Below are 67,264 nucleotides of genomic sequence, written 5' to 3' on the forward strand. Positions count from 1 at the left end.
CTGCCAGCGGTGTGGATGCTTCGGCCGTTGATACGACGCGCCTTACGTGAGGTGTGGATTGATTCGGTCAGGTGATGCTGACGGTCGAGAGTTGTTTAGAAGATTGTGTGTTACTCCGTCCAATTGCTGCTCCTCTAAAAGAAAGTCAGAAGCAAAAGCTGATCTTACAAATGAGTGATGACAAGTGGAGAGAGATTATTTTAGTATGCATGGTGGAACAGAGGAGGAATCGATCTCCCGTTTCAGGAAAAAAGAGACAACGACCTTCCAGAAGGAATCCAAGTGACCGGGCGTGGCGTTATCTTTGGGACGCGCGCATGTTTTCAGCAGCGTCTCTAAACACACACGTCACCTCTAAAGAGAAATTTCGGACGAAACGAATCTTAAATTGAAAAAGATCTTTCGCAATGCTAGTGTTGATGCCGCGACCACGACCGATGATCTCTTGCAAGATAACGTCGCGCTAGAACAGGTGTGCTGCCTTCACCTAGGGGCCCATTCCCGACATTCCAGTGGTGGGATCATATGAAGTCTTCTTCTCATCTTGCTTCAACAGAGGTTTGATTTTGCTCGGCCCTCTTAGCTTTCCGGATGAGAAAGTTTGTCGAGACATTGGTGACGAACTTGTCGACCGACGATTGGATCATGTCGGATGACGTTGCTTCAATTGCGGCGAGTTTGGCTGCCTTGTTGCCGACAGGGCGGCCCGCCGAGGTTGACAACGGCGCTTCTAGATCAATGATGTCTTCTTTGTTCTTCGCAAATTGAATGCATGTCAACCTCCACTTCTCAACTTATTTTAGCTTGCTATAGCAACGCAACAAACTTAATTGTTGGCCCTTGTGTTTCGATTCGACCAGTACATGACAAGAGCACGGTCCAACTAATTAAGAAAGTGCAAAGACATCAATCCATAGCCGATTAGAAAAACATGTCACAAAAGAAACGGAGACCCAGTTACATGGTTGACCACATTTGTACTGCCCTCCGGTCTTTGTTCAATAGCCATGGAATATGTTCAGCGTGGCTTGTAAACTTGGTCTAATTAGCTTCTCATATTATAAAGTCGAAAGCAAACAAAAGTTTCTCTTTCAAAATGATGATTACGAGTGATGACAAGTGGAGAGATGGCTTATTTTAGTATGCATGGAACAGCTGATGGGTGGAACAAAGAGGCGGAAAAGATCTCCGTTTCAGGAAAATGCCAACCCAAATAACCGGGCAGTCCAACCAAACAGCTAGAGTCAAGCAACGCAAAGAGACAAGCAGCTTCCAGAAGTCGACCTTCCAGAAGCAATCCAAGCGACCGGGCGTTGGAGGGCAAGCCTCGTACCTTAAAAGGACATAATCGATTTATAGTTTGAGTTTACAGAATCTGTTCACAATAATTGTTGAATAATATGAATATGTAAATATGTAATAGTAGAAGGGTTAAAAAGGAAAAGTAGCTAGTCTATTAGGGGGTGAGAAACGGGAGCAAGTAGGAGGTGTGAGAAGCTCCCAGAAAGAAAGGTCTTGTACTCTGGTTCCCTTGCCATGAATAAAATCCTGAAAAATCCCCAATAATTTCTGGGTAGTTTGATTACTAGCAACAACATGGTATCAGAGCTCTCTGATTCGGAGTGAATTTCTCACGATATTGGTCCACATCGTGTTGTTCTGCGCCGATTTGGTACTGCGCCGCCGCCGCTGTATTGCGCCGTCCCTGTACTGCTCCGTTGTCGCCGTACTCCGTCGTCGTTCTGTATTGTGCTCCGTCGCTGGGGGCCGAAGAAAGGGGGAGGAAGATTCTCCATCAAAGGTACACTAGTCTGCTTGTTTCCGACCTCGGTTGCACTGCCAGATTCAGTTTTCTTGGCCAGCGGGAATTTGTTGGAGAAGAGCTAGCTCTTTGATTGGTGAATCCTTTGTGATCTGTGGTGTTTGTTACTTGCTCGGCCTGTGATCTGCAGCGTTGCTGTCTTGTTCCAATCAGAAACCATGGGAGACAAGGATACTAGTGTTGAGAAACTATGTGAAGCCATGCAGCGAATGCTTGCACAGCTAATGGAACAATCAAAGTCAAAGTCTAGTAGTGTTTCTGAAAACTTAAAGATTATGCTAGAACCAAATCCTGTGAGGTTATCTGGTCCAGGGGACTATTTTAGCTGGGCTAGAAATGCATCTCTGATTTTAGGAGCACATGGACTGCAAAAATATTTAAAGGAAGATGAGAAGAAACCAAGTGATGATTTAGAAAGAGAACAGTGGGAGCAAAATCAGCAGCGTGTGATGGTTTGGTTATTGAGCTCCATGGAAAAAATAGTACGAGAGCAAGTAGAGAATCTCCAAACTGCAGCTGAAATATGGAAGGATATTGAGAAGCAGTTTTCAGGGAAGTCCAACAAGATGCAGGTTTGCAGAATTTTATATGAGATGAGACACATTAAACAAGAAAATAAATCAGTAACTGAATATGGTGGTGAGTTGAAAAAATTATATAGGGATCTGGAGTTCTTTAGGCCATTCAAACCTCATGACCCAAGAGACCTCTCACTCCTTAGAGAGTGGTTTGAGCCACTACTTGTTGATATATTCCTGGACGGTTTGAACCCTGAATTTCATCTTCGATCTCAGTTAATATTGGCAACTCCCACATGGCCAACATTGGATGAAGCTATTTCCAGCATCCTAGAAGAAGAGACTCGTTTGGCTAATCAATCTTCAGTACCCCAAGCAAGTGCAGATACAAGAGCTGCACTATCTACACTTACTCAAATTCAATCTACTATTAATCCTAAAGGGGTACAAGCAAGTGCTGCAAGGATGGATTTCAGGAGAAAGTCAAGAGTGGTGTGTGACCATTGCAACAGGCCAGGACATGTGAAGATGGATTGTTTTGAAATAGTTGGATATCCACCTGGCTGGAAGCAGAGGCAACATAATAGATTTTTAATTGGCGGCAATAGAGAGAAGAAACAAGAACGTGTGCACTTTACCTCTGCCACGGAGGATTCGACATCCTCAGACGCACAAGCTCTTGAGGCATTCAAGTCTAAACTATTGGCAGCCACTGATGAGGGGTCCACTAAATTTGCTTCTAACTTCCATGCTGCTCGAGGTGCGGAATATCCAGACAAATCAAGCACTGGTAATTCTAACTTTTGGATAGTTGATTCCGGTGCAACTAATCATATGACGGGTTCATTTAAGAATTTCATATCCTATATACCACGTTCAGGGAGGGATAAGGTCCGTATAGCTGATGGCTCCTCAGCTCCTATAATGGGCAGTGGAACTATTACCTGTACACCTTCCCTAACTCTAAACTCTGTTCTACATGTGCCGAACTTTCCTGTTAATCTATTGTCTGTTAGTTCAATCACAAAATCTTTAAGGTGCGGAGCTTGGTTTGAGCCCGAGTTTTGTGTATTTCAGGACCTCAAGACAGGGAAGATACTTGGGATTGGAACCGAGCATGATGGCTTGTATTATCTTGATAATGTCGAAGCACCACTTGCTCTCACTGCTGCGAGTTCAACATCCACAAATGAGTTGTTGCTGCTTCATCGGAGGCTTGGGCATTTGTCGTTTCGGGTCCTAAGCCGTATGTTTCCTTCGTACTTTGCTTCTTGTTGTAAGGATAAGTTACTATGTGACGTGTGTGAGCTTGCAAAACACACACGAAGTACTTATCCTAGTAGTAATGAAAGAAGTAGAGAACCTTTTGAGGTAGTTCATTCAGATGTTTGGGGTCCTTGTACTGTAACCTCTCTTTTAGGAGAGCGATGGTTTGTAACTTTTGTTGATGGGTTTAGCCGTTGTACCTGGTTGTATGTGCTCAAACAAAAATGTGATGTGTTGCCTGCATTTAAAGACTTCTATGCCTTGGTTGGTAATCAGTATAATGCAAAGGTAAAAATACTTCGGTCTGATAATGGTACCGAGTATGTTAACAAAGAATTTGAATGTTTTCTATCAGCTAATGGTATTATTCATCAAACTACTTGTGTGGATACTGCAGCACAAAATGGAGTTGCTGAGAGAAAAAATAGGCATTTACTAGAAGTGGCTCGATCTATTATGTTTGAAATGAATGTTCCAAAATTTCTTTGGGGAGAGGCTATCAAAACAGCGGCCTACTTGATAAATCGTATGCCATCAAGGGTTTTAAATTTTAAAACTCCAATTGAATGTCTAAGTGGTACTAATTCATTTATTGTGCCACCAAAGGTATTTGGTTGTACATGTTTTGTTCATGATTACAGGAACTCCGTTGGAAAACTGGATCCTCGTGCCATTAAATGTATTTTTGTTGGATATTCTCCTACTCAGAAGGGCTATCGCTGCTGGAGTCCTAATGAAAGGCGCTTCTTTGTCAGTATGGATGTTACCTTCCGAGAGACAGAGCCTTATTATATCTCATCCAACAAAGGTATTAAGGAAATTGGTAATAAGGGGGAGAAAGTTGATGAAGGAGAAAAAATTGTTGATCAAGTCTTAATTCCTTTAATAGACACGACTCAAGCTGAACAAGAAGTAGAAGAAGGAGAAAGTGTGAGCACCGATGATGAGAACAGAAGCTCAAGCACTGATGTTGAGAACAGAAGCTCAAATGTTCAGGAGGAAAGTGAGTCATCATTGCCACAACAAGTTGACATTTTAGGGCATACCCCTGATGCTTCTACAAATATTGAATCTCCATCGCCAGATGATCCAGTTGATAATACAACAGAAGAAGGGACTGAAAATCTGGTAACCACTCCTGATTCTTCATCAATTAATTATCCCATTGCTTTACGGAAACCGGTAAGGCGCACTGATGTGCCAGCACGCCTTAAGGATTGCATTGGCTATAAACATGATCTTGCAAAATTTGTTTCTTATGAAAACTGCAGCTCCTCATTCAAGGGATTCCTCACTTCTCTTGACTCTACATGTTTACCTAAAGATTGGAGGCAAGCTCTTCAAGATCCCAAATGGAAGGCTGCAATGCTGGAAGAAATGAAGGCTTTAGAAAAGAATGGTACATGGAAATTAGTTGAACTCCCTCATGGCAAGAAACCAGTGGGATGTAAGTGGATATTTACAGTCAAGCAAAATCCCGATGGAAAAGTAGAGCGATATAAGGCACGTTTGGTGGCGAAGGGCTATACACAGACATATGGAATCGATTATGAAGAAACTTTTGCACCTGTAGCCAAGATGAACTCAGTAAGAACCTTGATCTCATGTGCTTCTAACCTTGGTTGGGATTTGCATCAACTAGATGTTAAGAATGCATTTTTACATGGGGATCTGCAAGAAGAAATTTATATGCACATACCACCTGGTTTTGACACCAGTGAAACCGAAGGCAAAGTCTTGAGACTGTATCGTTCTTTGTATGGTCTCAAGCAATCACCTCGGGCCTGGTTTGAGAGGTTTAGGAGGGCTATACTTCAGATGGGCTACAAACAGAGTAACGCTGATCATACCCTATTTTATAAACGTCATGAGGGGAAAATAGCCATATTAATAGTATATGTTGATGATATCGTTATTACAGGAGATAATGTGAAGGAAATTAAGCATCTTAAGGATAAACTTGCTCGAGAATTTGAAGTTAAGGACCTTGGGCAGTTACGGTATTTCCTCGGAATTGAAGTCTCCAGAAGCCCTCAAGGTATCTATCTTTCTCAAAGAAAGTATGTCTTAGATATATTAAAAGAAACTGGATTAACCGGATGTCGGCCAGTTTCTACACCAATTGAGCAAAATCACCGCCTTGTGAGCGGAGATGGATCTCCTGTAGATCGAGAACGATATCAAAGACTTGTTGGAAAATTAATTTATCTCTCCCATACTCGACCAGATATTGCCTTTGCAGTTAGTGTCGTCAGTCAATTTATGCATGACCCTAGAACACGTCATATGAATGCTGCAATTCGAATTATAAGATATCTGAAAGGGTGCCCAGGTCGTGGCTTATTGTATTCAAGTAATGGAAATTTACAAGTGGAATGTTACACAGATGCAGATTGGGCCGGTGCATTGGATGATAGGCGATCAACATCTGGTTACTGTGCATTTGTTGGAGGGAATTTGGTAACCTGGCGCAGTAAGAAGCAAAGTGTAGTGGCCCGTTCTACCGCTGAAGCGGAATTCAGGTCGATGGCTCATGGAGTGTGTGAAGTGCTATGGCTGAGGATTCTTCTAATGGAGCTAGGATTGTTTAATTCAAAGCCTTTGATGTTGTATTGTGACAATAAAGCTGCACTTGACATTGCAAATAACCCGGTTCTACACGACCGCACGAAGCATATTGAAATTGATAGGCATTTCATCAAAGAGAAGATGGATCAAGGAATTATCTGCATGCCCTATGTGAGTTCATCAAACCAAATTGCTGATATTTTGACTAAAGGTTTACCTGATAAATTATTCTCTATATTGTGTAGCAAGATGGGGTTGTATGATGCATTGGCCCCATCTTGAGGGGGAGTGTTGAATAATATGAATATGTAAATATGTAATAGTAGAAGGGTTAAAAAGGAAAAGTAGCTAGTCTATTAGGGGGTGAGAAACGGGAGCAAGTAGGAGGTGTGAGAAGCTCCCAGAAAGAAAGGTCTTGTACTCTGGTTCCCTTGCCATGAATAAAATCCTGAAAAATCCCCAATAATTTCTGGGTAGTTTGATTACTAGCAACAACAATAATAGTATTACTTCACTTGACATTTTAGTTATGTATATCAGAAACTAGACGAATGATGAAATCAAATGCCACGACGAACTGAAATACTAGACAAATGATCAAGTCAAATAGCATGGTAAACCGGAATACTAGATAAATTAATACCTCCGTTGATAAAAGGATGCCACAAGTTTGTATAAATATAGATATATGTAGACATTCTTTAATGCATAGATATATTTGAATTTGCACAACTCTTTAACATCATTTTATGGATAGAGAAGGTAGAATACTGCTAGTTGTTGCCACGACTGCTTGCCGGAGCACCTTCAATCTTAACTTAGTTCTTCGTTGCTAGTAATATATCTTATCCCTTGCAAGATCCTAGTCATCTCTCTTGTCTTCTCGTCCATTTCCCTAGGGTCCACAAACATGATCCCTTGCTCTACTAGGTTGACCCTGCCCGACGCTATACACTCCGGTCCCTAACATATACCCTAAAGTTGAGGAGGCGACGGCCTCGCAGGGCCGATTTGCTCTTCCATTTCGTTTGTCGATCTGATTCCTTTGCAATTCTTCTTAGTTTTTGTGATGTTCATGGTCTAGATGATTCGGTTCCCATGTCCAGATTCATGGATTCTTCTTCTATTTCGTCTCCAGTTTCATGTTGCTGTATTTTTCCTGCTCAAGATTGATTTCGTTGATTCTTCAAACAATTAATCTCCTCTTTTGTTCTTTCCTATTTTGCCTCTGTTTTCCTAACATAATCTGGTGATTTGTTCTTCCATTCTTTCCTATTTAGCCTCTATATTTCCTAACATAATCTGGTACAGATCTTGTATGTGTGCCGGAAGAAACAAGTTCAGATCCAATTAACATAATCTGGGTTTTTTTGGTCCAGTTAAATTAACGTTATATTATGGAGAATGGCTAACGAAAGAAACTATAATTATAAGTACTAATTGATTTACCAAATCTATAAGATAGCAGAACAGAGCAAGGATCTGGGAGCAAATAGTGGACAGATTAGATGTGTTTTTGTACCGAACAGAAAATGTAGCAGAGGGGTTCTTTGTAATGTACACAGCTAGTAGCACATATCTTAAAGCAAAAATGGACGTCCAGGATAAGCCCGTGACGCCCACCTATATGTAGAGTGGGATTTCCGGTTGTCCTACAACCAGAACGCCACGGGATGCTCCAGGAATCCAGAGTTTTTAATCCGCGGCTTTGTCAATTTGAACGACTGAACCCGGCGGCGTCTGCTTGCCCCAAGGTCACCGTTCTTGTGGTACTTGAGAGAGAACGTCGTGAGTCGAAGCAAATGGCGCCTGCTTCCGACGCGGCGCGAGAGGCACTCCACGAGACAGAACCGGCTCTTGTACCCCATCCCTAAGTAGACGAGGGTTGCGCCGGTGTGCGTCTCGCCTGGTGGGTAGTCTTGCCGGAACAGCTTCTCCCTGCTGAGCTTCCAGGCCGGGGGCTGCCAGCAGCCGTCGTCGCCGGTGGACGGCACTCTACAGGAGCAGAGGTGTCCAGCGGTGGCCGGGTCGCCGGTGAGCCCGACCCAGGCGTCCAGCTTCCGATCGTAGTGCGCGGGGCCTTTGAACGGCAGCTGCCACCCGCGGTGGCACGCCCATATAGCGTCGTCCACCCCAGTGTCGAAGGTGAAGGTGTTGCCCTTATCGCGCCCTTCGACCTTGACGCTGACAAAGATGGTCCGTCCGTCCGGGTGCACGGCGTGGGAGGTGACGAACTTGTGCCGGAAGGGTGGGACCTGGAGGGGGCGCCATGACCACTCCGGGAGGTCGTCGCACCAGAGCAGTTCGTGCTCGATCCGGTGGTGACGGAGGGCAGAGCATCTCAAATCTGAAGACATCTAGCCTGAAGAGGTTGTCGCCGAGAGGCACGCAGATCGGGGACACAGGGAGCCGCTGCACCGGAGGGCCGAAGCTGAGGCACCGAGTGCGGACGTCCAAGACCGGGATGTACTGCCTGGGCGTCTGGTGCATGGCCAGGATCTTGGTGCCGAAGGCCGCCGCGAAGTGATTTGGCCCGTTGTGCGGAGACTCGAGGCGGAGCACTGCCGGCGGCAGCCGCCGCGGCTCCTGCTGCTGCTCATCTGTGTCGGCGCCGGCACCGCTGCCCGCCGCCAGGTCCACCTTGCGGATGCTGTATCCCTCTGACCAGTCTTCAGTGACAAGGTAGAGGTGCCGCGGACGAGGACGATTGGCCGGACGGCCGCCGTCGTGGCCACGTCCCGCTGGCCGCCTTGGCATGCCTATATGATCCCCTTCGTCCTCACTTCTCCAATCAACACCACCGATTCCTTCGGTGTTCCTCCCTCTTCGTGCCTTCTCTTAGAGATCTCAGAGTCCTGCAATTCGTATGATCGTATCTCAACAGAATTTCAGTGCGCCGTCCTAGGCCGCATCGTCCAATAAACAACGCTTTGCGGCTAAGCATCCATGTGGTTTTCGCCTCTGAGCCCAGCAGACAAAATCTCATTTGACTTTATTTTGTCTCTTTCGGTTTTAATTTTGGGGCCAATTTTGTAATCCCTCTGTTACATATTGACTGTCACAGATTTATCTAGATAAGCATATGCAAATCTAAATCTGCATATAGAATAGAGTACTAGAAATCATCAAATGAAATATAAGTGGGATTTTGACGGTATCCCGCTTGCTTGCATCTCTAGATGTTGGGTTGTTGGTACGTGTCTTGCGTGTGATATTGATTCGGCCACATGATGGTGACGGTCTCGATTTTTTTTATAAGCATTGCTAAGAAAGTTGATGATGATGACTAGTTGAGAGAGATCATTTTACTGTTCATGGAACAGCTGATCAGTGGAACAAAGGGCCAAAGTAGATTTCTGTTTCATGAAAAACAATCAAACAACCGGCAGTCCAACCAAACAGCTGGGACAAAGATGCAAAGAAGCAACACAAAGAGACAAAGGTCACGAAGAGCTTCCAGAAGCAATCCAAACAACAGGACGGCAGCACAATACACTTTGGAACTGCCACAGCACAGCCAAAGTTAAATGTACAATAAAGAAAAACAAATTCGTCAGGCTGCAATTCCTGCCAAGAACTGAAACATCAGTAGCATTCTTCACATATACAAGCAACGAACATATACAAGCAACTATGACGGTTGCCATAAATTGTGATACAGAAACAGAAAAGGATCAAGCCCTCTTGAAATCAATATCTTGTACAATCAGTCGCTGTCTTGTAAAATGAATTCCACAGCTAAAGGGAGAGGATCTAAATCTGCCTAACTTACATAAGGGGCCTGCTGATAGCTCTGGATGCCAGACCGCCCGAGAATAGGAGGTCACACCAAAAAAGTTACAGCCCACCTCATGAGTCATGAATTCCATCTACAGAACGGAATCGATATGGCAACACTTGATAACAGCTGTTCTGCTACAGAGGATGTGTACAGATGAAGGCGAAGACAGACTAGCCTGTCAGTCGTTTCATCGGTGAGGACTACTTGGTACTTGGAGAGGTTCACGAATCGCTTTGGTTGTCGATGAGCAGGAGTTGTCTAGCTTCAGCAACATGAACCTCCATGGCGTCGAGGTCCCCTTTCACCTTGTCGGAAACGTGCAGAGCGGATGCATCCGAACCGCGAGATGTTCTGTCACGCAGAAGCTTGCCGAGGTCCCGCATCGCTTGATTTAGCTTTGGATTCAGCTCATCCAAGGACATTGTCTGGTGCTGCAGTGACTCCTCACATAGCCTGATCTCCTCCTCCTTCAAGCTGACTTGAAAGATGCTATCCTGGTAGTCAACCAGTAAGCTCGGCTTGCTCTTCAGTTCACCCTCCCAAATTTCAGCTAAGGTGTAATCTCGGACAAACTTCTCGGTATCAGCCTCCAGCAGGGAGCGGTAGCAATCCTCTACCTCTGATTCAAGGCATGAAATCTTATCATCAAGATCGTCATACTTTTTCAGGCCTTTTATTTCCTTTTGCACCATGCTGTGCTGTTCGCGGAACCTCTTCATCTCAGCTAAAAGCTTTGTTCTCCCCTCTTCCAAACTCAGGAGTTCAGATGCCTTGCCAAAATTCTTGGGTTTCAGCAATGGGGTAGCAGGGCTCTTCAAATTATCAATAGCAAAGAGAACCTTTTCTGTCTCGTTCCTTTGAGCTTCCAAAGAACGGTACTTTTGTTTAAGACCATCGATTTTGTTTCTCAAATCAGTTTCAGACTCCTGTGCTTTTGTAAACGCAACAGAAACTTCAGTTTTGAGAATTCGCAGGTTACTCAACTCTTCCATCTTATTATTCATTAATTCCATGCTGACATCAAACTTGGACCCAGCAAGGGCTTTGGTTTCCAAATGCAAGTCCCAACATAATGCTGCAGGCGCAGGCGAGAAAAGCTTGCCTTCCGAAGAAATTTCTCTCTCCTGTGATTCTGACAGTTGCGGCTTGAGGGCATTCATGTCTTCCTGCCCTTGCTGAACATCTCGGCAACAGAGCTGAATGCTTGCTGAAAGTTCTTCTGCCTTAGTACTAGCCATTTCGAGTAGTTTAAAGTATTGCACTGCATCCTGGGCAGTCACAAGCTTGTCTTGGACATGCTCCAGCTTAACCCGAACAAGCTGCAGCACCTCTTTAAAAGCTACAATGGGAGAGTCATGCACTTGTTCTCCTTGGATACCCTCAGTATCCATTGCTTCATCCATTCCAGCATCTGTCTCTTTGAACTGAATCTCAGTATCCATTGCTTCATCCATTCCAGCATCTGTCTCTCTGAACTGAATCTCAGTATCCATTGCTTCATCCATTCCAGCATCTGTCTCTCTGAACTGAATGTCCTCAGTAGTTTCAGGATTGCTTTGCTCAGAAACTTTCCTTTTAAATTCATCCCTTTCTTGCATAGCTTGCTCGTACAGACTCATAAGTTTATCGTTTTCTTCATGCATCTCTTCCAGTTGAAGTTGCAGTTCCGAAAATTCAGATCTCGAAAGGTCATCCTTGTGGCTGCATTTTTCGTCCACCATCTCAGGCTCTTCTACAGCATCAGTGGATGAACCATTTGCAGGAAAACCTGTTGCACCCTCTGGTTGGTCATCTAGCAGGCAACCATTCACAGTACTCCCTCCACAGGAAGGATGGCTATTTTGCTGCTCATTCACATCTTCAGTTTGAAGAACAGAGCTATCTTGTTTCACCCCGATGTTGACAATAGCCTGTTCATAGAGCTCAACCAATCTCTTGTTATCATCGATCAAGACCTTAAGCTCTGTTCTCAATTCCTCATTCTCTTTTGCCAACCCAATTGCAGTTTCATGAGCTTCTGCTTCTCTTTGACTTGCAGTAGCTATTGCATCAACTAATGTCTTAAGTTCCGTCTGAGCATCAAGCAGGACTGATTGTTCCTGGAGCTGTGCAACCTCAAATTTTTTGTTCTCATGGTCGCATTTCTTCGCTGCCTCCAACTCTACAGTCAACTCATCAACACGCCTGCACAGTGTCCAATATGAGTAATGGAACACATAGAACTCATCAGAATTGCAAAAGCTGAAGCTGATGCAATAACAGAACATACAAGGTAGGAAATAGTGATATACCTCTCAAGTTTCTCTTTTGCTTGATAACAGACATTCAAATTTTTACGCAGTGACTCGATTTCTCGCTCATTTTGAATAGCCTGTATAGTAACATTACAACTGAGGCTACAGGAAATAATAAATAACAGTAGAGTTTCATCTGTGAAGATACAATCAGACTTCAGATATATCAGATAGAGTTCTACAATACCAACCTGTAAACGAAGAAACTCATTATTCTCATCACCATCTACCTCTCCAAATAGTGAGAGGTCCTGCAGAAGTCATTATGAGATACTGTTTAAGCCAAAAGGTAGGTAAAGAAAATATGCCTTAATACAAAAGTATTTTGTAGCACATTAAGGTTCAGGCGTTCAGCTATAGAACCAGTATCATTTGTTCAGAAATTGACATATTCTTTCAGAGAAAATTTTAAATCTCTGCATGTTTTATAATTAAACATGTGAGTCTAGAAATTATAGAAGCATACCTTCTTAACAGGATCCTTCTCATTCATAAGTTTCCAGTCAAGTGCTTCTAGGAGCTGCAAATTATGCAAGTTATGTAAGTTATACATGTTCAGGACATCAAGGAAATTGTAAAATTTAGTGCAAAAAGTTTTATCACTGAAAATTTCACAGGTCACCATGTCATGAAAGTGGATACCTGATGTTCTAAAACAGTTATCTGTCGCTGCATTCTTTCCTGTTCTTCTTCATCAACAGATGACTGCAACCTACAAAGTTGAACAATGACAAGCCATCAAGCTCCATATTAGCATAGGTAGTAAGCATAGGAGGAAAGCTGAAGAGATTGGATAGCAAAGGTAACCTTCTAAGGTCCTCCTTCAGTTGTAGGTTTTCCATAGCAAATCTTGTAATTTCTGGATTCCGTTCTAGTTGACTACGTAGAGCTTCTATTTCCTTCACAAGATCTTCCTTCTCTTGCAATAGATGTGCTTCAGCGGATAGCTTCCCTGATGCAAGTTGCTCCAGTCTCTTGATTCGATCTTCACGAAAGCGAAGCCTCATCTTGAAACTTCTCACCTCTTCTGATCTTTGAGTCGCCTGTGGTGCAACAGAAAATTGAAATTAATAAAAGAATAATGCGGAGTACTATATTGGCACATATTTTCTCCTTCATGACTAAGTGTTCTAGAGTCTACACAGAATACAGTGTAATTAAGAGAACTGCATACCAGCTGTTCAGCAATCTGCTTTGCAGCAATTGCTGCCTTTAGTTTTGCTTCTTTTTCTTGCTCCCTCCTAAAAGCGGCGACAAGTGCAGTATCATAATCTTTCATCTAGACAACGCAAGAAAGAGAAAATAATCACATGGTCAAAACGATAAGTTCAACAAACAAAAACAGTATAGACAAAACCGTATATGAGTACCTGTGTAGCTCCCTTATCAAACATAAGTGGACTGAATTGGCCATGAGCTTGATCCCATTTGAATGCGCTAGGGGACTGGCAGATAGATCCATTGGAAGTAAATCCAGATTGTCCTTGCAGGCGGCTGAGCTCTTTCTGTGAGAATAGCGCAAGCATTAGATTACGTACAGCAAATATATATCAACCGTGTGCAAAACATATTGTGAACAAGCTAACTATAATTAACGTCAATGATAGCATAAAGACCGTAATTGGAGAAAACATATGAACCTGGCTTATTGCAATCCAGAGCACAGATTACTTTGCATAAGCCAAAACTAAAATGTATCATTTATACCTTGAGATGTTGGATCTCTAAACGCATGCTCAGAACGTCACCAGAGGCATCCTCATTTATAATAGCCTACAAAAGCAACATTTAGGTGCTGTTTTGCATGTTGATTGTTGAAAACAAGTGAATAAGACATGTTCATTACATACATTATTCCGAATGTGCTTAGCCCGTTGCGCGAATTTTAATGTGCTCAACGTCTCAGCGGCGCAGCTAGTAAAACAAACAACCATATGAGTAATATGACATGTACATATAGCAAGACTTTTGAAGAGAGGGGGGGAAAAATCTACCAGCTTGATGGGCTTATATTTGCAATTATAGTGGTCTTGGAATTACCTCCAAGTGAGTCCTGGAAATAGATGAAAATGTATAAACAAAGTTATCTTGCTTTATATAATCTTTGAAATTTACCTACACAAATATTTGGGTAGTACTCAGAACACGAAAAATTTACCACTACAGTTGTGCATATTACCTGCAGGAGAAATGTCAATTTCGAATCTCGGTATGGAACATGCTGTGATTTTTTGTTTGACACAGCAATAAGGCTGGTAATAACATGCCTGTAACAATTCCATTTGAAACAGTGAGATGATTAAACTGGATTCAACTCAAGCTTTGAAGTGTTCTGCATTATCTGAGATAAAAGAAATGAAGCTCAACAGCTAACCCTAAAGTTGAGAGTGACTTGTTGATGTTTGAAGCTTCCTTCAAGCGTTCCCCTTCAGCACCTGAGCTCTTTTGCCTACAGATTACACATCAACCATGTTAGTTGCAAGAATAGGAGCCTTGAAATGCATAACACATATATTTGCGCTAACTCTGAAATATGTGATCATGTGAACCAAAACAGGCAAGTTTACATGTGGAACTTACCTCTCTGAGCCAGCAAGGTCAACAAGGTTAAGGTGAGAAAATCGATGATGCTTGATGCCTTGAGATTCCCACTGTACGGTTGACAGTTCAGTTAGAAGATTTGCATGAATACATATGCATGCATTAAGTTACCCACAAATATATGCTGGTCAGCCAATATCTTTGATAGTAAAGGCACAGTGTTTTGCTTCCTACCACACAGAAATCATACCTTACTCTCTATAAGACATGTGAAAACACTATGAGAGCGGCTACTTGCTCTGTTCATATTGGTGGATGCCACCTTTCTGTTTGCTGCCCCCTGGAAAAAAATGCAGAACTTAACTAGCTAATCTAGCACATAAATTTGGTATGTCAGATAATGAAGCGACTAATGAAGGCAGGGAAAACTTGCCAAAATCCCTAGAGGTAAAGAAGAACTTATGTGTAACATGTGATGCGAAAATTACGAAACCGGTCAATTTATTCTCAATCCAGGTTATAAATACCACTAAATGGTACTAGTCCGGTGGCTCCACCATCCACTGGGTATTGTAGTATACTAGTATACACATATCAGTTGTCCTATTTAAAATTCAGGTATACATATTTCTGCTCATATTGTATGAAAATAAAACTCTATTGTGTCATTGTCAGTGATGATTTCTAGAAGGATCAAACCAGAAGTCAAATACACATAGAATTGGAGATTGAAGCAACTTATTTATACACTAGTTTATAGATGTGTCTTTGGCTACTTGTGTGAAGAACCTTGAGCATAATTGATGTAAGCATGCTATGTCAGTCGCTGTACAATAATTGTTTCCGGTAGAGCCTATAGGACCTAATCAGCCAAATATCATTTCTACTAGGCCATTTTTCAAAAACTGACCTCAATAAGTTGTTGCATTGCTTCTCGAGCATTGGAAACCTCATGTTCAGTCAGATTCTCAACATGCATACCCCTTTTCACATCCTCTCTTAACTGTAAAAGGAAAGTTAAAAGGAAAAATTTGAGAACATTTCCAAACAGTGTCACAACAAAGATGCAACCAGCAAACAGCTACGCGTGAACACTGCATTTCAGTGGAATACCTGCAAATTCGTTGCATTTGGATTGAGCAAATCCAGGATCTGCTCATTATATATCTCCAAGAACGAGCATTTGCAAGTAAAACTGAGCTTTTCGTCCCCTCTTATTTCCTTCTCCTGCAGACAGCAATCGAAAACTTCACCTCAGAACAGTACTCCATCTACAGCACAATATTATACTCCATCTGAATCAACATGTCATCAAATCTTGCCTTCTGGATCCTTAAGAACAGGTGCTCAAACACTCGGGGCGTCATACCGCAGTGCTCGTTGTTCCTCCGCGTGCCATTTTCTATGTCCCCGAGCATCGTGTGGGTCTTGCCACTGCCGGTCTACCAAAAACCAGATAGGTTTTTTAAGCACAAATATTCGAAATGCAAATCAGCAGCTGCTAACTGCAACAGCAGGTAGAGGCTGTGGCTCACCTGCCCATAAGCAAACATGCAGCTGTTGTAGCCAGCCATGCAGTTCTCCACCATGGGCACCCCAGCAACCTTGAAAAGGCTCTCCTACACAGCACAGGCAGAAGAGCATTTAGGCATTCTGCAGAAACAGATAAAGGAAGAGACGAAAACTAGCACGGGTACGGGGAAACAACTGAGTATACATACCTGCGTGATGTGCTCGTCGGCGACCAGATCGAAGGTGAACCTGGACTCCGGGTGGCCGGTCCAGGTGATGCTCTGGCCAGTATCCTGCCTGACGCATCGCTTGCTCCCCTGCAGCGACACCTCGCTGCTGCTGAGCGGCCGGACGCGGATGACGACCTGCGGTGCGGGACGGATCCGTTAGCGCGTACCAGGTGTTCGACGGAATGCTCCGTAGGCGACGCGGGTTGGGCTAGATCGAGACGGGAGAATCGGGGAGGTAGAGGCGCGAGGCGAGGGGGGGAGGGCGAGACGAATCTGTACCTGCACGTTGTTGTCCTTCCAGAAGGACGGGTCCTCCTGCAGCTCGAACCGCGCGGGGGCGGAGCTGTCGTCGTCGCCGTCCGACAGCATCCCGGCTGCGGCTGCGGTTGGGGTGGAGGCGGGGATGGATGCGCGGTGGCCGGGATCTGGGCAGAGCGGCGGCGGCGGCGGCGGCGGCGGCGAGGTGGATGGGGAGAAGAAGGCGAGATGGGGGGCAGTGGGATTTCGAAAATGGAGAGCGGAGACGTTGCCCGATTTCAAATTTGGGGTGCGCTGCAGCCTGCAGGTGGGGGACCTCCCCAGGTCACCGCACTAAACACATGTTTCTTTTTCACATATAACCTCTTGAATGTGCGAAAATCACTTGTAGCTCCCGACCTCGGGTGGTCTTCTTTTTGAAGTTCGAAAAGTTTGTTTTTAGGTCTGCGAAAAATCTAAAAAGTAATACAAGCACATATACAAATACAAGTCTAGTATGTACGAACAATTTTGCATCGACACCTCTTTTCATACGTGATCTGCACGAAAACACAATATGTTGGAAGGGAAAATGAGGTTTTTTTGGCCTTTCAAAGTCTGGATGTTGTGATTTTTGTGTACCCTACAATACAATATACTTATCTAGGAAACCTATGCAGGTCTGTAGATAACATATGTGTGTATCCACATAGATAACATATGTGTGTATCCACATAATTTTTATATTTTAAAACTTTAAAATACTTTTTCTTTAGATACTGAGAACATTAGATGTCGAGAGCCAAAACACCTCTTTCGTGAATGTGTTAATATTTAGATGGGATAAAATCCCATAAATGTTAGTAAATATAATAGCAAAGAAATTAACTATGAAAGGGAAAAAAAGACACACAAGATAAAATCTGCACGGATTGTATCACCGGGGCGTGACGAAACTTGAGGGCGATATGGGCGTTAGGTCCATGTGGGGAAAAATTATGAAAATCATGTTCGGCGCATTTTACAATAGATGGGGATAAAATTCTAAAATTTATTTGTCTCTTACTACTTGGAAGAGAGTTCGACCTCCGTACAAAAGAAACTTTTCGCCACTCACTAGATCATGAGAAGAGGAGTAGTTTCGTGTGATCCTCCTCTGTCGTGAGCCTCACCACGTGCTTTCGGGGAATAATTAATTGTAAATATTAATTGATGTGTTAGTTAATAGTCGCTACCAATTCACTTGAGTCATGGGGTTGTTATCTATTCGTACTAGCCATGACTGTTCTGACGGGTCCCAACTCCAAAGCGGCTAATGATGCCGCTGATGGAATAGTTCTTGCATGCTCCTCCTCCACCGCAAGCCTCACCACACGCTCTTAGGGAAGAATTAATTGTGATTACTTGTGAACATTAACCAACGCGTGATAATAGTCGTTGCAAATTTACTTGGCTCGTGGGTTTGTTACCTATTCGTAGTAGCCATGGTCGCTCCAACCGCCCCAACTCCACCGCGGCTAGTGTTGTCGCCGGTGATGTCAAGATTGCATCGAATATTATGCCATATGTTCTCGTATCCTTAGTGAAAGGACGAGATGTCGCCTAGAGGAGGGGTGAATAGGCGTTTAAAAACTCTTGCAGATTTGGCTTGTAAGAATGCGGAATTAAACTAACGTTTAGTTTACAAGCACAAACCCTAAATATGTTACGCTCAACTAAGTGCGACAATAATAACTAGAGCTAAGCAAGATAGGCACAAGATATATGTAGCACAAGTGATAGCAAGATATATGTACTTCAATCACGATGGCTATCACAAGAAAAGTAAGCTCGGGTATAAAAATAACCAAGGCACGTGGAGACAAAGATGTATTCCCGTGTTCCCTTCCTTTGCAAGAAGGTACGTCACGTTTGGAGAGGTGGGGGTCCCACGAAGGATTCTCCAACGTCACGAAGGCTCACCTTCTTCTCCGAGCCAAACCCACGAAGGATAATGGCCCTTTTCTTATGGTTAGCTTTTCCTCCACTCCGGAGATGGAAAGCTCCAAAACCACTTCACAAGCTCCACGAAGGAGAAGCCCGGGCCTCTTCACAATCTTCCTTGAAGAGATCACCGAAGCACCAACCGCCAAGCCAACTAGGAGGTCTCCCTCCAAGAGTAACAAACTCACGGTCTCTCACTCAAACTAATCATGGTGGAGAGCTCAACACTACGCAATGATTCAAAGCAAAAAAACACTAGAGGTGTTCAAATCCTTCACACTCAAATCCCACCAAAGCAACAAATGCTAGGATGAGATTAGAGAGGAAGAACAAAAAAAATCAACAAATGACTCCAAGATCTAGATCTAAAGAGTTCCCCTCACTTAGAGGAGAGATGGATTGGTGGGAATTGTAGATCTAGATCTCCTCTCTTAGATCCCTCAAGAATGAGCAAGAATCATGGGGGAATCAAGAGATAGGACAAGTTCTTCAAAGTCAACAATGGAAGAGAGAGAGAGATCGAGTGAAAGAACTTGTTCAACCCAAGGTGGAAGAAGGCTTATTTATAGTCTAGGGAGAAATATAACCGTTAGGTGAGTTTCAGCTCAGCACACTCGATAAGGCCGGTCAACCGGGCCTGGAGCCGGGCCGTCCGGTCCAGGTGCCGGTCAGACCGGGCCACAGGCCGGACCCGGCCGGTCCAAACCGGGCCTATGACCGGGCCATGACCGGGACACTTATGTGTCTTACAGTACATGGCCCCGGTTGGCACCAGTCCACGAGCCGGTTTGAACCGGGCCATCCGGTGGGACGGTCGGTCACGCCGGGGGAGAAACCGGGCCAGCGGGAAAAATATGTTATACAAAAACTGTGATAACTTTTGTGTCCGGACCCCGATTGACATGAAACCAATATAGTTGGAAAGATAACGACGAATAGAACCCCAACAAATATGGAGACTCCTCACAGGATATTTTTAGATGTTTTTAGAAAGGGAGTCTCCCACCGTCAAGAAACGGTGAAGACGTCCAAACTCGAAAACGCAATAGAAGATGCATGCGGATTCCGTTTTCGATGAACTTGGGCTTGTTGTAAAGCTAGCAACAAGCTCAAGAACCTCTCACGAGAGAAACACCAAGAAGCAATAGGGATATTGTAAGGGTATATTGCCCACTTATTAGTAAAAGTGTGCTTGTTCCGGGTACTTTTTAGTTTAATTTTTCGATTATCCCCACTTTTCTAGTGTATTTTTCACAATCTGCTTAGGGTTCATTGGAAATTTGAGGGGAATTGTTTAGGGTAGAGGTTTCGCCTAATCCTCTTGGAATTATCCGCTCTAATACCGATAAAAACTCTAGTACCACCGACAAGGTATCAACTTGTCAATGCCTATGGATTGTAGGCTAGGGTTTAGTTGGAAGTAGAGGGTAAGTAGATCTCGAAGGTTTCAGCCGAAAAGTACTCGACGATTATGAAAACTAGGGTTTGTAGACAATGATTCGATCCTTTCTTCGTCCCTCGACTCCCCCTTTATATAGGAGGTGGAGCCGAGGGATTCGTGCTATACAAGTTACAGAGTCCGGGATGGTTTCTAACTCATCCCGCCAGATTACAAATAACACTTCCTATTACAACTCTTGACTTTCCTTGATATATCTTGGGCTCCCGAATCTTCTTATTCGTCGGGTAGTGGGCCTTCAGTAAACCCCGGGTACTATCTTCGGCAGGCCCATTTGGGATGCCTATGTCGGTAGCCCCGAGATTTTGCTTGAATCGTAGAATCGGGGAAAATCTCCACTCGTTTATTTTTATTCGAAAGCTTCAACTTTTTTATATTTCTTCACATAAAATTCTATATTGTACGGGGATAATGGTAGTTGGGGCTAGTTCATCCGACGGATCGGGTACTAGTTAACTCGCTCTAGTGGCAATCCGCAAAAACCTACTTCAAGATCACGTCCCTGGACATGATCTCGGGATACCTGGTGTAAACTTCGACAGGTGCCGCTTAAGGTCTTACCATTCGTCGAGTCCCGGTCAAATTTATCGGGTACCTAACGCGTCCGTTAGGATTTTTCTTCGTATCCGTTGATACGGATAAAGGTAGCAGAGCGCGATCTTTGGCGATGCCACGCCCGGCGAACGGATCCGGGGTCTTACCTTCGCAAATTTGCGGCATTCGGAAATTGATCGCAACTTCGGCGTTACGAGAATATATTGTCGAGTGCTTTTCCAGTTTGTTGGAATGGCACATTTTATCGAGTCAATTTTGACTTATATTGTTCTCCCGATGGGAGTATATGTAGAGTTAATTATAACTCGAAATATACTCTCTTGCTTTTCTATCTTTTATTTTTGAACTTCATCGGGTACGCGAACAGCGTTCCCGATGGGAGTAGCCCTCGAGGCTACAACCAAGAACTTGTGCTTGGTTGTAGGGTCGACATTTTAGTCCACCTTGTCGCTATATTGTCATTATTTCCCAATATGATCTCTCTCTTCTTTTTTTATCTCTCGGGTGCGCGAACAGCGCTCCCGATGGGAGTAGCCCCCGAGGCTACAGCCAAGGACTTGTGCTTGGTTGTAGGCTCCCGCAATTTCTATATTGCCATACTCGAAATTTTACTTTTTGTCGAAGTAGCCCCGAGCATTTGGGCAAAAACTTGTATTTGATCAAAGGCTCCCGAAGTATTTAATAATTCTCCCTGTCGCCAATCTTCTTTTATTTTCCTTGTCGACATGCTTCCCTTAACCAAATTTACTTCATCCCTGTTGAATAGTCGTGATTTTTCTCGCCCGTGGGTCCATTGCTTCCACCACGTTGACACGTCGTGCAAGTGGGGGACACACGTCCTCCGCTTTTCCGGCGCACGTACGGTAACGCCTATCTCGGTAAAAATACCTTTTTACCCTTGTATCTAGGAGATCTTTTTTCACCACACGATTTCTTCATCCAACGGCGCACTCTGCTTCACCCGATTCTTATATAAACCTTTCTTCAACCTCCGTTCATCCCCTCGCTTGCGCCGCTCATCCGTTCCTCTTCGCAAAAGCTTCCCTGCGCCCAACTCTCTCCGATCATCCGCACTCACGAGCATTGCTCGCCCATTGCCGTTGATGCCACCGCGCACGCGACTCACTCGCCACGGTACTCCGGAATCCAAGATGGCCGCCGAGGATCTTGAGTGGGAGAGATCTAAAATCTCCAACCAGGACATCAACACGCCGAAGAGGCTTGGCCTCATGAAGAAGGAAGACGCCATCCGCTTTCCCAGCGAAGAAAGCTACCCCAAGCCTCCAATGGAGTACCGGGTTAGTTTTGTTGATCACCTTATCCGTGGTCTTTCGACCCCAATTCACGATTTTCGCCGCGGCCTTCTTTTTGTTTATGGGATTCAACTGCACCAGTTGACCCCCAATTCCATCCTTCACATTTCTATTTTCATCACACTTTGCGAATGCTTCCTCGGAATCCCTCCCAATTGGGCTGCGTGGAAACGCATTTTCTCGCCTCCGCCGCAATGGCTCCCACAACGTCACTTATAACATAGGTGGCGTTGTTATCTGTGTTCGTACTGATGTCGATTATTTCGACGTCAAATTTCCTGATTCTGTCCAAGGATGGCGCAAAAAGTGGCTCTATATTCACGAAGAAAGCGCCAACTCCGTTGAACACAACATATTTCCTTTCGACGGAAGTGCCAGAATTCAGCGCCGCCGCTCCTGGGATGCCGAAGCTTCGAGGAAGAGAAAAGGCGACAGAGGCACTCATGTCTCGTATTCATCGGCTTCAAAACACTCGAGGGAAAGAGGCTGTGCGGTGTTCAAATCACTGCCTACTTCCTTAGGATTAGAGTGCGGCCTCTTCGGGCTCGCAAAAATCCCCTTTGGACGTACTACGGCAAAAACGACGCCAACGGAATCTCCAATGATCTTTCACGTAAAGGACTTGGAGAAATTGGTTCGAAGAGTTTCTCGACTAGCGAAGAAGGATCCTATTCCCTCCTCTTGTCGAGTAGAACCATACAGTGCTTCCAATCCTCTTCCCGAGGTATTTTGTCTTCTCGAGTTTTTGTCTTGTTCTAAACTTTTCCTTGCATCTCATTGTATTGGTATCTCGCTAATTTTCTTTTGTCGCTATTTTCTTGCAGAACCATCCTACTATGTCTTCCCTTCCTCCTCTTCCTGAGGATGGAGAAGTTGAAGAACAGGCCATCGTTGCTGAAGATACTCAAGGTTCTTTTATTCCTGAAAGTGAAGTCGCGGGTTCTCACAAATCTGCGGCTTCTCACGAAAAAGAAGTTGAGTCTGAAGCCAGTGAGTCGACGCAATCCCTTCCTCCTGCTGTTTCTCCAAGGAACAAAAGGAAAAGGACTGATGCCGAGGATTCTGGCACTTCTAAGGCTGAAGAAGTTGTTCCTTCTCATCCGAAGGCAGCTTACGATCCTTATGTTGAATCCCTCGTCAGCTCGTAAGTCGTCTTTATTTCTCCCCTTTTTTTTTTTTTTTTTTTACTCGAAATATTTATCTTGTCTTGCTTTTTATGCTTGCCGATTTTTTGATCAACGGTGATGACGAGGAAGAAGTACCAACTATCGACGTGGCTCCTCGGACAAGCACGTCACGTATCGTACTTGCTTCAGACACGCTAGTTGAAGGAGAAGAAACCTCGCCTCCTCAACAAAACGTCGTCACTACTACTCCACCATCAAGCCCCCTTGCTCCTTCACCAAAAAGGACAAGGGTTGAAAAGATTGTTGAACCTGCCCCTCAGTTGGGCAGTTCGTCGACTCTGCTCTTAGATGATGTAAGCTTGTCGACATCTATATTTTCCTTATTTTGTTTTTTCACACCTTTTCTCTTTTTCATGCCGATGTTTCTCTTGCTGTGTTCACCTTGAACAGCCTATGATCAAAGATCTTCTCCGCATCGGTTCCCAATTTATTGGATACCGTGAATATGCTAATAGAGTCGAAGGTAACGACTTTTATATTTGCTGTTTTTCCTTGATTTTTTACTCCTGTTGCTTTTCGCGATTTTGATCTTTCTTCTCTCTCTTTTCCATATCTCGACAGAGAAACTTGCAGAGGCCAACGAACGCGCCAACGCACTTGCTCGAAAATTTGAGCAAAGTGAGGCGGCTCGCAAGAAAGCCGAACTCGCCGCTAGCAAAGCCAAGGCCGAAGCCGATGAAGCCAAGGCGAAAGCTGCCGGTGTCGAGGAACTGCGAAAAAACTTGAGGATGCTACGGCCTGCCTTGGATGAGCACAAAGCTGCGCAAGCTTCTCGTGAAGAAGGAATCCTCAAGCGCCCGAAAACTCGCAGTCGCCGCACTTTCGATAATTTTGTCGATCCCTTCTATTTCTATGAGAATCGTTGTTTCTTGTCTTTTCACTAATGCTTTGTTTCCTTGACAGCCCAAACAAACCAGGATTTTGATCCGACGAATCCTCGTCAATGACCCCGTCCTTGACGCACTTTCCTATCCGGAGCTTCATGGATCCGAGATTCGTGAAGGTGTGTCGAATGCTAGCGCGAGTGTTGTCGGCATTGTTCCCCTACTTCTTCCCGAAGAAAGAGGAGCTCGCGACTTTCCTCAACCTTGCCAAGATGTTCAATACACCGGAAGACCTTGGACCGAAGATGCGCCAAGAGAATATGAAGGTTGCCATTGAGAACACCTGTCGCGTTGGTTGTCGACGAGTCGACAGACTATTGACTGGATGAAAGTTGGCGACACCGAGCAGATAGAGCAATCAAGATGGAGGTCGTTGATTAAGGCGGCCAAGCCCAACACGAAGAAGATCTTGGCCTATCTCGGGATCAAGCCAGCGTCGACTCCTAGCTCATCAAGGCCGGAGGTCTAGTTGCATGCCTCTTTATTTTTCTTTCTATGTTTCTTTTGCTCTTGTCGCCAAAGTAGCCATTTGGCGACACGTACTTCCTTAGCTCCACTCGTAATGCCCTTGTAATTATTCCAAGAGATTAATGAAAACTCTATCTTTGCTTGTTGTTTGATGTTGTCTTGTTTAAATTTCAGTTGATATTTGATAACTATACTCCATCTTCCGCTCCTTCCGATGTTTCGCCTTCTTCTCGCGCGAGAACTTTTGCTGATACTGCACCTGTCGACGATACCTTGTCGCAAGAACTGGATGAGCTTCGACAGCAGCTTCAGTATGCGAAGAAGCAAACACTTGTGATGATGGAGCAATCTCGTAAGTCATCTGAAGCCGAAAAAGTTGCTCTTCAACAAGCTCGCGAGGCCGTGGCTGCTAAGGAAATTGCTGCTTCCGAGGCTGAAAAGGCAACCACTCGAGAGAATTTCATGCTCGAATTAATGAATGAAGCCGGTCGCGGATATGTCGGGTATGCTTGCTTCATCCTCCGATATCTTTCATCCTCATGCTATGTCTCTTAAAGGTTTCCCCTTCGTTGTTTTGATAGGTTCCTTTGCCGATGCTCGCTGCCGAGGAAGAGAGGGTAAATGCTAGGACGAACCTCCTTGTTAACCTTTCCCTGGACCATGGTTCTTTGTTTTGGGCTACCCCGGAGAGGACCCGACAAATTGTCAGATTCCAAGATCGCACCTCTCAAACTCGCGATTTCCTTGACTTCTGTACCAAGACCTTGTCCATGGTTTACAACTCCATGTTTCCTCGGAACGTCCAACCCAAAATTCTCCCTGAATTGATGGAAAGATTCAAGGATGCTCGCGAGTATCCATGATTTTGTCAAAGCTCAGCCGGTAGCCGGCGCCGCATTTGCTCTTATCATGCTCCGGATCCGCCACTCAAATCTTGACCTTACCCAAGTTGTCGCAAAAGTTCATCAAAAGGTACAACGTCGAAGAGTTGGTGTTGATAGGATTAACACGAAGGTTACGCCTATAGCCGAAGAAATGATTGAGGACCTTCTTCGGATGGACGCCGACTTTTTTGCCGATGGCCATTATGCTGATTTTCTTGGTGCTTGCTCTCGAAGAAAACGAGTTACTCTTGATGACATATTGAATCAAGACTAGTTATTTTCCTCTTGTAGATACTTCTTCTTTGTAATCCATGACTATATTGTAAAGCAATCATTATATTTCTCTGTTCGTCTAGCCCCCGAGTGTTTCGGTGACTCTTTTCTGTATTTATATATTTGCGAGGTTTTGAACCAAGGCATTTATATATTTATGGCGAATATGAGCCCCGGAGCTTCTTTATTGAGTACTATTTTGTACTGACTCACGAGGTATTTTAATACCAAGGCAAGGTTTTTTCTTTTTTGATGGACTATATTGGAATTCGTCGGAGCGAAGACTTTGAACATGTCGATAAAGAGAAAGGTATATTGACACTATCTTTATTATATTGCAGCACCGCGAGCCCGCCTCATTAAAAACCTTCTTCGGCCCCACTCGGTGCCCCGAAAAAGGAAAAGAGTGCGTCTGAAAACTCGCGGGCGTTTCGAGTATATTGAAGTTTTACAAGGACTATATTTCGACTCTAGGCGTAGAACCGCCCGAGTTGCGCCACGTTCCAGGGGTTTGGCTCCTCCACCCTCGTCTTCTTGTCCTTTATCCTGTATGCTCCTCCTCCGATTACTTCCGTGACAATGTAAGGGCCAACCCATGGTGACTCGAGTTTTTCATGACTTTTTTGCGTGAGCCGAAGAACTAGGTCTCCCACCTGAAAAGATCTTGGCCGCAAACGTCGACTGTGGTAATTCTTCAAGTCCTGTTGGTATTTGGTTACCCGAGACAATACTTCGTCTCGGGCTTCATCAAGTGCGTCCACGTCGTCTTCTAGCGCTTTTCTCGACACTTCTTCGTCATATTCGACGACACGTGGAGAGTTGTGCTCTATCTCGATTGGTAGTACTGCTTCTGCTCCATGAACCAAGAAAAACGGCGTTTCTGTGTTGCTTGTGTTTGGTGTTGTTCGGATGCTCCACAACACACTTGGTAGTTCTTCCGGCCGGGTATGCCGAGCTTTTTCCGGTGGTCCTAACAAGCGTTTCTTGATGCCATTGCAGATGATGCCATTGGCTTTCTCGACTTGCCCATTGGTTTGAGGATGTGCAACTGACACAAAGTGCAACTTGATGCCCACCTCTTCGCAATAATCTTTGAATTCGTGGGATGTGAAGTTACTGCCGTTGTCTGTGACGATGCTGTGGGGCACTCCAAATCTGAAAACGAGGCCTTTTATAAATTTTACTGCGGATGCTCCGTCTGGTGAATTTATCGGCTTCGCTTCTATCCACTTTGTAAATTTGTCGACAACTACTAGCATATACTCCTTTCCTCCTGGCCAGGATTTGTGTAACTTGCCCACCATATCAAGTCCCCATTGAGCAAAGGGCCATGACAATGGTATTGGTGCTAGCTCGCTCGCTGGAGAGTGAGGTTTTGCGGCAAACCTTTGACACGCGTCGCAAGTTCTTACTATGTCCTTGGCGTCCTCGATTGCTGTCAACCAGTAGAATCCTGCCCGAAAGACCTTGGCTGCAATAGCTCGACTACTCGCGTGGTGGCCACATATTCCTTCGTGTACGTCCTTCAGAATTATTCTTCCTTCTTCAGGTGTGACACACCTTTGCAAGACGCCTGAAATACTTCGCTTATACAATTCTCCTTTGACCACCGTGAAAGCTTTGGAGCGTCGAATTACTCGTCTTGCCTCAACTCGGATCATCGGGTATTTCTTTCCCGAGGATGTATGATATGTACGGCTGCATCCACGGTATTCGTATCACCATGACCAGGTCCCGATCTTCTTCTTCTTCCTCTTGCTTTTCCTTGGTAGCCCCCGAGGGTTTCTTCTCCTTCTTTTTTGATTTTGTTGATTTGGTGGACCTCTCTCGTTATCTCTTCCCGGAATACACCCGGCGGGACTGCAAGGCATTGCGACCCGATGTTTGCAAGAACGTCGGCTTCGTCGTTGCTCAATCTCGCTAATATGATTTACTTCGCATCCATCGAACAACTTCTCGAGCTCGTTGTACACTTCCTTGTACGCCATCATGCTATCATTGACTGCGTCACATTGGTTCATAACTTGCTGAGCCACCAACTGTGAGTCGCCAAAGATTTTTAGTCGAGTTGCACCGCAGGCTTTCGCCATCTTCATCCCGTGTATGAGAGCCTCATATTCTCGCTTCATTGTTAGATGCGTTAGGGAACGTCATCCGAAGGATGTACTTTAACTTGTCGCCTTCAGGTGATATGAGTACTACTCCTGCGCCAGCTCCTTCCAGTCTTTTGGACCCGTCAAAGTTCATGGTCCAGGTTCTCGACAAATCTGGAGGTCCTGTATTTTGCAACTCCATCCACTCTGCAATGAAGTCCGGCAGTATTTGCGACTTGATTGCTTTTCTTTTTTCATACGTGATGTCCCGAGGGGAAAGTTCTATTCCCCAAAGGGAGACACGACCCGTAGCTTCTGGGTTGTTCAGTATATTTGACAAGGGAGCTTCATTGACCACTATGATCGGATGTGCCGAAAAATAGTGGCGCAATTTTCGTGCTGTCGCGAACACTCCATATGCTATCTTTTGGTACTGAGGATACCTTTGTTTTGAGGGCGATAAAACTTCGCTAACGAAGTATACTGGCCTCTGCACGCCGTGGAGTTTTCCTTCTTCTTCCCTTTCAACAACTAGCACCGTGCTCACCACTTGGGGCGTGGCTGCGATATACAGCAGGAGAGGTTCCCTTTCTTTTGGCGCCACCAAAATTGGTGGTGTCGAGATTGTGCGCTTCAAATCCTCGAAAGCTCTGTCGGCTTCTTCGTTCCACTGGAATTTATCTCCTTGCTTTATCAAAACGTAAAATGGTAACGCTTTTTCACCCGAACTCTAGCGACGAATCTGCTCAAAGCCGCGACTCGCCCGCTTAGTTGTTGTATCTCCTTCAACTTTGTTGGCTTCCTCATTATTATGATAGCTTGTATTTTGTCGGGATTTGCTTCAATCCCTCTTGCCGAGACTAGAAACCCCGTAAGTTCTCCCGCTCGGGACGCCAAAGGAACACTTCGTCGGGTTCGGCTTCGGCAGAATTTGTCGAGGTTATCAAAAGTTTCTTTGAGATCCTCGATCGGCGTTGCCCCCTTTTTTGATGTTATGACGACATCATCAATGTATACTTGCACGTTCTTCCCGATCCGTGTCGCCAAACACTTCGCATCATCCTCTCGATATGTTGCTCCCGCATTTTTTAAACCAAAGGGCATTGTTCGTAGCAAAACACGCCGTAAGGTGTAATAAACGCGGTCTTTACTTCATCTTCTTCTTTCAATCTGATCTGGTTATAACCAGAATATGCATCCAGGAAGGAAAGACGTTCACATCCAGCCGTGGAGTCGATAATTTGATCGATCCTCGGGAGGGGAAAGTGATCCTATGGACAATGTTTATTGAGACACGTAAATTTGACGCACATGCGAAGGACCTTAGTGTTTTTCTTCGGCACCAGCACAGGATTTGCTACCCATGTGGCTTCTGTGAATATCTCTTTTATAAAACCAGCTTCTTGTAGTCGATTGATTTCTCGACAAAGCATGGCTTTGCGGTTTGGTTCCGAAAAACGCCGCAAAGGTTGTTTGATTGGTCTCGCTAGTGGATCCAAGTTTAGGTGGTGCTCGGCAAGTTCCCCGGGTACCCCCGGCATGTCGACTCGGACACCATGCGAAGATTTTCCAAGTGCTCACGGAGGAACTCGACGAGCGCGCTTTCCTATGCGATATCCATGTCGTTTGCGATAGATGTCGTCTTTTTCGGGTCCGTCGGGTGAATCCGCACTTCTTTCGAATTTTTCTCGGTATCGAAAGTTGATTCTTTGTTTGGCCTTCCAACGTCCGGTAGTACGTCGTAATCGGTCATGCTTTTTGACGCCAAGTACTCAGCCTTGCATCCCGAAAGTTTCGACAGTCCGGTGAAAATCCTTGTCGCATTTATCGGCTAAGGCAAAGCTTCCTTTGACTCGTGATTGGTCCCTTTGGCCCAGGCAACCTCCACAACAGGTATGTATAGTGTGGCACCGCCATAAATCTAGCATATGCTGGTCGTCCCAACAGAGCGTGGTACTGCGACGGAAAATCCACGACTTCAAATTCGAGCCTTTCGATTCTATAATTTTCTCGGGTCCCAAACTGAACGTCAAGATTGATCTTTCCCAATGGATAACTTGGTTTCTCCGGTGTGATGCCGTGGAACCTTGTGTCTGTTGGTTTCAAGTTTGCTAAGGATATGTTCATCTTCCTCAATGTATCTGCATACATAAGGTTCAAGCTGCTGCCGCCGTCTATGAACACTCGAGAGACATCAAATCCCGCGATAACCGCCGGCGTAATAAGTGCTCGACCGCCCCGGTCGAGGAACTTGCTCGCGGATGATCCGCTATTGTGAAGCCGATATCTTGTCCCGACCAATTAAGGTACTCAACCGTTGGTGGAGGCATTTTCTCTCGCCATAAACACCTGTCGTGAGATTACTTTCTCGAGCTCTATTGGACGGCCTTCCCTTTTGAATCATCGACACCGCTCCATTGGAGTTAGGATCAACATAAGGTGGTGGTGCAAGTGCTGCCGCTATTCCGAGCCGATGCCGATTGTCGTCTCGTGATCGCGGGAGGAGGCGGCAAGTGAATCTCGCTTCTAGGTTCTCGAGGATTTCTCTCGTGCTGCCCGCGCGTTAGCGTTTCTCGCGTACCGCAACATTGCCTGAAAATTTCGACAGCTCTTTCCGCAAGTGCCCCGACCGTCTTTTACCGTTCGTCGTCGAGGAAAAAGTGCATCCGGCACGGTCCATTCATCATCTCTTCGGGGGACACGAAGGGTCTTGGGAACCTAGGTCCGCTATTTTGCCCGCTGCGTGAATCATCCCTGTTATCACCTCGCTGTTCATTGCTTCTCTGGTAATCATCTCTGTTGCTTCCTCCTGTATTTGTCCGAAAACCTGCCGAAATTTGTCCTGGAGCGTCATAGTTCTGGTACTGTCGAGGAAATCTTCGCCTCGGTTGATAGTTTCGACCACGGTCCTCCTCTGGCGACCTGTGCCGCTTGTTGTGGACAGCGTCTTCTCCATCTGCCCATTTATTTGCTATCTCCATTAACGCGGATACTGTCTTTGGATTGGTCCTTCCCAAATCCTCGACAAAATCTCCACGCCTGACTCCTGCGACAAACGCATCTATCGCTCTCTCGTCAGATATATTTTCTGCTGAATTTTTGATGATATTCCATCTTTGGATGTACTTTCTCATTGGCTCATCTCGGCTTTTGTCGACATGCTCTCAATTCCTCTAACGACGCGGGTTTTTTACACGTGGATCCGAAGTTCTTGACGAACACATCCTCGAAACTTTCCCGACTGTCGATGGATCCCGGAGCGAGTTTCTTTATCCAAGATCGTGCGGCTCCACTCAAATGTACCCGGATGCTTTGCATAGCTGTTGCCCCGGTTCCTCCCGTCGGCTTCACCGTCTCCCGCATAGTCGACTAGCCAATCCTCTGGATCTTGGAGGCCGTCGAACTTCTTGAAATTATCGGGTAGCTTGAATCCTGAGGGGACTCGAGTTTTTCGGACTCTCCTCGTGAAGCATGGCAAGCCGCACATATCTTCGTCGTTAAGCTCCGGAGATTGCCGATGATCCCTTCTGCTTTGTCGTGCTCTGTCGACTCTTGCTTGTGCTGCCGTATCTCTTGCTCCACTTGGTCCTTCAGTGGGCTGCCGCCGTTGCCGCTGCAGGTCGTGGACTATGTTGCCTTGCTCGTTCCTTCGGGAGGCGTTGAAACGAACGCCGTCCCCATAGCTCCAACTCCTGCTATCGCCATATTGTATAGTGTTTCCCTTGGATCACCCGGAGGTGGTTTAGACGCGAGGATAAAAGCTTGTGTCGCCATATACCCAGCTTCCGGTGTCTTAGGGATAATGTTTCCTCTTGTGTCTATCGACATAAAGGACATGTCGAGGTTTTGAACCAAGTGCTCTCTTCTCGCTTCGGGTATGTGTTGTAACCTTGATCTTCCTCTCGTTCCGAGCCTCCCCGTGGCTATCACCCGAAGTTCTAGATTGTCGACTCAGATCCGCCCTTCTCCGCTCGGATGCGTAGGCTGCTTCCTTTCTCCCGTTCAACTCAGCTGTCTGTTTTTCCAATTCCCTCGCAGCTCGTGCGAGCCTATATTGATATGCTTGCAATTCCTCTGGTGTGGCCGTGGTAGCCATTGGTTCTGTGCCGTTCATAGCTCTCGCGGCTCTATCCCACGCTGCTTGTGAAAGTTGAACTCTATCTCGCGGCTGCGGCCCGACGTATTTGTTGCCCGTGCCTTGTCGCAGATTGGAGGGATCGACGTATGGATTTCCCGCACCGTCGAAAGCCTCGGATGTCTCCTCTTGATCTTCAATGGCGTAAATCCGATGATACTTTGTACTCGGATCTACGTTGGGTTTGGTGACATCATCGTTGAGATTGATGAAGACCTTGCCCACCGTGATAGATTTGTCGATGAAGTCGTAATCGTCGACATCGCTTGAGCCATCGCTTATATATGAGTCCGCAGATGACTCAAACGACATGTCGTTGAAGATCTTGGCGAGTTTCTCTCTTGTTCTGGTGCTGATGTAGCGTGTCGCCGAAGTTTCTTCTTCTCCTGACTCGGTTGACGACGCATAGCTTGAAAAATCGGTATCGGCCTTCGACGATCTCGACGAAATCGGAACCTCGACACGATACGATCCTTCCTTCTCGACGCGAAAGTGAAACCTTCCGAACGTCATCTCCATGGGCTCCGCCAGATACGCATATGCATCCAAACGGGAGGGTGGGTGAGGAACAAAATCGACAAGACCAAGCAGCGATCTCGTTTACCTCGATCCATTGTGTTGCTTGCGGTTGACGATGTCGAAGATCTTGAGCGTGCCATCGAGATCAGATCCTTACGCCTCTAGTTCCCACGAGACGGCGCCAATTGACAAGGTATCAACTTGTCAATGCCTATGGATTGTAGGCTAGGGTTTAGTTGGAAGTAGAGGGTAAGTAGATCTCGAAGGTTTCAGCCGAAAAGTACTCGACGATTATGAAAACTAGGGTTTGTAGACAATGATTCGATCCTTTCTTCGTCCCTCGACTCCCCCTTTATATAGGAGGTGGAGCCGAGGGATTCGTGCTATACAAGTTACAGAGTCCGGGACGGTTTCTAACTCATCCCGCCAGATTACAAATAACACTTCCTATTACAACTCTTGACTTTCCTTGATATATCTTGGGCTCCCGAATCTTCTTATTCGTCGGGTAGTGGGCCTTCAGTAAACCCCGGGTACTATCTTCGGCAGGCCCATTTGGGATGCCTATGTCAACCACACACGGCTTAAAATGGAAAAAAGTATGTGGGTTGCTCGAGGCCAAGTTGGGGCGCAAGAAAAGAGTTGTATGTAATAGAGAAATATCTTGATTACAAAATGACCAATTACCACTATATAGTTGAGACGTCTAATGAGATACAATCATTCGCTAAAATACTTGAGCACTTCATTTGTGTGGTACCTTAAAATTGTTGGTGTGGCATTATTGCCAGGTTGGCTCAGTCTCATCTTGGAGGAAAGTAAACGTTAGAGATTGGCAAGAGTTGTTGGGATGGATCAGTTAGTGGCTAATTTGTTTTATCTCATGAAATACATTTGTTAAAACCCTAGCTTTGTCAAGAGGGTTTCTCTTGTAACATATTTGATATCTTCCATAGAGAAAAGGTACGCAATGTGCGTATACTCTCATAAAATGCAACCGTTCTATCAAGATTTGGATTCTCCATGGCTTAACTCATAAGCCAAAGCATGACTATTTTTTAGTTCCTTCAATGAATTCCACCTTGGTCATTTCTTGATCTTCACATGAACTTCAGCTTGATCTTCTTGATGGCCATCTCGGGAATTGGGGGCCCTAGCGCAATATGATATGGACCCTCATGATTCATATTGTGGTTTTGGGGTGTGCACGCTCGTGCAGCTCGCCAGTTGTCACTCATAGAACCGTATTGGTGTTTAAGATTAAAGTTAGTATTCAAGTTATAAAGTGACTAGATGTTCTACTTAACCACACAAAGAATGATTTGGACTTCTAGTCTTTTCTTATGCTTACAAAATCATGCTTTAAGTTTATAGAAGACATGGTGACTCGATGATGATTGAGAAAATAATCCTAGTTTATAGTGATCTAAAAAAATCAACTAGACAAATGAAGAGTCAATTAGCAAGTTACCAATACATGAATTCTCAATTCTAGATAGGAGACTTGGCAAGTTAGCAAGATGAGAAAATTAGATCTAACCTTAAAGTGACAGGCTGCCTTATTGAATGATGTAATCAATGTGTTTAAAACTTGGACCTTGGAAGCTTGGAGTTGGGCATGGCAACAAGCATTGACGATGAGAATTGCATATACCTTGAGTGAGATATGAATTTTATTTTTTGCAAGGATGAGTTAGATGAGGAATTCAATAGCAAACAACTAGAAAATGAAGAGTCGGTTGTACCAGTACACGATTGGTCGAAAGGGAGCAGTTATTAGATATATGGCACTCTAGCATGAAGACAAGTTGAAAGGTACCCCCTCCGTTAGGTATTATAAGATCTGAGGACCAATTCTTCAAGACCAAGAAACTCCATAACTCACCTTAGTAATTCCTGCATGCACCAATAGTTTCACATGCATGAGAGAATAGAGAGAAAAAGAAGAGCATGCATTGGAGGAGGGAGGGCAATAAATGAGAGAGGCCTTATAATGTCTAACAATTTTTAAAAAATCATAGAACTTATAATCCCTAATGGAGGGAGTACGTTGGAGGCTCGATGTTTTGTCGAGTGTGGCAGCATTGCGCCAACACAAAGATGAATGAAATAGCTATGAACCATTTCATAATGATCTATTGGAATTTACTAGGATTTTACGTGATCAAGAATAGGCTTAACTAAAATTAAGTGGGATTTGGGGTGCCCTAGATATTTGGGCCCGTGTGCGGTCACCCACATCACTCATGGCCATCAATGTTCGTGATCTTCTTGATTCACTCACTAAACTCAATCTTGATTCTCTGAAGTTCTCTTCACTTTCTTCTTCTTAACAATACCATATTTATCTCTTCAATTTAATGATATTCACTCAAAACTCAATGCATATCTTTAACTTCAATGACATCATCCTTGATCTACTAATGACCTTCATGCATTGCTAATGGAAAAAAGACTTTAGAAATAACTATGTGAAATTGTTAGTACATATGAATTATCATTAATTAGCAGAATAACCAAGTATCCAAATAAATATGTGGTAGACATTCTAAATACGTCAACACATATCATCATTCAAGAAGGAAAATTGATTGGGAAAATCCCTCCCTTTAGTGTTTAGGTTATGTGCCATCCAATGTGATCTTTTAAAAAGATCACATGCTTTTGCGTTGATTGTTGAGTCGTTGATTTCGTTTGTGGGTTGGGTGTGTTAGGGAGGAGTGTTGACTATTGAGCCATTGATTTCATTTGTGTGCTTGGTGTGCTAGAGAGGATACAAGCAACATTAAAAGTTCAAATGAGGTTGTCGTTAGCGTATTAGAATGTGTTATATTTATTTGTCTCTAGGAATGGTCGATTGGAAATTACAACGTTAAAAGTTGTAAGCGCATTAGAATGTGTTATGGTTACTCATCACTAGGGAGTTTTGATGCGAAATTAAGTGTTCTTTCCTGTGAAGACCACTTGCGATCGGTAATCTAGTAGTATTAAAACTTCAAAAGATCACAATACCATGACATGGAGTAACATTCTATCAAAGGACTACTAAAGTGATGTAGAAATAAAAGAGTAAAAGGGTGTCAAAGGTTTATCCAAATTTAGATATATCTGTGCACTAAGGCAAAAATAGTAACGCGCCAGGTAGGGGTCGAACCTACGACCTTCCGCTTAGGAAACGGACGCTCTATCCACTGAGCTACAGGCGCTTTGTTGATAGTGATGATCTAATATTGTTTTAATATCATCCATATGCATTCACAGAATGATACACAGGGCAACTCTTTCCGATGGAACACAAACCCTTTCCCAAGGAGTCCAGAACCAGCGAAAGCGGCGGCGGGGAGAGGAGAGAAAAGGAGAAGAGCGACAAAGGCGGCGGCGCCGCCGAACCACCGAGAGCAACTCGACGGACATGGCGCTGCTGATGGAGCCCGGGTCAGAGCCTCTGACGGAGGGCGAGAAGGCGGACCTGGAAGGCATCGCCGCCATCAAGGAGTCGGCGGCGCGCGAGTACAAGGAGGAGGGCAACCAGTTCGTCAAGATGGGCCGCAAGCACTACGCCGACGCCGTCGACTGCTACACCAAGGCCATCGCCCAGATGGGCGCCCTCCCGCTCTCCGCCCCGAACCCCGACGCCTCCGTCCTCTTCGCCAACCGCGCGCACGTCAACCTCCTCCTCGGCAACCACCGCCGCGCCCTCGACGACGCGGAGCAGGCCATCCAGCTCTCCCCCTCCAACGTCAAGGTCCGTTACCCCTCCCTTACTCCTCGGATCTGGTGTAGGGGCCTCCCTTGATGTGTGCCATTTCGTGTAGCTAGGCGCACTACCGGGCGGCGAAGGCCGCGCTCGCTCTCGACTTGCTGCCGGAGGCGGTGTCCTTCTCCCGGCGGGGGCTCGAGCAGGACCCCGCTAACGAGGAGCTCAAGAAATTTCTCGCCCATGTGGGGGCGCTGGAGATCGAGCAGTTCCGTCAAAAGGCCAAGGTTCAGAATGCCGTCTACACAGCCAAGGTCTCTTCTGTTCCAAATTGGGCGTTCAGCGTTGCCTTATTGCTGTACGTGTAATTGATTTAGTTGGATGCATATAGGATCTCACTACTGCTCTAGAGAGGAGAAAGCTGAGGCTGGGGAAGGCGGCGTTCCAGGAGCTCACGGGAGTAAAGAAGCCGGAGCTGGATTCGATGTGCGTGCTCCACTGGCCAGTTCTTCTGCTCTACCCGGAGGTCATGTCGAGTGACTTCATCAAGGATTTTCCGGAGACTGATGTGTTCTCGCAGCACCTCGATGTCATATCCTTGAAAAGTTACATGATGCTCTTTCTGATATTATTTTGTATACACAAATGTGTGGAAATATAAGTACTTCACTTGGTTTCCTAGGATCTATCTTGCCCTTAACCATCAAACATGTTCTCCGCAAGTTCTCCACCTTTGCCATGGGATGAGAACCATGCTTACACAAGGGATGCTATTGAGCTGTATTGTCAGGTCTGTCTATGCACTTCATATTTTACTCGAGAGTAAACCTCTAAGGCTCTACCTTAGGCAAAGTCATAATACCTACAGATGCTCATATTTTTTCTTCTAAATTTCATGAGCAGAGACCTATCTGTACAACATTAAACCAAAACATTGATCCCTGATGATGTTTATACACAACAAACATGATCCTTTTGATTTGTTTTTTTTTTCTACAAACCATCAAATCAGGTGAACTGTAAGCAAGTTGGTTTTAGTAGGTAAGAGATATGTTGACCTTGCATTATGCGCATATTAAAGTTGCCAATGGAAGTCGGCATTTAAATTAACAATTACAAGACCAGGGTGAACCTAGATTGTTTGATCCGTACCTTTTGCTATAGGCAAGTTTCCCTAGGGATGTACTTTAGTTGGGTTATTGCCACAGTTATGCTTTTGATGTTGTTTCCTGCCTGTCAAATTCCCATCAACTCAACCGAAATATAAGCAGGCCTTTCTCAGTGGATATGAGATTGTACTGACCTTGTAAAACCAGCGCATTGAAGTTGTCTCCAGAAGTAGGCAACTAAGTTAACGAGTACAAGATGATTGTGGGCCTAGATTTTTTTTTATCTGTACCTTTATACACAAGTTTTCTAAGGATATATTTTAGTTGAGTTATTTCCACACTGAAGCGTTGTTATTAGTAATTGGTTTATCTGGCTATAGAATGTCAATATGAGAGCGCTTGTCAACATTTTGAGAATTGTAGCATTATCCTTTACCAATTTTTAAGAAGGTCTGTCTCAGATGGTAAACAAGGAATCATTTGCATTTCAAATTTCAATGCAACCATGTTGACCAGCGTTGCCATCATCTACTGCAGTTTTTAACTTATCTTGAACTTTTCACTACTCTCTAGGATTTTTACTCTTTATTACATTCACACCTGTTATATTCAATGTACCGCCGTATGTTATTTGGCAAGTCAGCTGGATAAATCACTCCGTCCCATGATATAAGATGTTATTGGTTGTAATAACATCTTATATTATGGGACAGAGGGAGTAGAAGCTTTATAAATTTCATTTTCCATGTCTGGATGGTTAACTGACTCTTCACTTTGGTACCATAGGCTGGTGCGGAAACACCTTTGTCCAAAAGTGAAACATTAAAATATTTTCTAGAAGGCACTGTAGACTCAAAGTCGCTCCAAGATACTCTTGATGAGGAGGATGGAGAACATGATACGGGCAGTGGCTGCACAGTTACACCATCAAGTATGTAAAACACATTTCTTATGATTTTTTTTTCTCCACAGCATATCATAGTACAGTAAAAAGAAATGGCACAATATGATTCACGAAACTGTCATTTTGCCGATTTCAGTATACAGTATATCGACCTGCCATTACTAGATGATGTTTAGTATTGTGGAGTCTGATACAAGTCCCTTGTATTCTGGTTTAATGCGCAGGTGAGGGATCGGCTAAGTGGATCAGAGTAAAAGAAGGGACAACACTTGAAGAAGCGCTGCAGCATAAAGACTACATCATCCCCGGGATACCTGGTATGTTCCTTCAACCCCTGTCTGCTTGCACATAAAATGATTGTTATTGTTCCGTGCGAATAAGAACTTCCATCTCTATGCGTGCAGTATTCTTCGTTGTCTCAAGGAAGTCCAGCTTCTACCCGGAGTTTAAGGCTGGAAATTGGTCTCTGCCGTAGAGCTGCGAGTAGTGAAGAGGCGAGGGGGCTACGGATATTACCACAAAACAGAAGCTGTCATTTCCAAAATCGTTGCATGGTTTTAGCATCCTCTGCAATGTGTTGCCCCACTGTTAGCTTGAATGATGCCCCAGGAGTGCATTTTCCATAGAGTGATATAAAGACCCACATGAACCTTGACTTATGAATCTTATTCCTGGTTTGGGATTTGCCATGGTGATTCCTTTTACAGTTTATCTCTTCTTCTGTTCACAATTTTGATGTTATTCCGTGTCATATTATTGTCAAATACTACTCCGATGCAAACCCAGGAAAAAAAGTTCATTAGTGTCATTCATTTGAATTTACCGGTGTCATTTCGAATTTCTAAGAGTACCGCTTCATTTAGAAGGGGAAATATTAAAAATCCATTGGTGTCATTTGACACCATTCAATGAGAAATCCAACTCTCCCGTGCACGGGCCCACCCCTTCTCTGCTTCTTTTCTGTTGTTATTTAATGAATCAGATTTCCTCTCACCTCTACTAGATGTGAAACTTAAAATCCCTGTATATTTTGAACTGGCAATTTAATTTTTTTAACCGTTTGACTATTTGAGATCCTAGTGAAGGTAGCTTCAAAATGTGCCCAGTATTGAATTATTTTTGAAAGTTTTTGAAAATTGAATTTTGAAACTTGATGAAACATGATGATACTTAATGAAACTTGGTGAAATTTTTCTTTGAAACATTCCGTTTCACTCCGTTTCGGACAATATTTGCAAATTGTCTTAGGGTCCCCCATTTGGAGATATATATTTTTTGTATTAGTTTTATCAAGTTTTATTGGGTAACATCATGTTTCAATGTGTTTCGGAATTCGAATATTGAATTTTGTTGGAACGAACTTTTGTTTAGGCTTGTTTAAATGATATCATCGAAACATACTCCTTGAGAAGTTGTCGTCCCTAAGTCCCTCTCTCCTAATTTTTTTTTCAACTTTATTAAAATATGTATTACGTACATACTAAAATGTATCTAGATAAGAACATGGTGTTTTGGCTCACAGGTGTAGATGCACCTATTATGAAAAATGTATTTTAAATTTATTTCAAAATGTTTAAATTTTTTGAAATAAAATCTTGAGAGTGCATCCTCACATTCTATGTTAGCTCACAAAAGTTTGGCACGAAAAAACATTTTGTGTGCACTATGTTAAAAATACAAAAAAAAAATGTCTCGTTAGAAGCTATTTTGGAGCGTAAAAAATTGTTTTTTACACTGGTCACAAAAAATAACATTTTTCTGTGAAATTTCGTGCACGATAGAATGTCTTGATGTACACCCTGATATTTTTTTCAGAATTTTTAGACATTTTAAAATATGATTTTGAATAGTGGGTGCATTTACACCTATGAGTCAAAGTAGATTTCCCATCTAGATAAATGCATTAAAGTTGAGATATCTCTTTTTATGAACAAAGGAAATAGTATCATGACTCACATGAGCCTTTGCAAATGATCAGGTCGTGGTAGTATCACGGTTTCAGCCTTCTACCGACATCACCGAAATTCAGTGACTTTTAACTAGATTTAACTGAAAGTGAATTCGATGAGTCAATGTCGGCGCGCACACTCGGAAGCATGAGCTGTTCAATTGGAACTTCTTGTACTGTTGGGACTCTCGCTCGTACGTACAGTGTGTAGGTGAGATGCACGCATCAGTACCGCGCTCTCTTGTTCCCATTAGCCACACCAAATGAATAATTGCAACTCCCTAGCGCCACGGGCGAAACCTGTCTTGTATTATTTGAAAGAATAATGGTACTGTGCAGAGTAACAACCCGCAGCTGTATCCTATGTGTGTGAGAGCATCCACAGTTCGACCACTCCTTTGCAAACTCTATAAAAACAGGTGTTTCGTGTAGTCAGCCACACCGAGCACCAACGATATCAGCGATCGACCAGCATATATACTGACGGAACCACAATAATGCAAGGGAACTGGCCGGCCGGTATGCTCCTTCTTCGCCTCCTCTTCGCCGTTCTTCTCCTTGTGGCAATTGCCGCTCCAGCCCCCGTGGCCGCCGACATCAATTACGGCGGCCTCAAGCCGGACATGGCGAAGTGCAACCCCTCGTGCCCTGCCAGAGGGGGCCCCTACACCGGCCATGGGTGCAAATACAGGGACCAGAACAGGTGCTAGTAATGGCGGCCGGTCGATGGATCCATCAGGCTACCATCCGTTCGTGCACGCAGTATCCATTCCATGCCATCCGATCGACAACGGTGGAGGTAGCTAGCAGTATGAAATGTATGTGCAGCTTCTCGGATTCTGAATATACTCCGAGTTTCTCACTCTCAACTGATGCTTGAGTTTGGGTACTCCCTCGAATTCATACTGTATTAGTTGTTGGCTCCTGTTCAATATACCCCCTCTCCACAAACTTAGACGTACGCAACACCAATGACTGAGATTGCTTCTTACGGGTACGTATGTACGAAATCTATGTGTCATGACAGGCCCGTATTTGTCACTCCCCTTCATGGTGGCTTCCGTATTGATCGACAGCTAGCCGTGGCATATGCTAGCATCCATGGTCGCCCGCGCGAGCGGCGGTGCGCCCTAGACGAGCGTGGAGGCGGGTGGCCGACTAGAGCAGTGTCGTGTGCTCGGCAGTGGTGTCAAAAGGCATCAAGCATTTGAGCAATGTAATAATGGGATAGTAGACCTCTTTAATCCTTGACTTCACTTTTTTTTATCAAACTCTCTTCTTATTTATAGAAATGAGGTAAGTCTTTAAATCAGCCAGCACATAAAAGAAGTGGAAAAGGGTCTATTTCAAACCCTCAAGTCGGCGAGTCAAACCCCGAATTTGCAATCCCGGTCGTTTATACCTTAAAGTACATAATTCTGGTCTAAATCAATCGTGAGCTGTGGATGCGTGGATGCCAAGCCCTCCTCTGCGGTCGATTGGAAGGAGCGAATGGGGAGGTTAGGATGCAGCACCCGAAGCGCAATTGAAGAAATAATATTTTAGGAAATAGAAATTGATTCGTGAATCTCAGGCACAATTTGACTACCAACTCAATCTGGACAAGGGTTTTGCTTTAGTGCCCCCTTTGCAAACTTTGGCCTTCTATGGATGGGTAGGATCTCTTGATACCCCTTCGCTAGCTAACTTATCCTCTCAACTTCAGGGGTGGTGGGAGGGGGGGGGGGCACCGAAGCACACCTCGATGGAAAATTTGATATATTTAGCTATGAGCTCAGAGCCGTTGTGCTAGTCTGCTACAGTCTACGAGCTAATGGATGAATTAAAAAATCAAAGAGAGAGTGAGGATGAAAGAATATCTCTCCACCATTACGGTTTTGTGTGTTTGATGACAACATGTATGATACTCTAATGTGTTTAAGTGGTGCAGATTGTGATTGATATTGAAAACATGTTGAAAAGGAAGAAGGGAAGAATCAGCTTTGCCCCAGGACGGAAAATTTGGGGCAGGATATTTGCAAATATCTGCCCCAAAAAATCGGCTAAGGAATAAGTGGCAAGGCTTACAGTATGCCCCCTCCCTCTGGAAATTTGGCTGGATATTTTGATGTCCGCTAGATATTTTGCGGGGAGGGGGAGGGGACATATTCCGGCCCTTACTTAGGCCGGATGTTTGTGGTGACCCTGCATACCACTGCATGTTGTAGTATGCCAGTCGTTGATATAACATTCACGAAGTACCATTCCGCAAATATTACATCCCTCAGAGTAGTACAACGTGAACATAGCGAGGTCCATAACTCATTCATTTATTATTACAAGCATATTACACATATTGTCTCGGAGCTCCTCTTGGGTCCTAAGAGGAATACTCCTGGGTTCGAGGCGAACCCATCTTAGCTTACAATATAGAAGTCTCATTAAGTTATACATTTATTCTCTCGAGCAGCTAAGTATTAAGAGTTCGGGCTGCTCGGCTACTACTACTACTTGATGCTTCTAGGCTTGATCTCCTCCGGAAGCCTCCTCGGTTCCGTAGACTATCAGGTAGTCTACGCCTTCAATACCTCCAGAGAGGTCTGGTTCATCATAGCCGATGATCTCGGCTCCTTCAGGGTTGTCGTAGTCCTCCTCCGGACGATTCAGACAATCTAAGCAAGGGATTTAAGAGTGGGATGAGTACGAGCGTACTCAACAAGTTCATTATAGATAAGAGGTGTTTAATGCACTAGCTACGATATTAGACCAGAAAGTCTAATACCAATGCAGGTTTTGATAAACATTTCTTCAAGAGGTTGCTTTTATTTCAAAGAGCTATGTCCGTCAGCCTTCACCGGTTTACTAGAACTTCATGGAACTCCTTTCCGGCCGCGTTCGCAGTTCCATATCCCGGAACAGGGAGTGACAGGTCACGGTTCGGTGTGTTGCTTTACCCATAAGAGATCTTAACCTTGGTGCCAACCGGGCAGCTTTCCCGTCCACACTTCCTTCGGTGTGAGGCCCGGTATAAGGTCATAGCCAATCATATTCCTCCGCTACCTCATACACCCACCCTTTGTTGCAAACCCCGACCCTGGGTCCTCATCGGTCCACTTACACCATTTAAGGACGGACCCCGACCAGGACAACAGTCTGGGATCGAACCAAACTCCTTCGCCGGTAGCTGCAACCCATCATAGACCACATTACCGTGGGAAATTAGAGTGGGATCCCCACCCTCAAGTTGTTCCGCAAGCCGCAACCGCTACGGTATGCACAGCATAACCGTGGGGACTTAGAGTGGGATCCCCACCCACAAGTTGCTCCGCAAGATACAACTGCTACGGTAAGCGCATCCGTTGATGTACAAGAGGTGGAAATACGATTGACTAGTCCGTCCCATTTCAGATCTTATGGTTAACACGGTTATTACGGCACAAGAATCACTGGTGACATTTGTTGTTTAATCCTAGCTGGATATAAACCCTTGCAATGGAACCTCCACCATATCAACACAATCCATGGTTCCATTGCCAACCACATAGTCATATTCATAATTATGAAAATAGTGGTTTTGGTTTTTATGCAATAGTGATAACCATAGTACTTTGCAAGTAATTTGATAGAGATACACAAATGACATGAGCAAGTGATGAACTTGCCTGAACACTGCAAAGTTTTGCAGTTGGATGGTGTGGACTGACCCTTGTCCTCTGTTTCTGAAAAATAGCATCATTGTCCGATAAGGGCAATGGTTAAAGAAGCAATTATGCATGATTCCGAGTTTTAGGGTTTGTTCCCCCTTCCGATGACATTATTATTTCATGTAAGAGGTTAATACTAAGATAGATTTGGAGATACTCTATTTAGGGTAAATACAACCTTGTAATATTGTCAAGGTGTTTTTAAAGTCCAATTGCATTAATGGACTTATTTTCATTATTGAAAATAATATGTGTGATTTAAATCATTATTTAAATCATCAAATTAAGACTTATTCTTAATTGTCTTCAAAATTTCTCTTTGATATTTTATTTAGATAGAGAAATTTATGCTGATCAATTTTCTTATTTTTAATTATTTTTTAGAGCTTTTAAACATTTTCTATTTATTTTCAAAGTTTCTGGTTTATTTAAAAATGTGAAATTTCTATTTTGCCCCTGGGCCCACTTGTCAGGGTGGCCCAGCGGGTTAACCCTAACCCGAGCCACTTGGGCTCGGTCGGTCGCACCGACCCCTTTCTTCCCCCACGCGCTCGCGAACCCTAACCCTTTCGAGCTCTGGCGATTTCTCGTCGCCGCCCCCTTCTCGGAATTTCTCCGGCCGACTTAGGCCATCGCCGCCGGCGAGATTAGGTGGATCTGATCCGCCTCTCGACGGCGGACATGGTGGTCCGCGTCGATCTGATGCTAGCGCCCTCGTTCGCTCGCCCTCAACCCTCCAGTACGCCTGGCTCTCGGTGTTCGCCGCCGCCGTGCGCTGGAGACGCCGTGGTTCTTCTTCCTGGTGCCCCTGGCGCCATGTCGCCACCGCGAGCCTCGCCGAGGTGGTGCTGGAGCTGCGGCTCTGCCGCGGCCTGGCCTGGCTGGCGCCGCCGTTCGCCCGGCGTGTGCCGCTGTGGCTGCCACGGCCGTGCTTCTTCGCCCGCATCGCCTGTAAGTGCTCCCCTCCTCCTTCTTCCTATGTTACCTGTTCTACCTCTTCTCCTTCCTCTGGATGCCCTGACATCCATCTTGTTGTGCTGCTGCTGCTCCTGCGCCTATATTCTCTGCGCCAGGCTAGTTCTGGTGCTGCTATGATGTGCTAGTTGTTGCTGCCATATGCGCCATGGATTCTAGGCTGTTGTGCTTGTGCTTTGCTCTTCTCTATGTCTTGCTGTTATAACTCATGAGCTCTTGCTCATGAGCATACTGTGATGCTTATGCTCAATTAAGTTGTTCATCTTGTTGCTATGTGTATCATGCCTCTCCTGTGTGTGCATTTCTTTGCCCCTGGCTTGATTATTATGCATAATCCTTGCATTATGCAAGTGCCAGTGCCTCTAATTGGCTAACCCCTTGTGCTGTTGTTCATATTAATGCCCTGTTGAGCATGCTTGCTACAAGATCTCACCATCCTTGGATGGTTTGCTCCTGTATATGACTGATTTAATTATCTGTGATATAGTTATGGTTTGGGTGTAATTCTTCAGTAGCTGGCTCATTTCTGATGCTATGCTTGGCTTATAGCAACCAGTAGCATGAGCTAGCAAGCTCTGATGATCATCTGATCATCATTTGCTTGATGGTTAACTGCTGTGCTTCCTTCTGTGGCTATCTGGTGCTCACCCTGTGCTGTGTGTGCATCACACAGGCTTGGCCTGTGTGTGATGGTGCTTGCTCAAGCATCAGTTGATGCTTGCAATGATCCAGTGGATCATCTGCAAGGCTCTGGTGAATCTATTGCTTGTGTATTTCACTTATCTGTGTTGACTAGCTTGGCTAAATGGATAAATGATGTGAACTACTTGCAGTTATGATCATCTGGTTAATTGTGACAGGCTAGATGGCTGCCAACCCTTGGTTGTGTACCCTAGTCCATTATTTGAACCCTTCTGGTCATGATAAATGTGCAAGGCTTTTGATTTGGGGCTGTTTCAGTGGTTGAGGTGGCCTCAACAGCAATTCTTGCTGTTCAGGAAGCTCCCACCCATGTTGGCTGGCTGTGGCTTGATTAATGCATCACTGGACAGTCCTTTGTTGGATTTCCAGTGAGCTTTACTGTTGACAAAAGAAATAGGCACAGGTTGCCTATCTGTCTGATGGTATTACTAGCTGTAGGTGCTAGGTGATTTGGGCTAGGCTAGCTGTGAATCCATCCTTTGTCTGGATTTCCTTAGTTGTGCCACCGATATGACATAACTAGTGTTCCCTTGGATGATTTCCTATTAGCCTCTCCCCTCTTTGCTTGTACCAAATGGCTAGTAGCCAAGTGATGATACAAATAGGGTTTCTACCCTCTTTTGCTTCTGTGACATATGCACATGCTTAATTATGAGCAAAACCATGGTTTGCTCATGTTTTTCTGGTATACCTCACTCCAGCTCCAAGGATTATGGTTGGTGTAGAGGATTGCTTCAATGATGAATTGGTGTGCTTGCCCTGCTCCTCCTTGCAAGCTTTGATGCTTGGTTTGTTTCTGGTGATTGTGGAATGGTTGAACAGCAGTGGATGTTCTTCCTGTTCTTGCTGTTCTTGCTGTGTTCTTAAATTTTGGTGACTTACCAGTGAAACCTGTCGATGGTTTGCTGGTTCTGGCGGTGGAAAAGGGTTTTATATGATCCTGGCTTGGCTCTGTTGGTCGACAGCTTGGCCTGCAGCTTGTGGTGACTCACTGGCCTGTGTGTGCTGTTGAGCATGCACACTGCCTGGTGAGCAGGTTGGCTGTGTGTGTGTCAAGTGCTTTGTACTTGGCTTGGTTCTTGGCTGAGAGTGGATCAGCTCGGCAGAGCTGTGAGCATATCCTCTCTGTTGCCATTTTCTTTCTAACCTGCCACTTGGCATAACACTTGCTTGGTTGTGTTTGTGTGCAGGGAGCTTGGAGATGATCAAAGTGAAGATCAAGTTCAAGCATCAATGGAGATTAGCTTGTAGTTTAAGGATAGATTATGACATTGTACTTTTCCTTTCTTTTTCTTTCTTCATTTTTGCCAATTCTTGTAATGTGTTGTAATGTTCTTATATTTCAATTATGAATGTTGTAAAGACAATGTATATTGTGTGTTTATCAATAAAGCTCAAAGTTTTCTCTAATGAGCTTTACTTATTAGTTGTATAATTCATATTGTTTATTATTTATAATTTACTTAATGAATTTCCTCTCAATTGAATTATGAGACATTTATTTGATGTTTGAATTTGAAATTCAAATTCAACTTAGGTTTGAATTCAATCATGCAACTTAAGTTTGAATTCAATCATGCAACTTAAGTTGTGATGCAATATCTCCCCTCTCTTCTCAAAACACTAACTTAGTTGAATGAGAAACAAGTTTGTCGCACTCTCGAAACCCTAACCCTGTAAGGTGTCGAGAGAGAAACCTGTTCCCCTTCGATGCAGTTTGGTTTTAAAAGCGCGAAATTTCCCCGTAATTTACAATGCAATGCACATCCCTTTCTAAAATCTATCCCTCGATCGTCTCTAAACCTGGGACATTACAGCCTTTCCCCCTTAAAGAAAACTTCGTCCCGAAGTTGTGGTTGTAATACCCGAAGAGTTTGGGGTATGTTTTCCTCGAGTCTTCCTCCTTTTCCCGGGTGGCTTCCCTCTCGGGATGATGCTTCCATTGTATCTTGCGCATACTTTATAGCTCTATTCCTGAGTTGTTTCCAGTTCTCCTCGAGAATCTTTGTCGGCTTCTCGATGTAAGTCAAATCTGGTTGTAACTCGAGCTCTTCATGTGATACTCGGTTCATCCGGGGTCTTTAAACACTTTCCGAGTTGCGACACATGGAATACATTATGAACTCCGAGATAACCTTCCCGGTAGTTCCAATTCAAAGGCTAACCCTCGGTTTTGACTCGGAATCTTGAAAGGTCCGATGTATCTAGGGCTTAACTTTCCCTTTACTCCAAATCTCTCGAAGTCCTTTCATCGGGCTCACCTTGAGATATACCATGTCTCCAACTTGTGGCTCCCATGTTCTTCTCTTCTGATCGGCATAACTCTTTTGCCGACTTTGAGCTATCTTCAACCTATCTCTTATGATGTCGATGATTTGTTGCTTTTCCTTGACATAATCAGGATTGAACTCTTTGCTTGCTCCGGCTTCATACCAACATATCGGTGATCTACACTTCCTTCCATACAGAGCTTCGAACGGTGCCATCTTGATGCTGCTTTGATAGCTGTTGTTGTATGAAAACTCTGCTAGTGGCAAATGCTCCTCCCATGATCCTTCGAAGTCTAGGGCACAAGCCCTAAGCATATCCTCTAAGATCTGGTTAGTTCTCTCGGTTTGTCCACCTGTCTGGGGATGATAGGCGGTACTATAGTCCAACTTGGATCCTAAAGCTTCGTGTAATTGCTTCCAAAATGCTGACGTGAACACGGATCCTCGATCCGACACGATCTTCTTGGGCACTCCATGTTTACTCACGATCTCTTTGATGTAAAGATCGATGAGTTTCTCTCCCTTATCCTGCTGATTTACCGCTAAGAAGTGTGCACTTTTCGTCAACCGGTCCACGATTACCCATATCATGTCCTTCTTTTTATTGGTCATGGGTAGTCCGGTGATGAAATCCATTCCTATCTCCTCCCATTTCCATTTTGGAATGGGTAAAGGGTGTAACTTTCCTGCCGGACTCTGGTGTTCAGCTTTCACCCTTTGGCAGGTATGGCATTCCGCCACATACTGTGCTATTTCTCTCTTCATGTTGTTCCACCAGAATAGCTCCTTTAGATCCATGTACATCTTTGTACTTCCCGGATGAATGGAATATGGTGTTTGATGGGCTTCCCGGAGTATTACTTCCTTGATTTCAGCAATATCCGGAACACAAATCCTCTTCTGAAACCATAGTGATCCTGATTCTCCGCGGTGAAATTCTGATGGTCTTCCTTCATCTATCCTTCTCATCTCCTCTATGATGAATGGATCGTCCAACTGACCCATCATTATCTCATTCTTCAAGTTAACATTTAGCTCATCGGCTACTTGTAAAGCCGATAGTCCTTCATGAGCTTCTTTCTCCCAAAGTTGTATCTGGGCTTGACTTATTTCCTTCCTGATAACTCTTGTTCCACTCCTCCAGTGCTCTTCCTACTTAAGGCATCTGCTACAACATTAGCCTTTCCTGGAGTATAATTGATGGTCAAATCATAATCCTTGATCAGTTCAAGCCATCTTTTCTCGCCTCATATTGAGTTCTTTCCGAGTGAAGAAGTATTTGAGACTCTTATGATCTCGTATAGAGCTCACACTTGGCTCCATAGAGAAAATGTCTCCATGTTTTAAGTGCAAATACAACTGCTCGCTAATTCTAAATCATGTGTTGGATAGTTCACTTCATGAGGTCCGAGTTGCCTCGATCCATAAGATATTACCTTCCGATCTTGCATGAGTACGCAACCCAATCCATGCTTGGATGCGTCACGAGTACACGATGTAATCCTTGCCAACTTCGAGAACCGCTAACACCGGTGCTGTGGTGAGCTTCTCCTTCAGAGTTTGAAAACTCTTCTCACACTCCCCTGACCACACGAATGGTGTGTTCTTTCTTAACAGCTTCGTCATTGGTCCTGCTATTTTGGAGAATCCTTCAATGAATCTCCGATAATATCCTACCATTCCTAGGAATACTCGGATTTCCTTGACAGTCTTGGGTGCTTCCCATTCTAAAACTGCTGCTACCTTGCTCGGGTTAACAACTATTCCATCTTTGCTAATGACATGACCAAGAAATTCCACTTGATCTAGCCAAAATTCACACTTGCTGAGTTTGGCATAGAGTTGATGATCTCTTAGTGTTTGCAACACTAACCTCAGATGTTCAGCATGTTCGGCTTTGTCTTTGGAATAGATCAAGATATCATCAATGAATACGATGACAAACTTGTCTAGATATGGCACGAAAATCTTATTCATGAGATTCATGCAAATTGCTGGGGCATTGGTTAATCCAAAAGGCACTACAAGGTATTCATGATGTCCATACCTTGAAACAAAGGCAGTTTTCGGAACGTCTTCCTTCTTGATCTTTATCTGGTGATAACCGGATCTTAGATCAATTTTGGAAAAGACTCCGCGCCTCTAACTTGATCGAATAGATCTTGTATTCTTGGAAGTGGATACTTGTTCTTGATTGTCACATTGTTCAAATTCCTGTAGTCTCCGCACATCCTTCTTCCTCCATCTCTTTTATCTACGAAGATCACAGGTGATCCCCATGGTGAAACACTTTCTTGTATAAATCCTTTCTGTTCCAAGTCATCCAATTGCTCCTTAAGTTCTTTCAACTCCTTAGGCCCCATCTTATATGGTGCTTTAGCAATCGGAGTTGTTCCTGGAATTAGGTCGATAGTGAATTCTATCTCCCTATCTGGTGGCATTCCAGGTAATTCCTTAGGAAACACATCCTGAAATTCATTCACTACAGGTATATCCTCCAACTTCACCTCCTTCATGTTGTTCAGCTGTAGCTCAACTTCGATCTGTGTATGCTTGTCTCCTTGGTAGATCATTCTACTTCCATCAGGGCTTTTCAAAGACACAGTCTTGTTCACACAGTCGATCAATGCTCCGTTAGCTTCTAACCAGTTCATACCAAGAATGACATCAATGTCCTTCATTGGTAAAATGAACAGGTCTGCGTCATACTCGCATTTATTGATCATGATGACTTGTTTTTGTTTGGTATGGGTTACTACTATCGTTCCCCCCGCGGAAAGTATAGTTATGGGTGTATCTAACTTAGTGCAACTAATCCCATGTTTGATGATGAATTGCTGAGAAATGAATGATGTAGTTGCACCAGTATCAAAAAGTACTTTGCCAGGATGAGTGAGTATCTGGAGCCTACCTATCACCGCCTGATCGGAGTTAATCACCTCCTCCAAGCTGGTGCAGTTCAATTTGCCGAAGGGTTTCTTGTTCTTCCAATTCCCTCCGTTGTTTCCTCCTCGGCTTCCTCCTCCTCCAGACTGACCTCCTCCATTCTTCTTGTTGGGGCAATCCTTCATCATGTGCCCCTCCTGACGACACCCGAAGCAAATGATTCTGGGTTTACGACAATCCTTCGAGGCATGTCCTTTAAATCCGCAAATGTGACAAACTATTTGATTTGCAGTTTGAAACGTTTGGTTCCTCCTGCTACTGTAGTAGTTGCTGTTGTTGTTGTTGTTGTTGTTGTCGTTGTACCTTGGCTTGAAATTCAAGCTGGTGTTGGGCTTGTTACTGGAAAACTTCTTAGGCTCAAACTTGGCCTTTTTCCTCTTTTCCTCCTGCAGCTGCTTGAAATCATCTTCCAGAGTGATGGCGGCATCCACCAACTCTTGGAATTCCGTCGCTCTCATCATTCGGAGCTGTACCTTGAACTGGGGACTTAACCCCTCAAGAACCTCTTCTTCTTTTTGTCCTCGGTGTTGACTTCTTCAACGACCGTACGGGACAGTTTTGAGAATTCCACGACATAAGTCGGGATGGCCTTGTCCTTCTGCTTGAGACTTTCAAATTCTCGACGCTTCAGTTCCACAATGCTTTCAGGGACATTGGATTCCCTGAACTTCCTCGCAAAATCCTCCCAGGTAAACACTTTTCCAGCCGGATAAACGGCTACGATGTTGTCCCACCATGATGCGGCAGGTCCACACAACAAGTGTGTAGCATAACGGACCTTCTCCTGGTCATTGCAACCAACAATATTGAGCTTTCGCTCAGTGTCCATAAGCCAATCCTCCGCGTCCATTGGCTCGGGTGCGTATGCGAAAGATATAGGCTTGGTGTTCTGGAAGTCTGCTAAAGTGACTCCCTGATTCTCGGGTCTCTCTACCCGGTTACAGTTGCGACAGCTCCCGGAAGAATTTATTCTGCTGCTCCAACGTGATACGTTGCCTCTCTTCCATCATCTGCATATACTGAACGAAGTTCTGCTGCGTCATGGGTGGTGGTGGTGGTGGAAACTGATTCCTGGCTGCTTCATCAGCTTCTTCCTTCTGTTTCGCTTCGCGCTCCATGCGCTGTGCTTCCGACTCCTCTCCTACCGGTCCCGACATATCCCCCTAGTTCCGCAACACAAGATGATACTCATAATTACTCCATGCGCAAGTTTTCTGAGCTCAACTTTGTGCACAGAACTAGTCACGCAATGGAAATGAAGAAGCAAATCCAAATCATACAAAACATATACCATGTATATACATACTTAAGTGGTCTTATTACAATACTCAAGTCGATGTGAGTATGCAAACTAACTTATTAAAGTATATGTACAAATTTCTACAAATATTACATACTATAATACACGTGGTACTTGTGTATTATAGTCTCGCCTTCCTTGGTGGACTCTAGTCGATCTTCACTCCCGGTAACTCCCAGGCTTCCATCCGGTCGAACGTGTCGTCCTCCTGATAGAACCTGGAACATAAGGTTTCCCCGTCGGCTGGTAGTCGGAATCCGATGATGATCCTAGGGAGAAATCAGTGTTCACAAACTGGTAATTCAGTGCATCATAGTCCACCCATCGGGTGTACTCCCCTGTAGCTCCACCATATGTGTTTCCAACATTTGTATCCGACTCAACCTGTGTCGGATACCCACCAACTTCTTCCCCCTTCCACGGATAACTCTGGTTCTGGGTTGTGGCATCCTCATTCATCTCTCCGTCATAATACACTGAAGTATTATGAGTTCCAGTATCAGATCCCCAACGCCAACCCGTGGAGTTCTCTATAGGAGTCACGAAACGCTGATTGTTTCCGGATTCCTCTCCACCCTCATATCCCCTATAGGAACTACTGAGATAGTTCCCAGGTGTAACGGGTGTAGTTTCACGCTCAAGAGGATCAATACTAATGTAGTCACCAGCTGAGTTAACTGGTGTGTGAACCACATCCTCCATGGTTTCCTTCCCCTTGGTCTCCTCCTTGGGTTCAGTGAACTCTTCTAGCATTGTATCAATTGCTCCCGTCAAATGACGGTTCAACTGAAAGAACAATGATAGTAAGTTGCGGCTATTGTCCATGTATTTTGCAGCTTCTACTGGTTTGCGTTTTGCATATTTGAAGTGGTTAAGCATGGGATCATCTTCCTCCTCCATATGAGGAATGTGGGTGAATTCGGAACCCATAAGCTCTTTCGTCTTATGCTCCCGAATATCGGTGATGGCTCTCATAACGGCTATATGGTAGGCTGTGTTGATAGTTCTGGCTTCACCTGTCGGCATTACTACGCTCATTCCCAAAGATTCGGGAAGTCGCAGCCCTACCCTACACTTTGCCAATACAGTACCATCGTAGTACATGTATTTCTTTACTTGGATCTGGGGATCACACCCAAATTCAAGTAACATAGCACGTAAAATATCTGCAAGTCCTCCTTCATATTCACTCAGTGTTGAATCCATCACTTTCACGTTTCGTCCCGGACGTGAACTTGCCATTGTTGGCTGTAGAAATAGAAAGAATATAAGATTAGTAATAATGCATCATAATAGAGATAATAAAGAATTATCGCACTAAAAGATATGATTGTTGTATTCACAATTGAATATTCACCATATTTTTAGAGAATTCTTTACTAGTCCTATTTGACTCCTAACGTTCGGTCCCAATTTACTAGGTTCCAACCTAAGGTCAAAGCTTTTGCTCTGATACCAACTGTGGTGACCCTGCATACCACTGCATGTTGTAGTATGCCAGTCGTTGATATAACATTCACGAAGTACCATTCTGCAAATATTACATCCCTCAGAGTAGTACAACAGAACATAGCAGGTTCATAACTCATTCATTTATTATTACAAGCATATTACACATATTGTCTCGGAGCTCCTCTTGGGTCCTAAGAGGAATACTCCTGGGTTCGAGGCAAACCCATCTTAGCTTACAATATAGAAGTCTCATTAAGTTATACATTTATTCTCTCGAGCAGCTAAGTATTAAGTGTTGTGGGTATACTTTATGGGTATATCAACGACATGGCTTGGATCCGGCAAGCCCGGGTGGCCCACCGACGGTGATGGTGGCATGTGGCCCATCGGGCGGCCCGATTCTTCGTTGATCGTGAAGGATGAAGTCCAGCCCAGGAACGAGGAGCCGGATCTTAACCGACCTACGAAGGAGGCCGGTTCCGTGGAGGCCCATAAAGTATCCGGATCCAGCACGGCCTAGAAGGAAGGCGGATCCTTGACATACACGGCAAGATATTGTACCGTAGTTAGGTAACTTGTATTCCGGCTAGGACTCTCCATGTAAACCCTAGATCCGTGCGCCTATATAAGCCGGATCCCGGGAGTGAAAGTGCATGGAGCCCCCATGTGTGGTTTTGGTAATTAATGACAATCCCTATGGACTAATGTTTGCATTGAGTTATATTTGTAGGAGTTGTCCATAGGCAATTCTTGAACCATATGTTGGCTTCAAGGTTGCAATAAGAAGAAATTGATGAAGGATATCAAGTGTCAAGTATGTCTTGAAGATGAAGATGAAGTGAGCCCTCAAGCTACTTCAAGACATCAACATGATGAAGAATGAAGAAATGAAGTGCAAGTTCAAGATGAGCCATCTCGAAGAGATCCTTTGCTTGAGTCTTGCCATCCATATGGTGATCATGGATATGTGAAGATGCGCCGAAGAAGAAGCTCTCCCATGGTGGATTATGGGGGAGCAATCCACAAGACTTCGTCAAGCAAGCACAAGCAAGAAAGGCGTTCCATCTTGTTGAGGTCAAGATCGTCGTCATCGAGCTCAAGTGGAATGCGCAAGTATAAGGTTTGCTCTTGATAGGGTTTGTTTCTCACCGGTCTCATAGTGTAGTTGGAGACCGGTTTATAGTTTAGTTGCCGTACTATCAAGAGGGCTCTCGAGTGAGTAACTCGATCGTATCGTTCGGAGAGAGCTCAAACCTTTGCATCCTTGCATCATCTTTCTTGGTTGTTATTTGGACCTTATCCATGTGATGTTTTAGAGCTTGTGCTTATTCTCATGACAAGCTCTAGTTCATCGAAAACGGATTTCGCATAGATCACTTGTTGCGTTTTCGAGTTTGGTTCATCATCTTTCTTGGTTGTTATTTGGACCTTATCCATGTGATGTTTTAGAGCTTGTGCTTATTCTCATGACAAGCTCTAGTTCATCGAAAACGGATTTCGCATAGATCACTTGTTGCGTTTTCGAGTTTGGTTCATCATCTTTCTTGGTTTTATTTGGATCTTATCCATGTGATGTTTTAGAGCTTGTGCTTATTCTCATGACAAGCTCTAGTTCATTGAGAATGGTTTTTCCATGGGCAACTTGTTGCATTTTCAAGATTGGAGGTTTTACCGGTATGTCTTTTTGAGATAGGTCAAACCTTTCTTCATTTGTTTCTATCCTCCTTTGCTGGACTATGATGTTTCTATGCATATTGTTGTAGAGCTCATTGTTGTGATTTCAACGAGCCCAAGATCATCGAAATCGGAGTCCGGATGCAAAAGTTATGCCCGTTTTAGTTTTGGTGTTTCGCAGTTTTCTTAGGCCGGATATTTTGGAAATATCCGGGCCGGATTATCCGGGCCGGATATTTCGGAAATATCCGGCCCCCGAAATCGTCTAAGGACCGGAAGAAAAGCAGCTCCGGATAGGGGCCGGATTTTTGGCCGGATTTTGTCCAGGTTTTGTCCCCGAGGCCGGATAATCCGGCCCCGGATAATCCGGCCCCAACTTGGGCCGGAATATCCGGCCCCGTTTTGCCCAAACGGCTCGATTTTCTTGGGGGGTATAAATACCCCCTTCTTCCTCCTTGGGCTGTGCTTCTCTCACTCTCTCTCTCCTCCATTGTTGAACTAGAGAAGCTTGCTCTATCTCTCAATCCCTCCATGATTCTTGCCCCCATTTGAGGGAAAAGAGAGAGGAGATCTAGATCTACATTTCTACCAATCAAATCCATCTCTTTGTGAGTGGAACTCTCTAGATCTTGATCTTGGTGTTCTTTGTGAATTCCTTTGTTCTTCCTCTCTTATTCCCCCAATAGCTTTTGTAGCTTTGTTGGAATTTGAGAGAGAAGGACTTGAGCATCTTTGTGGTGTTCTTGCCATTGCATTTGGTGCATCGGTTTGAGTTCTCCACGGTGATTCGTGGAGGTGAAAGCAAGGAAGTTGTTACTCTTGGGTTCTTGGAACCCTAGACGGATTCTAGGCCTTTGTGGCGATTTGTTGGGAGCCTCCAATTAAGTTGTGGATGTGTGCCCCAATCTTTGTGTAAGGCCCGGTTTCCGCCTCGAAGGAAATCCCTTAGTGGAACCGTGACCTAGGCCTTTGTGGCGAGGGTCACCGGAGATTTAGGTGAGGCGCCTTCGTGGCGTTCGGTGTGTGGTGTGAGTACCGCATCTTGGGGTGAGGCCTTTGTGGCGTTGGTGTGCATCGAGCAACCACACCTCAAGGTGAGCCTCTTGTGGCGTTCGGGAGCACTAAGCAACCGCACCTCTCCACCGGAGATTAGCACTCGCAAGAGTGTGAACTCCGGGATAAATCATCGTCTCCGCGTGCCTCGGTTATCTCTATACCCGAGCTCTTTACTTATGCACCTTACCTTGTGATAGCCATCGTGCTTGAAGTTATATATATCTTGCTATCACATACTTGCTTGTATTGCTTAGCATAAGTTGTTGGTGCACATAGGTGAACTCTTGCTTAGAATAAGTTGTTGGTGCACATAGGTGAACCATAGTATATATGCTTTGGGCTTGACAAAGTAAACGCTAGTTTTATTCCGCATTTGTTAAGCCCATCTCGTAAAAGTTTTAAATCGCCTATTCACCCCCCTCTAGGCGACATCCGTGTCCTTTCAATTGGTATCGGAGCAAGGTCTCTCATTCTTAGGCTTCACCGCCTTGAGAGTAAAGATGTCGGTTAGGGGATTAGATCACAATAACTTGTTTATATTTGATGGCACAAATTATGATCTATGGAAAATTTATGTGCTTAATATTTTGCGGGGTATTTCCCCGAACATGGAGCGATTTCTTGACATGGGTTTTTCTTCTCCTAAGGATCCCCAAAATTTATCTTATGAGGAGAAGAAAAACTCTTGTCTCGATGCTCTTACTTCTCATGTGTTTTCCATTGTTGTGAGCAATGTAGTTACTTCTTCAATCATGCCTTTTGGGAGCGCTCATGAATTATGGACAAAGCTTCGAGATAAATATGATGTGTCCAATATCATTGAGGATGATTGTATTGCTTCCACTTCCGGCCGTGATGAGTTCTCATCTTCATCCACTTCACCAAAGTGTTTCAAGACACAAGGTAATGATATGGTGAGTGGTGATGGAAATTGCAATGTTGGTATTGAGCTTACTATTGATGATCCTTCATCTATATCTCATTGCAATGGTTCATCTTTGGACTTAAACACATCTAGCACTAGAAATGATTTACATGCTTGTGTTGATAGTCCTTGCATATCATGTGTAAGTTGCTTGAAAAAATCTAATGATGATATGCTTGCATTGTCTTGTGGCCATGATAAAAATGATTCTATTTCCTCTAGTTGTTGTGTGTCTAACAATGTAGAGGAAACCAAAGATTCTATTGGTCAAGACAAGATCTTGAAAGGAGCCTCAAGTAACTCCTCATCTTTATTTCACGGTCCTCATATATGCCTTATGGCCAAGGGTTCCACGGTACCTCCTACCATGGAACCTAATATGTCTCGTGGTGATAAGAATGAGGATGAATATGAAGAAGAGGATTGGGTTGTCTCTCTACGCGATAAAGGTGAGAGTGTATTCAAGGTTCTTTACAAAGATAAAATTGCTAGCTCTCACTTCTTTGAAATCTTGACTACCGCTATTGAGAGCCAAAAACTTATTTGGATGCATGAGAACACCATTGATAAAAAGGGTGCTCTTGAACGAGAGTATGCCGATGATGTAGCATCTTTAAAGAATGATCTTGAAGAAGAACAAGAGACCGTAGCCTCTCTTGAGGAGCAACTTCAAACCCTTGAGGTGTCTCAAAATGAAATATTTGCTAAACTCACTAAAGAAAGAGACCATGCTAAAGCTAAATTAAAATTGCTTAAAAATGAAAAGTTCAAAGTTGGTGTTGGCCATGATAAACTTGTTAAGGATCTAGATGATCTAGACAAGGCCCACAAGGCCTTGGAGAGCGAACACTCTATCCTCACCAAGTCATATGAGCAACTACAAGCTTCATATTTAAAAGAGCATGCTATGTTACCTTCTCTTCTTAATATGTCTTGTGATGATGCTTGTGCTACTAACTCTACTTCTTGTGAAGCATCTATCTTGAAGGAGAATGTTGAGCTAAGGGCTCAACTTGAATTGCTAACTAGCAATTATGGGAAATTGGAAGAAAATCATGGAAAGCTTTCTAGCTCCCATGAGGATCTTCTAGCCTCCCATGATAGGCTAAAGTTAGCTCATGAGACTATCATATCGAAGGCAACACCTTGTGAGCCTCATGTGGATACTAGCACTACTACCCAAAATGCTATATTGCCATGTGCTAGTCCTAGTAATTCATCCACTCATAGTATTGCTAAATCTTGTGATGAATTATCTTCCTTGCCTTGTTGCTCTAACAATGAAGGTTCTACTTCCTCTAGTACTTGTGTTGTTACTAACCATGTAGAGGAAATCAAAGAGCTCAAGGCCCAAGTCACTTCTTTGAAGACCGACTTGGTAAAGAGTCATGAAGGGAAATGCAAACTTGACACGATGTTAAGTGTGCAACAATCCCCCAATGACAAGAGTGGACTTGGATTCAACTCCAACAACAAGATCAAGTCCAAGAACAACAAGAAGAAGAAGGGCAAAGTACAAGTCAAAGACCCGGCCAAGATCGTTTGCTTCAAGTGCAAAATTGAAGGGCACCATGTTAGATCTTGCCCTTTGAAGAAGAAGCAAAAAGGGAAGCGGCCTCAAGCTCAAACTCATATTCAACCTCAAGTTGAAGAAATGCCACTTCCCAAGAAGAATCAAGCTAATGCTCCCATTGTGGAGAAATCTAGTGAGAAGAAGGAGAAGAAAAGAACTTGCTACATATGCCGTGAGAAGGGTCACATCTCCTCCTTTTGCACTATTGGTACCTCATCCAACTCTATCACCATTGATGATGTTTATTCTCTTCGTAAGGATGAGGGTGGCAATGTGTTTGCCAAATTTGTTGGTGCTCAAAGTGGTGTCAAGAAAAGAACCATTTGGGTTGCCAGGCCTATTGTGACTAACCTCTTAGGACCCAACTTAGTTGGGGACCAACAATCCAAAACTTGATCAATAGGTGCTTGTTGGAGGGCATTGGAGACTTGGCTACATCATGAAGAGTTAAGGGATCTTCATCATTTATACTATCTCAAGCCAAGTCTTTTGGTTATCTTACTTCTATCATACACCCAATGTTCCTCCTTGCGGTAACATGTGCTCAACTCATTTATATTGAAAGTTACTCGCCCCTTTGCATGTGTTAGTTTTGTTCCTAACATGTGTTTGTATATGTTGTGCATCCTACGTGTTTTTCTTGAGAAATCAAGGCTATGTATGTTAGGTTGCACACCATGTATTTGTGCTTGTGTTGGAGCCTCTTTGCATCTTGTTGTATCTTATATGGCTCTTATGAGAGATTATTGGACTATAACATTTTGGGGGAGTGATATGCCTTTAGGAATTTCACAATCCTAACAATGTGTGTACATGAGGAATATCACTTAGAATTGATATTGCAAGATTATCTAGTCTCTATGTGGTATGTCATCTTCATGAGAAATTCAAATTCTAATGTTCATTAATATCTCTAGTTGGATCTTATTTGCCTCTTGTGAAAATAAATTCCTTATCACATTATGGGGGAGTAATAAGCTTTGTGCATATTACAAGCCTAGGAAATGTGAACATTTGAGGTTGTGTCACATAGAATTGATATTGTAGATTATCTCTCCTATGTGGCATGTTTGCTCAAACAAGCTCCAATTTGCTTAAATGGCTTCATTGCTAATATCTTTGTGGATCTTATTTGTGTAAGTTTTTCTTGGCATGGTTTTTCACAACGTGTCCCTCAATACATTTTTGGAAAACCATGTGCTTCAAGTCATACTATTAATTGCTTTGCATGTTGGTATGAATACTATTAATTGCTTTGCATGTTGGTATGAATACTATTAATTGCTTTGCATGTTGGTATGAATACTATTAATTGCCTTGCATGTTGGTATGACTAAATGAAGCTATCAAGAAACTTTCTTTGCATGATGGTTAACTCTTATCTTTTACCATATGCTTTGTTCGTTGTAAATATGATCTTATGTATACTTACAAACTACCACCGGGAAATATTTCCTAATACCTCTTGTCCTAGGACAATTGGTAATCAATTATGAGGTAGATATTTATTGATCATATCTACATTGGCTCTTGTGTTTAAATTGCCTTATTTATTGCCATGAATTTGTTGTGCTTTGACTCCCATGTGTCTTCCTTGCATCTTATGGATCTTGTGTTTAAATTGCCTTATTTATTGCCATGAATTTGTTGTGCTTTGACTCCCATGTGTTCTTTTTTCTATTCAAACTTTCTTAGCTTTTTTTTGTAGATATAGGTAGTGTGATGATCCTAGTTGTGTGCATTTTGTATCCATATTCTAAATCCTAGATAATGCACTAATCTTGGGGGAGCTCTCCTATATTTGTTATATAAACTTCTCTTGATCTTTATCAAAAATTTGGTTTTGGGAGTCATAAATTTTCTTTTGGTACTGTGTGCCATCATAAAAAGTGTCGAGGGTTTGGTTTATTTGTTGGAACCTTGCTCTCTTGGGATTTGGTTATCTCATTCCTTTGTGCTTAGGTTTAATTAGCTTCTTATAATGAGATAAGTCTTTGGAGTCAATCTTGTGTTGATTTGATTCTTTGATATAATTTGGACAACCATTGTCTCTTGGTTTATTTGGTGTTTTGTCCAAATTGTATCTTCCTTTGGTTCTTGAAAGTATTGTGCATGCATATTTAATATATGTATATCTTATGGCATGTGTCACTTTCTTTGATCCAATATATAGGGTAAACTCCATCAAATCCTAATTTGGCTAAGATGTGCATGAAATTCAATTTCATATCTATATGCACATAGAATTGTGGAGTTTGTCCTATATGTTGTAGTGTGTCTAACTACTTCGGACCCAATTAGTTTGGGGACCATTTTGTACTTACCTTTGTGTTAGGTACAATGGATATGCATTGAATGCTTGTCTCACTCTTGGAAAGAAGTGGTGACTCAATGGTAACGTGAGGCAAGCTAGGATGATCAACGAACACATATCTACTACATCCACACCAATGCTATCTTGGTAACAAGTATCTTCTCATGCATACTTTTCTTGTATCCAACCTTATGGTTGCATCTTGGCATGAATCTCTTGATTTGCAAATGTTGTGCTTCTTGCAAAAGTCTTAATGAAACCTCTTTATTGTGAATGTGAGTAATTTGAGATGAGTGCATGTGTTGGGAAGTATTTTAAATCATGCTCATGATTCATCCATCCCAACTATGCCTATCTAGCAATTTTGTTGCATATCAATTCCTCAAGGCTCTCACATGTGCAATATAGATGAAAGTGCAAATTTAGTTACTTCTTTTGGTATCCCCGCTTGTGATACTTGTTGCCTTTCTCAAATGCATCCCAACTATCTTCTATCCCTTGTTGATATTTGTGATGTATTTTAGTTGTTTGTGGTTGAAGTTCATGAATGTACAATAAGATAATATTGAGCCTTTGGCCATGCTATTAAGCAAAAATCTTATTGGTATATTGCATGACTTCGTCTTGGATATCATGCTATTTTTCTTGTGTATCTATTTGGTGTGTGCATGTTTCTTTGTGGATAAATATCTTTGTGATATTGTCCACTTAGAGAAACTTATACACATAAGAGATGATACATCTCCATTTGATATCTTTTTTATTTGTTGCATGTTGATTGGTCATGCTAAGAAATATAATTCATTGAAGACTATGATGATGCTTTTTGCTCATCCATATAATAGTCTTATAATATGCTTTATCATGCCTTTCACATATCTTCTTGGTTGAGCCTTTTATTATGGTGCCTCTTACTTTTTGCTCAACTATTTGTTTGTTGCAAGTGTTAAGCTTATTTCTCTATCTATGATCTATTCCAAATGTTTGTGTTTTAAATGGTAATGAGGGAGTGAGGATTCCATGTTATGCATATTGTATTCAAATACAACATTTTAATTTATGCATGTACCTTGGGGAGCTTCCTCATTTGATTTAGAGCACTATCTTGTGGTGATCATTAGAGTTTGATTCACTTGGTATCTTTTGTTTTTGAATGATATTATGGGAGTGATGATTCCATGTTTGTGCACTTTATACTCCAATGCAAATTGTCTAGTTTTGTGCACAAACCTTGGGGAGCTTCCTCATATTATTTAGAGCAATCTTCTTGATCTTATCATAATATCTATCTTTCTTTTGGTATCCTCTTTGTGACTCATTTGGTTGCTTGCTTCATTTGTTGAAGCTTCTTGACTTTGTTATCTTTTTGCAATCTTTGATCCTATCTATAGTGTGATTCCTTCCGAATATTCGCCATTGGATATGTGCATTTGATTCCACTCAAATTATGAGAAATGCACACGCTATGGAGGAACTCTCACTATATTAGCCTTTTAAATTTTTCACCCATTTCGGCAATTGGTGCCAATGGGGGAGAAGTTTGGAGGGTTTAAGGGAATTTGGTTATGTCTTTGCTTTGTGCTTAAGCATGTGCCTTTATTGCATTGCATCTTGTTGCTTTGCATAGTTGAATATTTAGAGGAAACTCCACTAGGCTTTGAATGCCAATATATGCAATGAAAGTCAAGATCATTCACACATGCATATATTATGGGGGAGTTTGCTCTATATATTCAACTTATTTGTTACTTAAATTCCTTATATAAACCCTCTCAAAGAGATTGTCATCAATTACCAAAATGGGGGAGATTGAAAGTGCATGGAGCCCCCATGTGTGGTTTTGGTAATTAATGACAATCCCTATGGACTAATGTTTGCATTGAGTTATATTTGTAGGAGTTGTCCATAGGCAATTCTTGAACCATATGTTGGCTTCAAGGTTGCAATAAGAAGAAATTGATGAAGGATATCAAGTGTCAAGTATGTCTTGAAGATGAAGATGAAGTGAGCCCTCAAGCTACTTCAAGACATCAACATGATGAAGAATGAAGAAATGAAGTGCAAGTTCAAGATGAGCCATCTCGAAGAGATCCTTTGCTTGAGTCTTGCCATCCATATGGTGATCATGGATATGTGAAGATGCGCCGAAGAAGAAGCTCTCCCATGGTGGATTATGGGGGAGCAATCCACAAGACTTCGTCAAGCAAGCACAAGCAAGAAAGGCGTTCCATCTTGTTGAGGTCAAGATCGTCGTCATCGAGCTCAAGTGGAATGCGCAAGTATAAGGTTTGCTCTTGATAGGGTTTGTTTCTCACCGGTCTCATAGTGTAGTTGGAGACCGGTTTATAGTTTAGTTGCCGTACTATCAAGAGGGCTCTCGAGTGAGTAACTCGATCGTATCGTTCGGAGAGAGCTCAAACCTTTGCATCCTTGCATCATCTTTCTTGGTTGTTATTTGGACCTTATCCATGTGATGTTTTAGAGCTTGTGCTTATTCTCATGACAAGTTCTAGTTCATCGAAAACGGATTTCGCATAGATCACTTGTTGCGTTTTCGAGTTTGGTTCATCATCTTTCTTGGTTGTTATTTGGACCTTATCCATGTGATGTTTTAGAGCTTGTGCTTATTCTCATGACAAGCTCTAGTTCATCGAAAACGGATTTCGCATAGATCACTTGTTGCGTTTTCGAGTTTGGTTCATCATCTTTCTTGGTTTTATTTGGATCTTATCCATGTGATGTTTTAGAGCTTGTGCTTATTCTCATGACAAGCTCTAGTTCATTGAGAATGGTTTTTCCATGGGCAACTTGTTGCATTTTCAAGATTGGAGGTTTTACCTGTGATGTCTTTTTGAGATAGGTCAAACCTTTCTTCATTTGTTTCTATCCTCCTTTGCTGGACTATGATGTTTCTATGCATATTGTTGTAGAGCTCATTGTTGTGATTTCAACGAGCCCAAGATCATCGAAATCGGAGTCCGGATGCAAAAGTTATGCCCGTTTTAGTTTTGGTGTTTCTGCAGTTTTCTTAGGCCGGATATTTTGGAAATATCCGGGCCGGATTATCCGGGCCGGATATTTCGGAAATATCCGGCCCCCCCGAAATCGTCTAAGGACCGGAAGAAAAGCAGCTCTGGATAGGGGCCGGATTTTTGGCCGGATTTTGTCCAGGTTTTGTCCTCGAGGCCGGATTATCCGGCCCGGATAATCCGGCCCCAACTTGGGCCGAATATCCGCCCCGTTTTTGCCCAAACGGCTCGATTTTTCTTGGGGGGTATAAATACCCCCTTCTTCCTCCTTGGGCTGGTGCTTCTCTCACTCTCTCTCCTCCATTGTTGAACTAGAGAAGCTTGCTCTATCTCTCAATCCCTCCATGATTCTTGCCCCCATTTGAGGGAAAAGAGAGAGGAGATCTAGATCTACATTTCTACCAATCAAATCCATCTCTTTGTGAGTGGAACTCTCTAGATCTTGATCTTGGTGTTCTTTGTGAATTCCTTTGTTCTTCCTCTCTTATTCCCCCAATAGCTTTTGTAGCTTTGTTGGAATTTGAGAGAGAAGGACTTGAGCATCTTTGTGGTGTTCTTGCCATTGCATTTGGTGCATCGGTTTGAGTTCTCCACGGTGATTCGTGGAGGTGAAAGCAAGGAAGTTGTTACTCTTGGGTTCTTGGAACCCTAGACGGATTCTAGGCCTTTGTGGCGATTTGTTGGGAGCCTCCAATTAAGTTGTGGATGTGTGCCCCAATCTTTGTGTAAGGCCCGGTTTCCGCCTCGAAGGAAATCCCTTAGTGGAACCGTGACCTAGGCCTTTGTGGCGAGGGTCACCGGAGATTTAGGTGAGGCGCCTTCGTGGCGTTCGGTGTGTGGTGTGAGTACCGCATCTTGGGGTGAGGCCTTTGTGGCGTTGGTGTGCATCGAGCAACCACACCTCAAGGTGAGCCTCTTGTGGCGTTCGGGAGCACTAAGCAACCGCACCTCTCCACCGGAGATTAGCACTCGCAAGAGTGTGAACTCCGGGATAAATCATCGTCTCCCGCGTGCCTCGGTTATCTCTATACCCGAGCTCTTTACTTATGCACCTTACCTTGTGATAGCCATCGTGCTTGAAGTTATATATATCTTGCTATCACATACTTGCTTGTATTGCTTAGCATAAGTTGTTGGTGCACATAGGTGAACTCTTGCTTAGAATAAGTTGTTGGTGCACATAGGTGAACCATAGTATATATGCTTTGGGCTTGACAAAGTAAACGCTAGTTTTATTCCGCATTTGTTAAGCCCATCTCGTAAAAGTTTTAAATCGCCTATTCACCCCCCCCTCTAGGCGACATCCGTGTCCTTTCAGGGAGCCCTAGAGGCATAACCACAACTCATTGTAACAACGCGAAAGCGCCCAGATAATTCCAGACAAGCAACAGTAGGCCCGGTCATCGTGCAGGTGTTCCGAAGCTGGGTAAATCGCGTACCACAGTCCCGTGTGCACTCCGCCCTATGGCCCCTACTTCTTCTCCCCCTCGTGAGGATCCCTCCTCCGGGGTACCGTCGATTAGGCAACGACGCTTGGCGCCCACCGTGGGGCCTCGTGGCGTCCGGAGGCCGGAACCGGGAGGGTTCCACCATGGGAAGCTACGACGACACCATCGCTGTGGGGCGCGTCCTCTACGCCGGAAATCTGCCGATCGTCCCTCCGGATGAGTGTTGGATTCCGGCTAGGACAAACCCCGTCAAGCTCTCCATCGTCCCAGTTGGCGGCATACACATCTTCATCGGGGAAACCGTCGATTCCGACGGAAACCCACCGGTAAGTAACGCGGACGCGACCGCCGCGAGCCGGACGCCGTCGCGAAGATCCGATCCGAGATGCAGGAGCTTCCCAAGGAAGATTCCGCCTTGGATCCGGAAAAATCAAAGCCCACCCAATCCGCCCCCGAGCAGGAAACAACGGTGGAAGACCAACGTGCATCCGCCCGGGTCTCCCATGTGTTAGAAAGCAGAGGTGCCACTTCGTACACTTCTTGGCCCATACCACCGGAACCGCCCCTCAAGAAGACGGAGCTGGTCCCGAGCAGGTAGAGGCACCGGAAAACGACGCGGATCCGGATCGAGCCGAGCTCTGTCGGAGAAAGCGAAACTCCGGTTGAAGAGTCGATTTTGGGCAATCTAAGCCCAATTTCCGGAGATACCCCCTCCATGGATACTGACGAGTTCAACCGCAAGCTAGGGGAGTACGGTTTCGGTGATCAGCCTAAAGTCGACTCCGCCCAACCTAAGCAGGTTCTCGCAACCGTAGCAGCGCTGGGACAACCTGGATCAGAAGAGGCAACCAACCAATCCGACCCTCAGCCATCCCGCCAAGGATCTCCAATGTCACGGGAGTGACCCCGCAGGGATTCTTCCTCGGAGGAACTCCCGTCACCCGAAGAGATGGTTGCACGAGCGGTTCTTAACAAACCTATAACCTCGGGCGACGCCGCAGATCCGGAGGCTCTAGAGGCCACGAGAAAGGAAATGCCGGCCACGACCAAGAAGCTCGCCAATACCGCAGCCGCAATAAGGGATGAAAGGGCAGAAGCTGCAAGCTTGATGGACCACTTCGAAAGACAGGATCGCGAAATTGCTGACACACTCAAGCATGTCAAGAGCATGAGGCAAGAGTGGGAAGTAAAGATGACCTATGCGCAGGCGGAGGCCGATCGAATCGTTAGAGAAGCAATTCCGCCCCGCAGAATCAATTTCGCCACGCCCGCAGCAAGCGGCACCGCTGGAAACCCCAAAGGATAACATGCTAAAAGCCGCGGAGCTATTGAAAAAGAAGGACGAAGAAGTTGATATCAACTACCTCCGCAAACTTGTCGCTTCAGCAATGCAAGAAGAAAGCAAGGCGGATACCTCGCGCAGGTTAGAATCCAATCCGGATAACTGTGTATCTACCGCGCAGAAGGACGCTCGCGCCGATCGACATCCCGACGATGAATCGCACACCGGATCCTCGGAGCGCAGAAGGAAAGCCAGGGAACACCCAAATCCGATCCCCGTACCGTCAAAGACGCCTTCGTCAGATCCAAGAAAGGGAAAGGATGCAATGTACTCTGGACGAGACAAGTACCGCAACCCCTCTCCTCCACCTAATGGTTACCCGCGACCCCCTCGCCGCCGTAGTCCAGCCGGAAACACCAGGCCCCCAGGGCATGGTGGGATTGTTATCCGCGACA

The 67,264-nt window shown here is 44.2% G+C and overlaps 2 protein-coding genes and 1 non-coding gene across 3 annotated transcripts; 1 reads left to right on the top strand and 2 right to left on the bottom strand.

The window, feature by feature from the left end:
* Window positions 1–10,176: 10,176 nt before the first annotated feature.
* Window positions 10,177–16,901, bottom strand: LOC124697448 (kinesin-like protein KIN-12G). The gene is made up of 20 exons (XM_047230036.1): window positions 16,812–16,901; window positions 16,512–16,667; window positions 16,326–16,409; window positions 15,904–16,017; window positions 15,701–15,793; window positions 15,041–15,130; window positions 14,830–14,900; window positions 14,624–14,698; window positions 14,429–14,516; window positions 14,244–14,302; window positions 14,100–14,163; window positions 13,957–14,022; window positions 13,620–13,754; window positions 13,424–13,528; window positions 13,057–13,292; window positions 12,892–12,961; window positions 12,716–12,769; window positions 12,441–12,500; window positions 12,247–12,326; window positions 10,177–12,139 (listed from the first exon to the last, which is right to left on the bottom strand). The coding sequence occupies exons 1-20, from the start codon at window positions 16,899–16,901 to the stop codon at window positions 10,177–10,179; spliced, it is 3,753 nt and encodes a 1,250-aa protein (XP_047085992.1).
* An 18,754-nt stretch (window positions 16,902–35,655) lies between these two features.
* On the bottom strand, window positions 35,656–35,728 carry TRNAR-CCU. The gene has a single exon. It is a non-coding gene; the product is annotated as a tRNA-Arg (tRNA).
* Window positions 35,729–35,838: 110 nt separating this feature from the next.
* On the top strand, window positions 35,839–39,148 carry LOC124700550 (tetratricopeptide repeat protein 4 homolog). Its single transcript, XM_047232655.1, has 7 exons — window positions 35,839–36,267; window positions 36,342–36,533; window positions 36,611–36,811; window positions 36,929–37,009; window positions 38,115–38,259; window positions 38,457–38,549; window positions 38,637–39,148. The coding sequence occupies exons 1-7, from the start codon at window positions 35,935–35,937 to the stop codon at window positions 38,705–38,707; spliced, it is 1,116 nt and encodes a 371-aa protein (XP_047088611.1). The 5' UTR covers window positions 35,839–35,934; the 3' UTR covers window positions 38,708–39,148.
* Window positions 39,149–67,264: the final 28,116 nt, after the last annotated feature.

This window comes from Lolium rigidum, chromosome 3 (assembly GCF_022539505.1).
Source record: "Lolium rigidum isolate FL_2022 chromosome 3, APGP_CSIRO_Lrig_0.1, whole genome shotgun sequence".
Lineage (NCBI taxonomy): Eukaryota > Viridiplantae > Streptophyta > Magnoliopsida > Poales > Poaceae > Lolium > Lolium rigidum.

Excerpts from the sequence above, each read along its gene's own strand:
- LOC124697448 (XM_047230036.1), bottom strand. The coding sequence starts at position 16,901 with ATGCTGTCGGACGGCGACGACGACAGCTCCGCCCCCGCGCGGTTCGAG. Across the intron at positions 15,794-15,903 it reads CAAATGCAACGAATTTGCAG|TTAAGAGAGGATGTGAAAAG; the intron begins GTATTCCACTGA and ends TTCCTTTTACAG. Across the intron at positions 15,131-15,700 it reads CAATGCAACAACTTATTGAG|GGGGCAGCAAACAGAAAGGT; the intron begins GTCAGTTTTTGA and ends ATTTTTTTCCAG.
- LOC124700550 (XM_047232655.1), top strand. The coding sequence starts at position 35,935 with ATGGCGCTGCTGATGGAGCCCGGGTCAGAGCCTCTGACGGAGGGCGAG. Across the intron at positions 36,534-36,610 it reads ATGCCGTCTACACAGCCAAG|GATCTCACTACTGCTCTAGA; the intron begins GTCTCTTCTGTT and ends GGATGCATATAG. Across the intron at positions 36,812-36,928 it reads TCTCGCAGCACCTCGATGTC|ATGTTCTCCGCAAGTTCTCC; the intron begins ATATCCTTGAAA and ends TAACCATCAAAC.